Genomic DNA, 72,089 nt, shown 5'->3' on the forward strand with positions numbered 1-72,089 from the left:
GCCATTCCATGAATTCAATTATATTGAATGAATATCACCGTTTCCGCCAATATTGATCTTCTCGTGATGTCACACACTGAAAGTCTATTTTGTCGGTTGTTTCATATCCCGCTTTGAGGATTGTGGTTATTATCCAATGCCACCACACTATCTTCCTATCAGAATCAATATGACGTTGATCCGATACCGAATCGAATGAGATTGTCGCGCGCCGGAGGTTACCAAGAGAAATAATACTCCAGGTATTGCTTCACTGAAGGATAAATCAAAAAGTAAATGGAAGCATCTGATCGAGAAATATATATGGGGATTTCAAGATGTCTGGTTTTATTTATAACACGCGAAAAATAGAAATCTACTTGGGGGTTATGGAGGAGGTGAACAAAGTGGGATTATAAGAATTAAGATTGGTTCCGTATAGAGATATTTTATTACGTCGCCATAAGATGCGTAGTAATAGCTGTTGGTTAATAACTTCAATTATAGGTAGTATAAGTATTTTGTGCCTAGAAATTTTAGAAGCAGTCAATATTGTAGGAGTGTTCATATTGATATTATTTCAGGTTTACCTTATAACCTCCACTAACGTTTATGCCGGTATACGCTCCGTGTGAGTTGATTTCTAATTGCATCTGCAACGGTAGGCTAACTGAAAGAACAGATATCTAACCATCGAGAATTTTAACTAGTAATCCGGTTAGTTTGATAAGTTTGGTATGGTTTATTTAGTTATGGGGAGATTTCCTCCACGTCATTATTACTTAACCGTGATAAAATTTAGTAATACTAATAAAACATGATTTGAAATTAGAAATTCTTTCAATACGTGAAAAGTGATAATTATGTGGACTTTTGACATATAGCTAACAGCAATTAGTAAAACATGAGTGTATTCGAAAGAGGTATGCTCAAGACCCAACGTTATTTATAATTATATCTCCTGACTAATGGTACATACAAGTTAGTTGCAAGAATCAAGTTTCGCATAACTTAGTAAACGACTTATATGAAATATAGTGGTTAAGAATTGTTAAAATCCATCAAATCTATGTTCCATAAACATAGATGCCGTGAAGTTTTACGATGCTTCCGGCTAAATAAATCTTTATAAAATGACAAACAGTGAGCGTTCATGGGATAATCAGGGAGAACATAAGTTGAAACCAGGAGGCGTACACTCCCAACTCATGTCTATAATAATGACTTGGGGTTGTGTAAATTCGACATAGCTCGACTGCTTATACTGATGATTTTCACGTATGGTTGTGTCGCTAAACCTCTGATGAAACTGACACGGTCTCAAGATATTTACTGAGTGAGCAACTAATAGAGAAACATACTGTAATATCTGAGTTGGATGACCACATAATCTGACTAATTTCTTATAACATACCATTATTTATTTTTATAGCGGTGTGATATACTACACAGATGTCTAACCCACAGCACAAAGGCTCCAACCATCTGATCTGCTTGTAACATGGAGGTAGTAGAGACAGTGTATTCCAACAAGGACCTTAAATTAAAGCAACATTTATACATACCAAAAACGCAAAAGCCTAAAATATTGAAGGGAGGAAAGGTGGAGTTACCGACCAGCAAACATGATGGCGGGAATATAACTCCAATCCACCCACGTCTAAAGGGCAGAACATGTTGTTAAATTACTGATTGTCGCCAACCAATGGTAATTTAACATGCAAACTACCTCTTTAAATTGTGTTCATGACGTTGAATCGGTTTCACTTCCTACCGAGTAATCCTATTACAATCAAATCAAGATAATCTGCTGAAAACGAAGCCAGATTGCGACCCTATAAGATCAACAAAATAAAAATGAGCTGAAGTGGCTTCTGTAAAAAATGAAATGGTCATTTGTGTATCAGGAAATTTTTTCACTACAACATTTGTAAACTTCATATAACCCGATGTTTTCAGATTCTTTTTGAGCCACATACATTTATACAGTTCTCTATTCACTTATACCTTATTAACGTTTATTTTCTTTAATCTATTCGCATGTTCTTGCTTATAAGGTACCTTAACAGAAGATAATTAGACCAAATGGCCATACCTTATATATTCCTCCACAAATGACTCAACTTCATTAGTCATGAACATTGTCTACTCTCCTTCTCGTCCTTTTTTTGCTTCCTCTCTTTTTTAGCCCCCTCTAGATATGCCAACAAAAAGGCATATGGAACGGGTGACTTCGTCCAGTGCCATCACTATTGCCTCATATGTTCCAGAGGGATAGAATGTCACAGTTTATAGAAGCTCATGAAGTTACTTGGAATATCTTCCAACTATTGGACGCACATCGCAATACAACCGGCATAAGGCGCACCAACTTTCATACTGATAATTCGGATCTTGTTATTAATATTAAAATTTATACGTGGAATGTGTTATCCTCCACAATTTTATGATAAATGTACTTCATAAAACATCCTAATAACTGAGTAACCCACCACACTGAAAACTGTATCTTCCGTAATAATTTTATCTTGCCTATAAACTGGCACGCCTCATGTAAGAGACTGTTATTTGAGAAAAATTGCTGTTATCTCTTTCCATCACTTCTCAGGTGACTTCAAGCTTATTCGAAGCCATTGATCGACCAACTTGCAGTGACATTTGCAAGAGTGGATTAAATCCGTTTCGTCTTTCTTTCAGACATTGACAGTCTATTTTGTGATACAGAACTAGAGTCTACCAAAGTATTACCAGCCAAACAGTTGCTGCTTACGACTTTCTTTTTTTCTCCTCATTGGCATCCCAAGGTCGTCTATTGACTATCACTCATGAGTCACATAGGGACTATTAGAAGCGGTGAAGGTTTTATCCAAGTGTTCGACTTCTACTGTAGAAGCATGACCATCAATATCAGGTGTTATTTTGCTCTCCATCCGTCCCAAAGGATACTTAACTTTCCTTGGCTCATAATCAGGTGTTTGGCACGTTCCGTAACAGCACGCACCACACTGACACACTCTTCGTTATCAGTAGTTATGCTGTCAATGCGGTCACCATCAATTTTCTTGCAGTCAACCGGACCAGTAATGCTCTACTCCGTCAGCAAAACTCACGGAAGTAATATGAGTTAGGCGTCGAACACCTTTTGTAAGCCGTGTGGAGGTTGACAGTGCACATCTTGTGGAACCACTGTATTAAATTCCTTTCTCCAAGGTGAAAGAACAGTTTGGCTGTCCACATTTATAAGCACTTCCGACTATCGTAGACCTACACCATTGTGATCGATTCTCAGCTACGTGATATAGTAGACGCTATTACGAGTTCACCTTACTCAGTAAACGGAACGAAGGCCAAGGACAAGTGGCATGACAGGCTATTCTAATCCGTTGTCCCGGGGCCCTGCCAACTAGATCAAGAAGTCATGATGAGGCGTGGAAAATATATTCTACAATCACCCACAAATACGAGGTAACTGAGCACATACATCGAGCTTATTTTCGCAATAATAGAAACTACCTCACAAAATGGTGTACTAGACAATTAATAAACCAATGACAGTCAATGAAAGCTATAGGTCAACAGAGCGTATTTTGGGGCGAAAACATAAAATTCAAATTTTCAGAATAAAATTACAAAGTTAGGGCCTGTTCAAAATGAGTTCTAGCGATCCAACGTCCTCAAAACCCTGTCAGCTTGCGTCTCCAACCATTGGTTACGATGGTCACGTGGACCCCAAACAAGACGTCTGAATCTACCAACATGGCTCAGACTAAAAGTTAGTAACTTCAAGTACCGTTGGCACGTTTGGGTTTGGCCGCCCCTTACTCTCCTCCAACTATCCTACCCAACACTAGGTAGCATTGCACATCATGATAATCGATGTTCAGACATACGTAACACGTGAACCAACCATCTCAGTATATGAAGATTCACAGCCTTATCAACTGATTTACCATAATTCCCTAAAACCCTGCGTCTAACCTCACTATTACTTACCTGGTTGTCCCAGCAGATGTAAGCAATATTTTTAAGACATCTCTGGTCAAACACTAGTGACTTACGAGTGTCGTCTACTCTTAATGACGACGTTTCGCAGCCGTAAGTTAGAACAGAGCGGTCTGCTGCTCAGTAAACTCGTCCCTTAATTGATAGACAGATATCTCGTCTTCGCCATAGGTGACGTAATTTAGCGAAAACTAAACGAGATTTTTAAATCCGTTTAGAGACTTCTTCAGACGTGGAAGACAATAATCAATAAACCGAACATAATTTGGGAACAGAAAATCGTACTGCAATAATTCATAGGTCAAAATGAAACTTAGAATGGGATGAATATATATATATTAAACCTAATCACTCGATAGTTAAATAATAAGAATGTATATATGTATAATGATAGTCCATTAATAGGTTGGGGGACCTGCTTTAATGCTGCATTCCTACTGTTTGAGGATGGTGGGTAACTGTAGAGTAGCTGAAGGCCAGCTCAACTGTTTTCTGAAGTGTTCGGTCCATCGTTCCAAACGTCTAGGCTGAAAGCAGAATAAGACTTTATCTCTTTCCGTGATCGTACCACTTACACTTGATTTCTTAATCCCAGTTTCTTTTATTAGTCTGATGAGTTGTCTGGTGTTGCCTACAGCCACTGCCTTTTCCATCTCTTTTGCTTTCGTTGCCCATCACTTCTCAAGATCGTTCCGTAGACTTTTGGCTAACCTAGATCTGATCTGCTTTCACTCTTCATCGTGTCCATATCCTGATGAGATGATTTTAGGAGAATCCACCAATGCAATAGACTGAGAAGAAATTCACTGGTCTTTTGTAATCTTTTGGTTTAAATTACTAGTAGATGTTACTGCTGTTTCCACAGTTGTTCATATATCTTTGCAAGCAACGTCTGGGTCAGTCTCCTTTACAGAACTACCTAGATGTGACCTCAGTTGTTTCCGGAATCTACGTGTGACTTTCTGGTCACTCGATTCAATTACTAGTGTGTCTTTTTAGTATGGTTTTTCTGCGTCCAGTGAGGCGTATGCAAATGCATGCCCGTATTAAAGCATGATCAGAGTCTAAACATGTGCTCCAGGACGATCCGCAGTCTTCTATGGAGCCTCTAAAACGACATGTGATGGCAATATAGTCTATTTTATTCCACCGTTGGTCCAGTACAGGTGGTCGCCATGTTAGACGATGTCTCTCCATATGCTTAAAATTAATGCCTGCTAAAAATAAACAGCTGTCTGAGCATAGTTGCAACAGACAATCACAATTGTCCGTTCCCTCAGCCAGAATGTTAAAATACCTACCTAAATGTCTTTCCGTCCAGTTTAGGCTACCTATTGTAGCATTAGAGTCAACTGCTGCGAGTACTATGTTCAAGCGTTTAGCTTTTTAAAGAATTTTAGAAAGCTTCCCGTAAAATTCATCATTTATTTTAGTAGAGATTCAGTCACTGTGAGCGTAGGCAGAACCCGACCGATGCTGCTACCTTGACGTGGTGGTCGGGCTTGCCTACCGTGATGAAGCAATCGAGCTATACTGGTTGGAACAATCGTTCCTCAAGGTCCAACCATGCCAGACAGGTCGGTTGAAGAGCGGTGAGACTCAAAGCAGCAAACCCAAGGTCCGAAGGCGAAGTCGTACTACTGACTGTACAGAGGTGTGACAGCAGTAAGGTGTTTCATTCAGACAACCAGCATCACAGCGATGCTGCCTTCCCACAAGGAGGGGTGGGGTTAGAAAAGGTCGACCCTAAAAATGCACACCTCGCCTTATCCCACTGATATCCGTCTCCGGCGGTAAGGTCCTTTAAAGAACGGAGCTAACACAAAACTACCCACAAAAAGTTCGTGTGTGACCGACCTCAAGCAGTTGTCCCTTGGGCACTACGGTCACGCTCTCAGGTCATCAAGACCACTTCTAACCCAATTTCCTTTTCAGGTACCTCTAGAAGAATCCTTCCACGGTGTGGGCAACCGGGAAGTGATAACTGCCCTCATACCTCTAACAACACTCAAGACCACTGTATTCATAATCAATCTCCTTCTTCAATTCCTACTATTCCTTCTACCTTGACTTTCAACACTAAACTTCCTCTCTCGGTTTCCTCCTCAAGTGTCACCATGGCCAACGATTCTAGTGCGCGAAACGCTGTCCCAGGTCTACTAAAACCTCGCTCCAAACTACACATTGGAGCCTTCAACGTACGTACCCTATGCCAAATCGGTCAACAGGCCTCCTTAGCCAAATCCCTAGAATCTCGTACCATTGATGTATGCTGTGTCTCCGAAACACGCATACAGGATCCCAGTGTGGTCATTCACTTGACCTCACCTCGCCAAAATGGACAGCCAACGAAATACACCCTTCGTGTATCTGGCGACCCGTTGGCTAGTTCTCGTGGACTTGCAGGTGTAGGCATAGCACTGAGTACAAGGGCAGAACAGGCACTACTAGGATGGATCCCCGTTAACAGTCGCCTGTGTGCTGTCCGGCTAAATGGCTCCGTAAGAACCCGGAAGGATAGGGACACACGTCGTTTCTGCCTACGCTCCCACTGACTGCAGCCATGATGAAGTGAAAGATGACTTTTTACAGAAGGCTAAGCGCTCAGACATAGTAGTCGTAGCGGGTGACTTTAATGCCCAGGTAGGCAACTTAAATCAAACGGAAAGACATGTAGGTGGGTGTTTTAGTATTCCGGCTCAACGAACCGATAATGGTGATCGTCTGTTGCAACTATAATAATAATAATATAATATATTCTGAAAATAATATTTACAGAATTCACACCTTTTTACAGGCATGATCAGATTATTATAAAAATCAACATTTAATGTAGAGAACAAACATGAATTATAAGAAAGTTTTATGTTTGCTGGTTTAGTAATTGATAAACAGTTTAAATATGGCATATGTCACGGCATGCCAATGCAACACCAGGGAATTTGTCATTTTTTTATTAAGTGGATAGCCTGATGATTGATCAACATTGTTCTGTAAGGTTATTACCAGTGCCAGAGCGAGTTATTATTAATTATCTACAACTAGAGAAAGTAAGATTAAAGCAAAGAGCACGGAACAACAAAACAATGATAGCAAGTAAGAGGTTAAACATTTAAAGTTCCTATAATCTTACTTGTGGAGTAAGATACACTTGCAGGCACTAGAGCATTTAATGCATTTTCAGAGGAGCAATATGCATTAATTGAGCGAACAAACAATGGGAGAGAGTTTAACATACGGATAGTTTGAGGTAAATTATTCCAGAGTCTAGAAAACTTACAGGTAAAGTAATTCATATAGAGAGAAGATCTAGAATATGTTTGTTTCGCTAAAGACAAGGAGTTACGAATGTCGTAATGTGAGGCCTTAGCATATTGAATCGCCTGACTGGATGTGGAAGAAAGTTTGTTAAGTATTTTGAAAAAGAAGATAAGGTTAAGTTTGAGTCTCCTCATCCATAAAGGGTCAAGCCCTGGTTTACTACACCTCGAATTATATGTCAAGACACTATCAGTTCCAAGAGTACGAAATGTAAATCGTCTCTGTACTGATTCCAGTCTTAATTTATCCTATATGCGCGTGCTACTAAGGAGAAACGCGCAGTATTCGAGGAGTGGTCGAACACAGACTTTGTACATTAGAATACGAGATTCGATGTCATGAAGGTTTCGAGTTATGAAACCTATAAGGCGTTGAGACTTGGACGTTTGTTTCATTATCTGTTCAGTAAACGACAAGTAGTCGGAGTACCTAAGTCCTAGATCTACTACTGTGTGTAACCTAGATAACATTTCACCATTTATGGTAAGATTAAGGTTGAGTGATGTATCACCGAAGCATTGCCAACCACATTTAGCTGTATTGAGCTCCAGCTGCCATTTTGAGCACCACTGTGCTACCTTGTTAAGCTCCGTGCTGAGACAATTTTGAATATTGCTCAGCTCATGTGGAGAAAATGAGTACACCACCTTAAGATCGTCTGCAAACAAAAGGGACTTACCCACACTAAAACACTCACAAATATCAATAATGAAAACTAAAAAGAGCAAAGGACCTAAGACACTACCCTACTTCTAACAGGGACTGCGTTCGACAATGAAGAGTTGATTTTAACTATTTGATGTCGATTGCTGAGGAAGGAATCAAACCAGGCTAGTAACGGGTTTTCGACCCCATAAGATGCGAGTTTACCTATGAGAAGTTGGTGGTTGATTGTGTCGAAGGCCTTAGAAATGTCCAGGTATAGCACTAATACTAGATATCCTTGGCTACGAAGCGAATAGACTAAATTAAAGAAGTCAAAATGACATGTCATACAGGATCGATTTTTAAGAAATCCATGTTGCGAATCATCAATAAATTGTTCAGTCAATAAATAGTTGGATAGTTCGTCACTAATAATTTTTTCCATAATCCTAGAGATAACTGGAGTAATATTTATTGGCCGATAGTTGTTCATGTCAGTGTTATCTCCGGATTTGTAACGTGGTATGATGTACGCGGTTTTCCAACGGTCAGGATAAGAGCCTGATTCCATAGAGAGGGTAAACAGCTTAAGGAGAAGAAGTTGGATATCTGGACCACCATATTTGTAGAGAAATGATGAAATCCCGTCTGCACAGTGACCTTTCGAAACCTTGAGCTTATTTATAACCTTACTAATTTTCAGACATGTGAAGGAGATAGATTTAATTGAGTTACCAGTCAAGCATATAACTCTAGAAACAGAGCCATTTATGGATTCTTTGCCATTTGCAAAATTACCACTGAAAAGTTCTGCTATAGTTTTTGGGTCATATATAAAACTATTATTATGCAGGATGCATGGTATATCAACATTTTGAGTTGATTTAGCACGTTTATTGTAAAGGTGGATTAGGTTTTGCACTTTTGAGCTAGTACGTAGTGCTAATAGCTCTTCATTGATGGCTTTCAACCTATGTTTCTCTTTTATTTGGTTAAAAATTATTGTTATTTGTGTGACTGCCGTGAAGTCGTTAGATTTAAAATAACGTTTCTTAAGGCGTCTTAGTTTATTACGATATTTAGCTGGTATGTATAATTCGTAATGTTTACTAATCCTGTAAGTCTTAATTGGTGCACAGGAGTCTAGACAAGAGTTAACAATGAAATAGAATATGTTGATGGCATCTGTCAGACTATTACATGAGAAGAATTCATCCCAGTCTGACAGTTTGATCAGTGAGCGCAAGAGGTCCCAGTCTGCATGCTTATAGTCTCTATAATTGCAGGTTCTTTGAATTGGTCGGTTGTAGGAGGGATGGATGGGGAGAGCACAAGCTACTATCCTATGATCACTGCTTTCAAACTCGTTGTATACTTGTACAGATAGGGGAATGATATCTCTACTAAATATTACATCAAGTGTATTATCACCCCTTGTTGGGGTACGAACCCACTGTGACCAGCAGTACAGATTAAGGATTGATAAAAATTCATCATTGCTAGACTGACAACTACCGGTACTCCAGTCAATCCCAGGATAATTGAAATCGTCTGTGATAATCTTAGCGCTGAAGTTTAGAGTAGATGCGTGTATAAATGCATTGACAATAAAATCATTCAAATTATCAGTACTATCAGGAACTCTATATATACAACCTAGGAGTAGACTATGGTTTAGGGTATTGATTGATATCCAGATCGATTCTGGTAAACTATTCAAGATACTATCTTCGACTTTGTTAATTGTTAAGGTATCCAAAGTAAATATAAGACAACCGCCTCCTCGCTTAGTTTCTCTGTCACAACGATAGAGTCGATAGTTTTGGATATTTGATTCGGAATCGGCCACTGCTGGATAACACCACGTTTCAGTGATAAGTATAAAAGAAGGCTTGGCTAGAAAGGCTAAGGTTCTCAAGGCTGAGATTTTGTTCAGAAGTGAACGTGCGTTAATAAGTAATAAGTTTAAAAAGGGAGTGTGTAGTGTAAAAAACCGAGGGCATCCTTATCGAAGGTATGAGTTCTAGCTATGCCTGGACTATGGTTCAATGTGTTTGCTGGATCGCATGGGCTATAGCATGAGCGAATTGTAGTGCTAGTGGAACAAGGGATCTCTGGAGGCCGAAAAAAATTCTTATTCTGGTAAGGTTGTACTTGTTTTGGTGGACAATTAAGACAGGTGCCTACATGTTGGGGTTGCGTTGATGGTGCATAACCTAGTATACCATCTTCTCCACTGCAAGAGTGATGATAAGAGTTGCATCTTACAGGTTTATTATTTATAACATTTGGGGGAAACCATGGGGCACATTGGTTTATTGCCGTCTGTCTAATAGTAGGCCTGCTTCCATGATGGTTGTAGTGGCCGTCTTGTGTAACGTTTGAACGAAACGTGTCCTTATAACCTCCCTTACGATGAGTAGGGTTAAGCATAGTTTCAGAAATTATACTTTTGTTTGGTAAAGCCGTTGAAATATTTTTGGTAATCGGTTTAGAACTAGAAGGTTTTTTATTTACTTTCTTCTTAATTGGTATATTCTTTTTAGGTTTAGCAGTGTTTTTATGAGCCTTCACAATAGAATCAGGTGTACGATCCTTGGCTTCCGATATTACACTGGAAAGAATGACATTAGAGTCTCCATCAGATATGTCCTGATTATCTAGGGCCACTATGGGTATGAGAGGTAAACTAGCACACTGCATTGGTATATCAGTACACTGACTAACATGAGATAAATTAGCTGCACCTGTGGGTTCAGCTGCTTGCGCGATCACATTTGTTGTGACCTCAACAATGTTATTTTCGTTTATGGTACGCTTTTGTGTTAATCTTTGATTGGTGGTTTTGTCTAAGACTATACGAGCGTTTTTAAACTTCGTATGCGCACAGACTAGCTGTTCAGATTCTATCAAACGTTCCGCTAATAAATAGGAATCAAATCTAAATAGGATAGGGCACGAGTATTTTTGATGCTTTTTGTTAAGTCGGATACATTGGCATGGACTGTCCTGGAGGTTAGCTGCCTTTAGTATCGAGTTTCTTAGTTTTAATGGCAACTTTGTCAGGTATATTATATATAATCACGTTATTTCGTGAGAATATTCGCTTGGTGACTTCGCTAGCTATCGAGTCAATAACTGATTCTACTTTGATCCTGTCTTCGAGTTCAGAAGGAACTATATCCTTTTGCAACAGCAGTCGAAGGGGTGACAGTGTCTTTAGTTCTAGTTTAAGATCATCATGCTTTAATAAAGAGCCTCCAAGTGACTCCACTTTAGAACGCATATCACTTAATTGCTTAAAGACAGCGGCTAATTCGCTCTTGATAAGATCGATACCATCTGTTCGTGAGTTAGAACTCATCATTAAGTTAGACATAGAGTCATCCAGCAACATGTGTGGAATAAGTCTACTCCCACTATTATCTGGTGCAACAGCAGTAGCAGAGCATGGGGTGTAGGTAAGACCAGAGTTGTTAATATCTGAAGAAATAGGACTTTTTCGAGCACGTTTTTGTGTCAGTCGAACCATTTTTCTTCAAGGGTTAATTGAATGTTATTACTGATTTATAAACTAGGGTTTAACGATATATAAACACTTTATAATAAATACCGTGTCAGCGTAACGCAAATTTCAAACGTACCGCAACAAGATTATGCTCAGACAATCGTTTATTTTTAGCAAGCACTAAGTTTAAGCATAAATAGAGACATCGTCTAACATGGCGACCACATGCACCAAACCAACGATGGACTCAAATAGACCATATTGTCATCAGTCATCGTTGGAGAGGCTCAATAGAAGATTGTCACTCGTATTGGAATACTTGTTTGGACTCTGATCACGCTTTAATACGAGCGCGCATTTGTCTGCGCCTCAATGGACGCAGGAAAAGTACACTAAGAAGACCCACTAGGATTGAACTGGAGGACGAGAAAGCCAAATGCGAATTCCAGAAACAACTGAGTTCACATCTAGGCAGTTCTGTAAACGAGACTGACCCAGATGCTGCTTGGAAAGACATACGAACAGCTGTGGAAACAGCAGTCACATCTATTAGTCATTTAAACCATAGGGCTCCAAAAAACCAGTGGATTTCCTCTAAGTCTATTTCACTGATGGATTCGCGTAAACTCATCCCATCAGGCTCTGAACATGATGAAGAGCGTAAAGAAATTAGATCTAGGTTAACTAGAAGTCTAAGGAACGATCGTGAGCAGTGGTGGGCAACGAATGAAAAAGAGATGGAAAAGGCAGCGGCTGTAGGCAACACCAGGCAACTATTCAGACTAATAAAAGAAACCGGAATTAAGAAGTCAAGTGTAAGTGAGACAATCTCCGAAAAAGACGGCACTCTTATCTGCTCTCAACCTAAACGTTTAGAACGATGGGCGGAACACTTTAAGGAGCAGTTTAGCTGGCCTTCAGCTACTGCACAACTACCCACTATTCCCAGAAAAGCTGGATGGAACATTGAAGTAGGCCCCCAACTCTAGCTGAAGTTCAAAAGGCTATAGGTAATCTGAAACGAGGAAGAGCAGCTGGTCCAGATGGATTGGCTCCAGAGGTCTTTAAATATGTTGGTCCAGTTTTAGCGACCAGGTTGACTAATATTCTGGCTAAAATCTGGGAGACGGATGTAATCCCATCCGACTGGTCACAATCACTGATTGTCCCAATATATAAAAAGGGGTCAAAATCATCCTGTGATAACCATAGAGGGATTAGTCTGACTAACATAGTATCTAAAATACTAACCTCAATAATTATCGGGCGCCTAACTAAGACTCGTGAACTGCAAACAAGAGAAAATCAGACTGGCTTCAGACCTGGTCGCGGCTGTATCGACCACATATTCACCATTCGTCAAGTTTTAGAGCACAGATATGTTTATCGGCGTTCGACAATGATAGTTTTTCTTGACTTGAAAGCAGCATTTGACTCTGTAGACCGAGAGGTTCTGTGGCAGTGTCTGTCATTGAAAGGTGTGCCTGAGAAGTACATAAACCTTGTGAAGGCTCTTTACTCGAACACTACCAGTCAAGTGAGAGCTTATGGCGAACTGTCATATGATTTTACAACCTCAAGCGGTGTACGTCAAGGCTGTCCACCATCCCCATTTTTGTTTAACTTCATTATAGACCTGTTGCTGGAAATAACACTCTCGTCGACTGAATTTACAGGAATTGATCTCCTACCAGGGGGACCACTAAGCGACTTAGAATACGCAGATGACATAGTCCTGTTTGGTGAAGACGCTGGCAAAATGTAGTCTTCTGTTGGAACTCAATAATAATGCCAGGATGTTTGGGATGCGTTTCTCCCCATCCAAATGTAAATTGGTACTCCAAGACTGGCCTGCGTCAACACCCGACCTAAGGATAGGGAGTGAAGTAGTCGAACGCGTGGACAACTTCACTTATCTTGGAAGTCTGATCAGCCCTAATGGGTTGGTGTCTGACGAAATCTCAGCACGGATTCAAAAAGCTCGTTTGGCTTTTGCCAACTTACGTCACCTATGTCAAAGACGAGATATCCGTCTATCAATTAAGGGACGAGTATACTGCTCAGAAGTTCGCTCTGTTCTACTTTACGGCTGTGAAACATGGCCATTAAGAGTAGAATATACTCGTAGGTTACTAGTATTTGACCACAGATGCCTTAGAAATATTGCTCGCATCTGCTGGGATCACCGGGTAAGCAATAGCGAGATTTGACGCAGGGTATTAGGGAACGATGGTAAATCAGTTGATGAGGTCATGAATCTTCATCGACAGGGTATTAGGGAACGATGGTAAATCAGTTGATGAGGTCATGAATCTTCATCGACTGAGATGGTTGGGCCACGTGTTACGTATGCCTGAACATCGATTACCACTACGCTCTATGATGACTAGTATTGGGGATGGTTGGAAGAGAGTTAGGGGCGTCCAAACCAAAACATGGCATCAGTGTTTGAAGTCACTAACTTCTAGCCTGAAACATGTTGGCAGATGCAGACTACCTGGTTGGGGTCCGCGTGACTATCGTAACCAATAGTTGAAGACTCTAGGTGACATGGCTCAGAATCGATCACAATGGCGTAGGTGTATACACTCTTTATCTTCCCTTAAACCTTGAGATTAAAATAGCTTCATATCTCTCTTCCTTCCTGTACTATACCCTTATATACAACCTATAATTTATATACTACCACCACCACTAAATTAACTATTTCTATGAATCCGGTGTTCATCTTGTTGTGCTAACGAGGTATGGCAACTTGGACCGATGCATATATGTGTCTGTTCCTACGTTGTAGCTTACTGACTGACTGTAGACAGAAACGTCAGAAAGGCAACGACATGCGTTCTTATACTTCCGAATTCTTACAGATCTGCTCAGCTGAACATCACATAGACGACTGTTAACGGGGATCTTCCCTAACAGCTCTTGTCCTGCCCTCATACTTAGCGTTGTGCCTACAACTTTTAGTCCGCGAGAACTAGCTATCTGGTCGCCAGATACTCCTTAGCTCTCCGTTTCGGTGAGGTGAGGTCAAGTGAATGATCACACTAGGAACCTGTATGCGTGTTTCGGAGACACAGGACACACGAATGATACGAAATTCTAAGGTTTTAGCCAAGGACTGACTTGACGTAGAGTACTTACTTTGAAGGCTACAATGTGAAGCTTAGAGAGAGGTTTCAGTAAACCCAGGACAGTGTTTCGCGTCCTAGGATCGTTGGACAAGACAACACTTGAGGAGGGGCCCAAAGAGGAGGTTCAAAGTTGATAGTAAAAGTAGGAGGAACGATAGGAAGTCAAGAGGAATGTTTATTATGAGTACAGTGATCTTGAGTGCTGTTAGGGTTATGACGGTGGCTTTCAATTCTTGGTTGCCTACACTGAGGAAGAGTTCTTTTAGAAGTACCTGAAAGGAAAACCGCGTTAGACTTGGTCCCAGTGACTTGAGAGCGTGACCACAGTGCCCAGGGAACAACTGCTTGACCATGTTCATACACGCCCCCTATGCGGCTAATTTCTGTGTTAGCTACGTACGTACTGGGACTGTGATGCCGGAGACGGAATTCGATGGGAAAACAGCATCACTGTTATGCTAGTTGTCTGATGGGAACACCTTAGTGCTGTCACACCTCTGAACAGTCGACAGTACGATTTTGACCCCGGACCTTTGGTTTGCTGCTTTTGATCTGACCACCCTTAAACCGACCTGTCTAGCATGGTAGGCCAAGCTAACTGGGTTGATAATATACACGTATTTCATCTGAGGACTTACTCCAACAGCAATTTCAGTCGAATGAATGAGCGACTCAGTAAACTATATGTAACCCTAACACTCTGATAACATGAATCTAAGTCTCACATGGCGTCTGACAGAATGACTAGTACATAAAAACAGGGTCCTAGCAGATATGTGCAACGTCACACTCAAGAGTTAATCCTGAACAATTATTTACCACCAACTCGTTTTCTGTTCTTGACACTAATGCTTAGCAGATGCAATAACGAACAAAAGCGTCATAAAAATCCGATGAAATTTCATTAACCCAGTGATTTGAGAGCGATGCAACCATCGAATAACAAAAACGTTATAAAATGATGAGTATTAGACGCACATATCAAACATTTATTCACAGAACACTATTCTCCTTCTTATAAAAATAGCTCGACTTTCCAACCTAGATGGGAAAAATAAGTAGTTTCCGACGTGCAATCCATGACACATATGTGAACATTGAAGGATGTTTTCTTGGAATACGGTATATTGATAACATGTACGGCGGGGCTTCGTACACGTGATGAATTCTATTAATGCAGTGGTTTGTGGTTGGAATCAAATTACGGCATCTGTAATAAAGATGCTCAGGAGACATAAAGATGTAAATATAATTGGATACTGGTGTGAATCTCCGAATAACCAAATTCATGCGGATGTTGCTGGTATAAAAGTTATTAGTGGGGATTTTAAAGATCTAATATTAAATAAAGATATACAGTTTTTATTTCTTTGTGATACTCCGGTCAATCAACGCAATCTTTTCTCAATTGTTGATTGCTTGAGCATAGGACAGTCTACTTCGGATAAGGTATTGAAAGACATCCCTCATGTGATTATTCTTCCTCCCGTATCACCTAATTATGATATGGATATGTTGGAGAGAACCAGGATTCGTGTCGGTTTCGCCATGCCCTTAAGACACCTGCCTTTATCTACACTTTTGTCCACTCACCTTAACTACAAATATAAAGAAATAAAAGCACTCAGTAATTACGAAATTACTCGACTCCCTACACATTGGTTATTAGGAAATATAGAAAGCATCCATATAAAATTGCGCACGGTCAATTTCGTTGATGGTAGTGAATACTCATGGCTATGTGAGTCAGAAGAAATGGGTGGAGGGCTGCTGAATATGTTCTGTCCAGGTCTTATTGACCTCGTTTACTTCCTTTCTGGAGGGCTTCAGATAACATCGGTTACGAGTATTGGTCGAACATCCGATAGAGGAACAGACGGTCTAAGTCATCCTATTCGTCATATCTCTGCAGATGACTATGTCACTATAATGGGCGAACTTGGCAAACCACCATTATCAGGATTTCGTAAACCAGTAGTTGTCGTAATCCTTTCAGCAGATATCCCTTTCCCAAGAAATAGGATAAGCAGTCTCCCTGAAGCTCATTTTTATGACAATCATTGTTTCAGACTGGAAATAGAAGTTAATGGATCAACTGGTAGCTTCCTGATTGATGAAGGCAAAAGACGAATTTCATGGACCCCTCGAAAAGCCGTCTCATCAAAGTCTGGTAAACTTAACAACAAATCAGCTCATTCGGACTACGAAAATCACTTCCATGACAAACGACTTGGAAATATGGAGGAATATGAATTAGAAAAAGAGTATATTGAGGACGTATTGGCCAGCCCTAATGGTAGTAACGTGCCTCGAACTCAGGTTCCTACGATGCTAAACATCGATCTCGATGAGGATGGAATAACAGAAATAGTTCATCTACCATTAAAAGTAAGTTACACGAAATAATGTTATTAATACTATCTATTATCATGTTACATTTGTTGACCATATGCTTTGTTTAGCATCCTGTATTATCTATACTATTTATTTACATCAGTCTTATTAATCGGAGCTGACCATCAAACTGAGGTACTATGAAGTAATAGATACGTGAAACTCAATAAGGAGCCTCCATGAGTGTCAGTAGTAATTAACTCTAAATTTAATTAGGATTTTTGAGCATATAACTATGGATAACTATATATTACCTAAAGCTCCCATCAATAGGTTTAAAGCTGTAATCATCATACTGACAAAGACAGTTGTTCATCGTCACTTTAATGGTGGACCCAATTGATATTCGCAAATAGAATAGAATATTTGATTTAGTCAGGAAAATGTGCTTAAAGCTGTTTGGATAGGGCGGAGTTGTGTATGACCCGGTAATAATTTCATAATAGTATATGCCTGGACTTAAAGGTCAACCAATTTGCTTACTCTCTGTCTTTCTAACACTGTCAGACGTTCTTTTCCGCGCAGGACTCATTAAATGACTCGAAATCAGTGGAGAGTGCTCAACATCGTTATCTATCAGCAACTGGAGAAGCGTGGACAAACTGGATCAGTGGTTTAACCAAAAACTTTTCTCCGGAGTGGAAATCATTCGAATCCCTATCGGCAGGACCTGGCCATTGGGCTTACATCCAGTCAGTTATGCACGCGATAAGCAAGTCAACACAACTAAGATGTTGGATCGACGTACAAACTGGGAAACGCATGTGATAGCTTTCGTAATGTTATTGCAGTGAAAATCAGGAAAAGATACATCTCATGGCCAAACTTTACGGAACCCAAGAAAACATGTAACATCAAATTAACAAGGATTGGTCTATGGGTTCGAAAAATCAAAACGGGTTTTTAATCGAGTCCTTGAAATTGACTTTACATTATTAACTGATTTACTACAAAGCGCTTTTTTGTGCTTATCGAATAAACGGTTGAACTCAGGTATTTTACTTTTGCAAACTGTGAATAAGATGTAGCATTTGCAACCGCCAAGTATTCGAATATTTCCTCGCCTGCGTTGATTTAGACCCAGTAGGTTCATAATCGTATTATCATTTTATTTTAGTCTTGTATTTGTATTTTTGAAGTAAAGATGATCCCCTGTTGAGTTTAAGTCAGTCAGTCAAATACAATGTGGGAACAGGCACATATATGCATCGGTCCAAGTTGCCATACCTCATTAGCACAACAAAATGAACACCAAATTCATAGAAGTAGTTAATTTAACGGTGGTAATACATAAAAGAACGATTGTATATAAGGATATGACACAGGAAGAATTGGTTGGTAGAAAGAAAGATATAAAGCAATTTTAATCTCACGGTTTAAGGGAAGACAGACTGTATACACCTACACCATTGTGATCGATTTTCAGCCATTTCAACCAGTCTCCAAACAGTGGTTATGATAGTCACGCGGACCCCTGCATCTATCAACATGGCTAAGACTAGAAGCTAGTGACTTCAAGGACTGATGCCACATTTTGGTTTGGCCTCCCTCAACTTTCTTCCGCCCATATCCAACACTAGTCAACATTGCGCGTCGTGCTAATCGGTTTTCAAGCATACTTAACACGTATGAGTAAGTAATAAAAGATTATGTCATACGGAACTGTATATAAATCGGTTTCTTAGAAAATCTTTACAACATATTCCGAAAACTCTAGATGGCTATTTCGTCAGATCACAACTTAATTAAATCTGTTCAACGTTGAGTAATTATTATTAAGAGACAAAAGTAACAGATTAATAGGAGTACAGGGCAAGAAAAGTTCAGATGAAAAAATGGGCAATCTACAATAAATGACAAACGTTATTCACATACAAAAGAGGACGGGAAAAAGTTCTTGTTTATTTATCCCATCCTTAGGTAAAAAGAAAAGATACACGAGCTCTAAAGAAATTGTAGATGCAGAGATAATTAGTCTTGAATAAGCGTCATTGTTACCAAGATAACTGTTCATTGATCTTTTCTGTTATCGGTTTACCACCTCAGCACACTTCATCCACGTCGAGGTAGGCGACACATTTCGCATTCATCAGTACCAGGACTATTATGAAAAGTACAGTGAGAACAGGCCCAGTGACTAGATTCTGAATTTCGTAGTTCTGTTGTCCCCGACGGTGTTGTTGTTTGAGATGACCAAGTTGACTTAAGCACTGATGTTGGACCAACTCCTAAAGAAACACTAGAACTACTGAGCGCAGAACGATATGAGTCTGATTGAGTAGGCAATGGAGGACTAGGTGGCATATCTGTTATGAAATGAGAAAACAAAACAGTTGAATTCTTCGTTGATGATCGCGTTAAACATGATAAAGTCAGTCGACTTTGCAATTTATCACTAGAAATATTTTGATAATAATGAAATATCGAAAAACTGACTACAACCGAGTATAATACTCAAATCATCCCTTGATTCATATCAAGTTTAAAAAAGTAGAATGTAGACCAGCTGTTATTTGATTTAAATTTGACAAGTACGTGACAACAGATAACTGCCAAGAGTTTCACGAAATAACATAATCAACCATATAAAAATAGCATACCATTTGCTAGTAGTATTCTACTAGATGGGGTCACAGTTAGATAGGATAATTTTAGATTAGCTCAGTTGACTAAAATAGCGCATATTTTTTAAAATTTTTATTAGTAAAACACTACACTAGCCTAGTTTAAAATATACTAAGTACTTCACGTTAACATAGTACACATAACCCCTCAGTGAATTTACTTTAATACCTAATCAAACGACAAGTGTAACATACCATAACTAACAAATCGTTTTGGGGATAGATGATGTTATCCTAAAAATGCTATATAGCACACTACAGGCCCCCAAATGCCCTGGTACGGCCGAGAGTGGGGAGAGTCCGCTCTCCCTCTCGAAATGCTCTCACATGGCCACACGAATATATAGCCTCTGTCAGGGAAGTCCTACTCACTGACTTCTCATGGCATTACTGTTGTTTACGAAAGTGAGAGGACGAAAAGCGAATGTCCGTCGCTTTAACCGGGTTGGTGGACACGGAGGGTCCACCTAGGGGAGTTGGAAAACCCTGATTCCAAACCAATGGTGCACATGGGCTCCAGTATCCTGAGGGAACGAATGGCGAATGAACCTGCTGTTGATCAACGGCTACCATGGGACTGCATCTCCTCACGATGCTCCACTGCCTTGTGGATCAGACCTTTAGGTCAAAGGCTCGGGGTGTGGCCCCCTAAGAAAACCACCTGCTTCGGTTTGGGCACCCGGGCAGTATCACAGCCCACACACAAATAAATGAAATGATGAATTCTATTGACGATACTACGATACTATTCTCGCTCATATTAGAAGCAAGACAATTTACACTATTATTATTACTATTATTTACTACGTCGCTTTTTCGCTCCCTTTATTCCCAAATTGTGTATCCTTCCTTTCCAACTTATGCAGTAGCTCGCCCATGGTGGAAACTCTGTCCTATCTAAACGATCTCCAGTCACTGTCCGGTTGAAAGTGAATGCTTCCACCGATTATGAATACTGAAGCAGTCTTTCTGAAATCGCGTACACCGTTCAAGCTGGCTTCCTTCAACGTTCGCACACTAGTGCAGACCGGACAACAGATGGGGCTGGCTATGTCTTTAGAAAGTCTTAATGTTGATGTTTGCTGTCTATCCGAGACCCGTATTCAAGACTCTAGTGAAGTACTAAAAATTCACTCTCCATCTGTCGCTTCGAAAAGCTCGTTTCACGTGCGCTTATCCGGGGACTCTGTGGCATCTTCGTCTGGTCTTGCAGGCGTTGGTGTTGCACTAAGCGCTAGGGCTGAGGCAGCACTAATCGATTGGATCCCCATTAACAGCCGGTTATGTGCTGTTAGATTAGAAAGTTCCATCAAAATGAGAAGAAATCGGCGTGAGAAACGGTGTCTTTTCGTCATTTCCGTCTATGCCCCGACAGATTGCAGCCCGGATGCAATCAAGGATGAGTTTTACCACCAGTTAACAGTTCTTCTCCAGAAAGCGCGTTCGACAGATATTGTAGTATTAGCCGGAGACGTCTAGGCACAGAAGAGAGTCGTTTAGGTGGCCGATGGGGACTTGTTGGTCGCAGGACAGATAACGGGGACCGTTTGCTGCAACTGTGCACAGACCACAACCTGTTTCTGGCTAGCACTAACTTCCGGCACAGTCATCGCCGGTGTGCCACCTGGCGTCCTCCCTCTGCATCTCAAGCCTGGACTCAGATTGATCACATCGCGATCAGCTACCGCTGGCGTGGTTGTGTACAAGACTGCCGCTCCTTTTGGAGTACCTATCTGGAGTCTGATCATGCCCTGGTCTGCGCCAATCTCACTTTACTTTTCAGTGGCCGAAGGATTTGACACCATCAACGGATGGATGTTAGTAAACTGGCTGCAACATATGATGCAAGTAAGTATCGAGTGGAGCTAGCTTCTAGGCTAGCTACCATCCCACCGAGAAGTATAGATGAGCATAGGCTGCATCTTCACGACGCCATGAAAATGGCGAGTAAAGCCGCTTGCGGCTTCGCGAAACGTCCCGCTTACAAGCACTGGGTTTCTTCTGGCTCCTTACAACTGATGGAAGCCCGTCGGTCTACTCCGGGTGACCGTGAGTTTGACCACAAATGAAGGATGTTACGTAATGAAATCATGCAAGCTTGCGTAAGGACCGAGAAGCCTGGTGGTCGGAGCGTGCTGATGAGATGGAAGCAGCAGCTGCATCTGGTAACTGCTGGAAGCTCTTCCAACTCATCCGAGCCACTGGCAGCAAGAAGTCTGGTGTGAGTGAAACAATCTACGAGGATGATGGGATGCCAATCACTAACATCTCTCGACGTCTTGGACGATGGGCGGAATTTTTCGAAGGGCAGTTCAACTGGCCTGCTGCTCCGGCAACGTCAACCAGTTTGTCCTGCCCCCCATGGCCGGTGACGACTGGTCCACCAAACGAGGCGGAAGTCTGCACGGAACTCCAACTCTTGAAACGTTACAAATCACCGGGCCCAGATGACTTACCTCCGGCTCTTTTTAAAGATGGTGATGACTTTCTGGCTAAGGAACTGACGGTGTTGTTTGCAAAGGTTTGGGAGCAAGAAAGTGTTCCAACATCATGGAATGAGTCGATAGTCGTTCCTATCTTTAAAAAGGGTTCACGTTGTTCCTGCAATAACTATCGGGGGATAAGTCTACTTCCGATTGAGTCCAAACTATTGGCTTCTATCATTCTTCGTAGGTTGTTTAAAATCCGAGAACGATTGACTCGCGAGGAGCAGGCTGGTTTTCGTTCTGGTCGAGGATGCATTGATCACATCTTCACCCTCCGCCAAATGTTAGAACACTGTCATACTTATCGCAGGCCAACAATCGTAGTGTTTCTTGATATCAGGGCTGCCTTCGATTCGTTGGACAGGACTGTTCTCTGGGATTGTCTATTGAAGAAGGGTGTGCCTGAGAAGTTCATTAACATCTTAAGCAGAGTGAGGACATACAACCACCTTTCTCCCTTGTTCCATTCGAACAGCGGGGTTAGACAGGGTTACCCAATCTCACCATTTCTCTTCAACTTTGCCATCGATGACATCCTGGAAACAGCTCTGATGGATGTAAGTAATGGCGGTGTGGATATGTTGCCTGGAGAACGACTTCTCGACCTTGAGTATGCGGATGATATTGTCTTACTGTGCGATAATGCTCAAGCCATGCAATCCGCACTTAATCAGTTGGCAATCAGTGTCCACAGGTACGGCATGTGCTTTGCACCCTCCAAGTGCAAAGTACTCCTACAGGACTGGCAGGATTCCCATCCTGTACTCACCCTGGATGGTGAGCAGATTGAAGTAGTTGAGAAGTTCGTGTATCTAGGTAGCTATATAAGTGCTGGTGGTGGCGTGAGTGATGAGATTGATGCACGTATAATGAAAGCCAGAGCGGCTTATGCCAATCTGGGCCATCTTTGGCGCCTTCGTGATGTTAGTCTGGCTGTAAAAGGTCGGATCTACAACGCGTCGGTGAGAGCAGTTTTGCTCTATGCTTGTGAAACCTGGCCTCTCCGAGTTGAGGATGTTAGACGTCTCTCTGTGTTCGATCATCGTTGTCTCCGAATGATTTCTGACATACAGTGGCAACACCATGTTAGTAATGCAGAGGTTCGGCATCGTGTGTTCGGGCGCAGAGACGATAATTCAATTGGTGTCACCATCTTGAAACACAGACTTCGGTGGCTTGGACATGTTTTACGAATGTCGTCCCAGAGACTTCCACGTCGTGCATTATCTGCCGACTCTGGGACTGGTTGGAAAAAGCGGAGAGGAGGTCAGTGTATGACATGGTGTCGTGGCATGAAAGAAAGCTGCAAAGAACTAGCTTCTGTTAGTCCTTCACGACTCCCTGGCTGGGGTCCGAGAGATGGTGCAACACAGTGGCTAGAGACGTAATCGGATATGGCTCAGAATAGAAGCCAGTGGCGATCCTGCTGCAACCTTCTTTTACTTTCTACATAAAGAGTGGTTCTAACTTTCTTAACTGAAAGAGTCTTCTGGTTGTACATTTTAGTCCGCCTTATCTTTTCATCCTTTCTCTTCCTACTTTCATTATTTTGTGTGGCGCATATGTATCTGGTGCCCTTTTGTACCAATATATATGTGTTTAAATAAAATAAAAATAAAAACATATTTATATTATGGATTATATGAAGCTAACATACACATACAAAATCAAATCATGTGGTTACAAAATTGAAACGACTAAGCAGTTTAATTCACCTAGCCCCCAAATGCCCTGGTATGGCCGAGAGTGAGGAGAGTCCGCTCTCCCTCTCGAAATGCTCTCACATGGCCACACGAATATATAGCCTCTGTCAGGGAAGTCCTACTCACTGACTTCTCATGGCATTACTGTTGTTTACGAAAGTGAGAGGACGAAAAGCGAATGTCCGTCGCTTTAACCGGGTTGGTGGACACGGAGGGTCCACCTAGGGGAGTTGGAAAACCCTGATTCCAAACCAATGGTGCACATGGGCTCCAGTATCCTGAGGGAATGAATGGCGAATGAACCTGCTGTTGATCAACGGCTACCATGGGACTGCATCTCCTCACGATGCTCCACTGCCTTGTGGATCAGACCTTTAGGTCAAAGGCTCGGGGTGTGGCCCCCTGAGGAGAACACCTACTTCCGTTTGAGAACCTGAGCAATATCACACCCCTTACACAAATCAAATGAGATTTGTGATGCGCATATTTATTTGGTGCTTCCTTGTACCAATATTTATGTGTTTAAATAAATAAATAAATACCGGTTGTTTGAATCTTCTCATTGATATTCAAGAGTGCAATTGGTCCATCCCTTATTGGCATTTGTGCACCTTGTGCAAATCGCTTCGATCTTGTCTTAATTCACAAGCATCATGAACAGAGATGTATGCTAGTCACCACCATATATCTGTGCTTATAACTATGCCTTCGTTATCCTCGAAAGTCTGTCTCCTCTTAAGAAAATAACCAAGAATTAGGCCTCACAGTCAAGTCTTAAATGAATAAACAGTTGGTGACCCATTAAATCAACTCTCATCAATCACTTATAGATATTTTGCCATGTTATCTTTCGTGTTTATACTTTGTATATAAGCAATGTCAATTAATGCGAAAAATTTCTATTCATCTGTCTTATGGTCTTATCATTTGGATTATTTCGATCTCATGAGTATCCATTATTCGGTTACATTGTATCACTGCATATTGTCTATCGATTAATACATTCTGTTCTTTCGTTTTAACAATCGAAAATTTGTTTTTCCAGTTATTAAAATTCTTCACTATATCACATTTACACGTAAACATATATTATGCTTATATGATTAGATCAAAGTAACTTACCGGAAACAACTGCATTAGCTAACTCTTGTACAGTAGCCCAAATTGGTGATTCTTTAGCCCATTTCTTAACAGCTAATTCAGATTGTTTTATCGAACTATTATTATTATTAGATGATTGATGATTAGAACAACGTAAAGCAATTGCATCTAGTAAACCAATGATCCCATATGGATCTTCATTTAATTTACCTTCAGAGTTGAAAAGTTGTAAACTAAGTGTATCATTATTAACTAACCATGCAAGTATATGAAAATTAGTCAAACATGTATGAATTTGATCAACTCCAAATTTATGAAGTATACGAGCAAAACTCGGTATATCCTTTACAGAAAAGAAAAGTAAGACGAGGATGAATGAATATTTATTTATAAAGTGTGAAAAAGACATCAAGTAAACCAATAGATAAACATTTCCTAGATATATAATTTCAAATTCGCCTGTAGCTCCTCCGGGGGCTACTGCCGGCCCCAAGCCCGGGTAAAGGAGGAGGGTTGGGCATGGGGTTAGCGAACCTGTCCCGTAGAAAACCAACTCGCTAACCAGATATATAATTTTCCTAGGATACATACGAAATAGTGGTTTACATTGATTTAAAGCATACAACTTTAAATTAATGGTTAACAGTTCACAGATTTAGTTTGCACTTCTACTTTGATTTGATTAGACGAATAGGCTAACTACCAATTTTAAGCAACATTATGCGTTAAAAAGAACACATGACAACGCTCTTCGTCTACGCGTACACGAAAGTAAAGTAGCAATGAGTCAGTGACACAATATCACTGATATCAAAGCACCTACATAAAAGTAAGTACGAATTCCATTAGAATAACACTTAAATTTTAGATTGAGGAAAGTTTAAGATTTCCAGAACTATGGAATTTAAATCAATGGACATTATAATGGATCTGATCAATCAAAAGATATGAAAAAAGCCAACCGAACATGACATTTAACATAAATCCAAGCACAAATGAATATAATTTAAAAGATAGAAAATGGGGATATTATCGGAAAAATTCCATTCCAGAGTTGTTTTTTCTCTTTACTAGAGTTTCTTGTTGGATTTTTTTTATATATATAAGCTGTTTTAATCATAGAGAAAAATAAATAGTTTCGTTCTACCTCTTTATTCAGCTCTCCATTAATCCGTTCAAAATTTAATTTCTACCCGATATTTTCATTTATCAAGCATAGACGTATTTATGTAATCGGAGTTTTAGAGCACATAGGCACAGCATGGAGGCTAGTGATACTACTACTAATGGATTGAGCTTAATCGAATTAAACAACGCTAGGTTAGAGTCTGTAATTCAGTAGTTTAAGCACTAATTTAACGCTTCATATGTCAAAATGCTATTCATACATTTTCTAACGCTCGCTTATGATAACAATACCACTATTATTGGTAGTACTTTCAGTTGGATAGACAGCAGTACATCAGTCGAACGCTGAATAGTGACCAATGCCATGTTTGTCTAGTCCTCTATGTGCTGGTCGGAATCCATCAATCAAGTTGCAATGTAGCCACTAGTCTGAGTGACTGAATATCGCGTGAGCTATGTTTAGATGTTGGGGTAGTTGGATGTGTTCCACAGACAACCGTGCTTGACTCGTTGTACTGGCCACTCTCCACAAAGGTCTATATGTAATCTCCTTAATGAACTACCACTCACTGTAGGATTCGAAACTGGTCATCAAGCTCCCTAGTCTGAGACTGTTACTTTTGAGCAATTCGGGCTAAATGACCTTATTTATTTATTTGAACATATAAATTTTGGTACAAAAGAGCACCAAATATATATGCGCCACACAAATTACTTGATTAGTGTGTACGCTGTGATATTGCACGGGTTCCGGAACTGAAGCAGGTGGTTTTCTTCGACCTAAAGGACTAATCGACAAGACAATAGAGCAACGTAAACGGATGCAGTCCCATGGTAGCCAGTCAGTAGGAGTTCCGTGGAAATAGATGTGTACGCGTGGTCATGTGAGAGCATTTCGAGAGGGAGAATGGACTCTCTCTACCCTCGGGCTGTAACCAGGGCATTCGGGGGCGCTCCATGACCTACACTACTATCACACTAATGACCAGTCAGATTCGCCGAAATATGATTTAATTTTATCGGTGATACAATGAACAATAGTGTTAGGTTATTCAAACACCAGTTTAACCTATTCCAATTTATGAAGCTTTTGTTCAATAAAAATAATCAACTTTAAGAAAGAAACAAATAGTTTATATGAGTACTACAAAAACTAGTATCATGCATGAATGTATTATTATTATTGATATAACTGGATGAAAAGTCGAAATCAAATTCTTTTATGGAGATTTCAGTATTTTTCATAGTTGAAATCATGAGTCAATTGAAGCTAGACCACCATGGAATACCTGGAAGCACTGGACGGCCGTTTCGTCCTATTATGCGACTCCTGACTTCAAGATACATGTCCTGGAGTTCTAGTGGGAAGCAGTGACCAAATTATTTTACTTATTGTGAGACTTGGTTAACATTACTTCCGATTTAATTCAATTTAATAATTACACGATGTAGTATTTGTTTCTGTTTTGCCCGTATGATATTTAATTCTGCATAACATACGATATTCTTGTATTCAATGGACCTGAACTATACTCAGTATGACACGTAGCATGTGACTTGTTATAACCCTAAATATATTTTTCATATATGTGATTTTATTCTAATTCATAATAAAAATGGATGTACGAATCAATATATAAATGAGTGTATTTTCGACTAGGGTCGTCGCGTCGTGTTTTGTAGTTAATAAATCTTCACTTGTACCAATCTTTATGTCCGTACTTTCATGTCAAGCGAATAGTAATGGTCCCTCGTTTTTACAAGTATAACAACAATTAGCGACGACTAGATATAACATTTAGTGACGCCGTCATGACAGACACCCACCAGTCATAACAATTATGATGTCATACATATTGATTAAAATAGTTTACAAGGTCGAAAAGTATGGTACATAGGTATTTTACTGTGATAATAAATATACTTAAGGATTGTTGAAGGATATGTCGAATATTACATATATATACAAGTGTATATGCATATGTATTCTGTAGTAAGTGAAATTAGTAATTAATATATTATTAGTGTTCGAACAATTCTTATTTGCGATCACTATTACTATTAAGAAAGTTTATGGGAATGATTACATTTGGTGATAGTTTTAATCAAGAACTGTGATGTCAACTGTGGGGGCAATGAAAAGCAAACGAACACTGCATCGGACAAGTAGTTTCGTTATGGCCTAGAAACATGTTTAGGAATGACTGAAATAAGAAAAATGACGTCGTGTCTATGTCCGAGTGATATTGTATTCGTCATATGGATCTGATGAATGGAGGATGCTACAGAGGAGTCCAATGCTCCCTAAGAGTTTTCAGTAGTTCTTTAGTTGAAGTCAATCCGTGACGAAAAGGATCTTCAGATGATTAATTTACAGAGTTTGCGGAGACTGAAGAGTTTAGTTTCCATCACTGATTGACCTTAGCTAGATAACCTTTGAAAATCACAAACTAATGGAACTGGTTTGTCCCAGCATGAGACTCTACAGTAGTATGCAACTGTGACCCCATCAGGGATCAAATGCAGAACCATCAGTTTAGACGAAGAACACTTAATCTTTACAACACTGAATCAAGATTTAGTCGTTCACATCACTAATTTCAATCGAATTGCAACTTTGCTAATCCCAATGAGATAACATACCCAGTGGAGCTCAACCATGTATAAAGTACAAGACAGTTACCTAACAATGGAGTCGGAAAGTGGTTATTCAATAAAGTGGACCCTTAGATTGTCATCATTGTTATTGTTACCCACAAAGCGAAAAAGTTTCCAGTTGGATCCACAATTAATTCAAAGATAATCAACGTCTGGTGTACACACACACACCCACACAAGTGCATAAACAAACTAATGACAAATTGAACAACTTATTGGTTATGATTATTCATTACTTGCTAAATTATTACAAAATACCAACAGGATCAATATTCTTGATAAATAGAAACAAAAAAAACACGTTAACTAATCAACCAATAAAATTTCAAGTAAGACATAGCAACGTAACTTAGAAATATATACAAACTATATGAAAAACAGTTTCCTTTAGAGTAACAACAATAATAATAACAGTGGAAAGCATTTTCAGGTATGTTTCTATGTATATATATGTATAGTGTTGTTTTTTCATTGGGAAAGAGAAAGCTTTATCTATTTTTTTTACTAATAAGGTAGACATTTCTAAGAATCAACCATTTCCTTTGATACTAAATCATACAACATAAATTAATTGAATTAAGGCGATGAAAACAAATACAATTACTTAGATGGTTAATTAACAATAATAAAAAAATAGTAATCTGTAATTGAATACCAATAATTGAATTAATTAACCAGACTAATTATTGATCACGCTTTATATATAACAATATATAAATGATGGTCATCTAGATCAAATAAAGTATTGGAGTGAGTTCGAACCCAGGGGTATTATGATTGGAAGTCAAGTTATTTTAACAACTAGAGAATAGTTTAATTAAAGTCTTTTAGTATATATATATATACTAATATAAGAAAACTAAATATGGGATGAGAGAAATATAAGAATATTTGCTTGTTATACATATATAAATATTCTCCTGTAGTAACCAAGACACCATTGGGGACAATCGGATGTATTTCAACAGAAATTTATAGAATGTCTTAGCAAAATCTGAGAACCAAATAGTAAATACTTGATCTGTAAAATTTTAATCAAACTTGATTATCCCTTTGCAAATGTCAACTAATTCTCTCAGGCTCCACTGTTCTTTCATTTCCATACCAATTGCTTTCTTCCTTTCTCGATCTTCTCAATCTTCAGCTACCAGATATTCTATTCCTGACTCACGATATATATACTACTTATATCGATATAAGTAGCACACAACAAACCGCCTCTTTAAGAAACGGTAAATTATAACTGAAGCTTAAATATAACCTGTTTTTGTATGGTATAATGCATATCCTATACACTATTGATGAAAGATATGTATTTACTCTGTTGTATTTGTGAAAATCTAAGTTGATTAACATTTATACTAAGTTCAATAATACATATATAACTATTAGTAGGGATTTATCGATTATAAATTTCACTTTCATCATGTAAGTTAACGCGATGGCGTTTGAAGCGAAAGGTACTGATTTCGAGTCCCAGGGTGAATATCAACTCTGAGATGCAGGTACATCCAGCTGACGAGTCCCAAATAGGACGAAACGCGCGTCAAGCCGGATTCCACTGCCAACCACTAGCCATCACTGCTTACCTAAGTTTGTCTCAATTCTTTTTTTACGGTTTTAACTTACTTTCTTTATAGAAAAAACTAAAAAAGAACATTGAATCTGTTTTTCTAAAATAATTTAATGATAGAAACATTAAAAACAGTGATTAGAGATTGCAACCATATATATATATATATATATATATATATATATAATATGTCAATAAATAGAACTTACTTGAATTTGACCTAAACACTCACGATTCTCAATTGGAAATTGAAAATCAACTGGAAAATCATCAGGAAATTTAGCCATCGTATAAAATGGTTCAATTGGAAAAGCTGTTGGCATATTTGTCAACAGGAACTCAACTGGTAAAGGACGAGCGACACGTGTGACACGATTACCATATTTATCCTTGGTCTAAAGATTTAAGACATTTTAAGAGAGAGAGAAGTATATACGTAAAGGGTCATTGATTTATTCGAAACATCAACAATGTCCATGTATATTTAATGACGAAAATCAATATATATATATATATATATATATAATCATTTTGAAGGTTCTACATCATCAAAGTGTAAATGGTAATACTGCCCTTAAGCAAAGAGTGTGATTATAAATAGCTGGTTGAGATAGTTCTCATATATCTTTATAATGAGTGCCTTTTGCTATATTAGCATAGCACATTTTAAACCTTACAATTAGTACAGAAAATTTATTCGGTCACGTGAGATGACTTATAAGATGGTCAATAACTAGGTTTAACACTTAGGTGGGCTTGAGTCAATCATTCTGTTGTCAACCATTACTCTGACATACTTTACATCATTGCGTTTAGCTATCTATCAGCATTCGGTTCATTGTATCAAACAAGCAAAAGCTCGCACATCAATCATTAAAAGTCTCCTTCGATTACAACAAGTCAATAATTTTTGATAAATTCTCCTATTTGTGGGAAGAAAGCAATGTAGGAAGAAACAGATATATTCCACTTTTTATCGTCTCAGTTTATATATATATATATAACTGCTAGCTCGGCAAATATCACATTTGTCAAACATACGATGGTTAGAGTCGCGCGTGTGGGATCGAGAATGCGCACTGCTGAGGAGTCCCATACTAGAACGAAACAGTTGTCCAGTAATTCCAACTTTTTAATGGTTGTCTAGCTTAGATCGACTGATGAATTCAACCATTAAAACATACGTTTATCATCTTGATACACAGCCGTGACAGATCATATGACTTTGAGAATTTGAAGAGTTTGCACAATAGATTAATAAAACTAAGCTGATAAAACGTTATTTTACAAAAATGAGGGTACATCTATAGTATACCCTCAAAACAATGCCCATGTATAATAATACAATTAACTTAAATCTATTTCTATTCTTCAAAATATTTTTGGAAATCACGTTTTTCAATCGCCTTACAGTTTTACTCCTTTACAAAAACATAGAATTTTGCTGAGATCTCGACTACATCTCATCAACTATTAAGACAGTTAAAAACCAATTAGAAAGTATAAATAGCATATTTTGATCTAAATGAGCGGTTAATGGTTGTTTTTAATTCGGCGTTTAAACACCTGCTCGAAATAACACATTTCTATATCATTTTCATACTTTCAGCTTCATTATCTGTAGTTAACAAACATGATAGAAACATAGTAGATTTTTATCTATGGAACTAAAATTAACTACTCATTTAACAAGTACAAGGTTATGTAATCCAGACTTTATTCAATGTCACTTTGTAATACAACTCGGTTGTCCAAAAATGTAAAAACATATAAAATAAGACTTTAAGAACTAATCACTCAGTTTAAATAAATAAAACTTGAAATTAAACTTATTCAAAATGATAACGAACAAACTAATACTACTACTACTACTAAAATGTGGGTTACTTATATCCACATAAGTAGTATATAACGATGGTCAGGCATTCGATGTATTTTAATAGAAGATCGATAACGAAACACAATTGATATGAAAATGCATGAACAATAATAATCAGAGACGATGGACAGATATTTGCAGAAGGAACGATCAAGACTGGGAAAATTGATTGATAGCTTGCAAATTAACTAGTCACTATATATTTACCCCTAAATGGCCTGGTACGATCGAGAGTGGGGAGAGTCCGCTCTCCCTCTCCAAATGCTCTCACATGGCAACGCGTATATAGCTTATGTCAGGGGAGTCTTACTCAGTGCTTTCTCGTGGCACCAGAGTTGTTTACGAAAGTGAATGTCCGGCGCATTAACTGGGTTGGTGGACACAGCGAGTCCACCTAGGGGAGTTGGAAAACCACAATTACAAAGCAATGGTGCATGTGGGCTCCAGTATTCTGAGGGAACAAATGGCGTACGAATCAATCGTTGGTCACCGGCTACCATGGAACTGCATCTCATCACGATGCTCCACCGGCTTGTGGATGAGATCTTTAGGTCAAAGGCTCCGGGTGTGGTCTCCTAAGAATACCACCTGCTTCAGTTTAGGAACCTGGACAGTATCACAGCCCTCACACAAATCAAATGAGATTTGCGCGGCGCATATATATCTGGTGCCCTCTTTGTACCAATATTTGTGTTTAAATAAAAAATAGAAAACTATTTAGTTTTCATATTTTACTAAGATATTCTGTAATTTTGTGCCGGAATACACTCGATTGTCCCCACTAGTGTTCTTGTTCACGACACTAATATTGATTATTATTATCATCATTATTTTAGCACGTATCAATGCAACTAAGAAAAACAAAATGGATGACAATAAAAAAGTGTTAAAAATCAATTTTCGGAAGTTTATTATAATAAACATATTTAAAGGTCATAGAAACATGTTTGTTTTTTCTTCTTTTTGTTGGTTAGTACATACTTGAAATGGTATGAATTATTTAAACAAAAATATGCATAAAGGGGGGAGGGTCGTTTGTACAGATATATGCATAATATGAAACGTAACAAAATAAAATTAATTCATGTCTAATCAAATCGATAAATGATAAATAAAGTCACAACTCATTGAATTATGAATAAATAATTAGGAATGAGAATAAAAAGGATACAGCAATCATACTGTTTTGTGCTATATGTATATATAATGCAAGTTATAGAGTTAGAAAACTCTATGTTCAGTTGTTATATCTTATGATTCAGCTTGAATTAAGCTATATGATACTTACTTACTTACGCCTGTTACGTCTCGTCAAGGAGCATAGACCACTCACCAGCATTCTCCATCCAACTTTGTTCTGAGCCTTCCTTTCCAGTTCTTTCCAGTTAACATTCATCATTTTCATATTTGCTTCTATTTCCATATGTAATGTGTTCTTTGACCTTCCTGTTTTCCAGTTTCTTTCCGGATTACAAGTTAGGGATTGCCTTGTAATGCACATTGGTGATTTCCTTAATGTATGTCCTATCCATTTCCAACCACTTTTCCTAACTTTCTCTTCACCTGGAAGCTGGTTTGTCCCCTCCCATAAAACGCTGTTGCTGATAGTATCCAGCCAATGGATGTTGAGTATTTTGCGTAGACAACTGTTTATAAATACTTTGAACTTAGTTGACAGTTTTTTGAGTTCCATATGTTCTTCAATTGTAGAAATGCTGCCCTTGCTTTGCCAATCCTATATATCATATTTCATTAAAATCATGAACCGATCTATATTATGTGGTATGGGCTGCTTATATCGACATAAGTAGTATACAATGTGAGTAAGGAATAGAGTATCTGACATCAGAACATTGAGAAGATCAAGAAGAGAAATAAAAAGCAATTGGTGTGGAAATCCAGGAGCAATGAAGCCTGAGACAGTTAAAGGACATTTAGAAAATAGAATATGGTTTTTGTATTTTATTAAGCAACGTTGTAATTTGTGCTTAATACATAGTTGGTTGTCCTCACCTGTGTTCTGTTCACTAAAATTAGACTATTATTGAAAACCAAGAAACAATAGACAATCATTTCATTATGTTATAGGACTACTGAGAAGTGAGTATATATCATTCCATACACTGGATTCAAACCCAGTTCACGATTTCACTGGAATTAAACAATCTCCAAAACTCAAAAAAAAATTGAAAATTACATCATAATTATTCACTAAAGTAAAATGATTTACAGTTCATTTCAATAAGAATGATTACAATAGTAAAATCAATAGAACCATCATATCTATGAAATTCCATAGAAAGTAGATGAGAGTACAGAAACAAAAAGGTGATATTTAATTAGATAAGTTAAATGAGTACACTTGTATTAATATATAAGTAAACAAGAACAGGAATCGTGAAAAAAATACACCAAAAAATTAATAAAATAACAGTAATATATTAGTTATTGTTAGTAGTATTAGATAAAAAACAAAAAAATCACCTACAAATTATAAAGAAAAAGAGAAATACTTTGATGTGTGGCCGAGAATGATTGGTTGTTTTTCTGAGTCAGACATGCAGATAGTGTGACAGGTGTTATATATGTTATATATCCCCCTAATATTATTATTATGGACTGACTGTTCTTGTTGTTGAATTGTGTCAAATTTTGGTGTGGAAATATATTGACGTTCTAGTTAGGCTAATCACTTGTTATTGATCTATGTTGTGTTGAAGAAATTAACTAATGGATGTAAAGAAGTTAAGTTTATTTTGAACTACAAGGCAATTTACCTGTATTTTAAAAAATTCATTCTGAAATTTATCATACTTAATTTAACTACTGAGTATTAGTAAGTAGTAAGATTTTTCAACTGACATTATTGGACAAAACGTGACTACTGTAATAGTCATAGACGATCAAGACATATGAAACCAGATTAAAAGAATGGATTCTTTTCCTTTTACATACTTACCAAGACCAATTAATAAAGATAACGGAAGAAACTTCAGAGCACGCGAGGAAATATATATATATATAATAATCAAGGAAAGAAAATGATTAGATCAACAGATTTATAGAACTGAAAGAGGTTTCACTGATTAGACACAACGGTAATAATTTCAGCTTTTGTACTATGACTAACCAGAAGTTTAATAATGCTTATTTCCCTTTTCAGTATTTGTAAACGATACGAAACAAACTACTCGGTTTAAATACTCAATTCAAGGTGATCTCTGATAACAAGTTTAAATTCACCCAACAAGATAATTCGTCTATAAAAAGATAGAATTAGCAAGAAATTCCCCATAGCACGCAGAATTTTACCTGACGAATATATATATTAACCCATCATTTGTACAATATCCTATGATAACTATTGGTGCGAATAATATACTTTAGTAAAGTTGAATGAAGTTTGGATAGTAGTGGAATCCACGATACGCATTTCGTTCAACTTAGGACTAGTCAGCTGGATATATATACTAAATTCAAGTGTTAGTGTTTACACTAAAACTTGAATCCCGGTACTTTTCCCTTCAAATACTAACTAACGATAAGAAAAAATTACATGAGCCCCTAAAGACAAAGTTAGAGTCATTTTCTTTTCATTCGGTGAAAATAAAATTAAACGAAAAACACATACCGCATAAAACACTTCCGGAACGAATTGTTCTTTGGTAGTTTCTTTTACATAACCTAATTCAGGTGCATCATACGTTGGCACAATAATATTATCTTTCACTAACGCCATAGCTTGATTACTAACTTGATAAGCTTCAAAATGTATATGATTCGATGCATCACCAGTGACAACAACCGTGGTAAATTTGGAACCAAAACATCCATCAGGACTTAGACGACAAATATTTGGATGAAGATTTTGTAGATGAGCAGCAGTGATACATTCTTCAGCACTTAAAAAGAAAGTGTCCTGTCGAATCAAATATAGGAAGAAGAGAAAAGAAATAATTCTATATCATATATGGGGAAAGGAGAAACAAGTAACAAAAGAATACAATTGAACAATGTGAGGAAAAAAATCACTGATTAAGGTTCAGTTTTGGAATAGTCAAAGTGTAATCTATTAGATATTTTGTGAGTAAAAGTATTCCTTCAGATATGAATCACTACTGAATAAAGGTATTTCAATGATAAACAACACAGCTATTGAAAAGTTAAGTGTTCGTACCCCAGACCGAAGGATCTGGCTTTCACCTTCAGTAGAGTAACACACTATCCTGTCTCATGGTCATTTCTTGTTGTTAATCGGTTCAACATATGTCACTTCCTTCTTACTCTTATCGTCAACATAAATTTTATTAAAACCAGTAAACTGATATCGTTATTCAATCATAATAGTTATCAAAGAGACGTTTTAAATTATGATATTAAAATTGAAATACTGCAACACGCCTAACTTAACAAATATGTTAAGAAGGTTATACAGTAAAACGCAGAAATATCGAAAAACAAGAAAAAACTCTAATGCTATGCGGCACTGGTACAGCCTAGAGTGAGGAAAGTTAGATCATCCTCTCCAAATGCTCTCACATGACCACACGAATACAGCCATTTCCACGGAAGTCCTACTCACTACCTTCTCGTCGCGGGTCTGTTGTTTACAATATTGAGAGGACCAAAAGAGAATATTCGGAACTTTAAATGGGTTGGTGGACACACAAGGTCCACCTAGAGGAGTTGGAATACTCTGATTCCAAACTAATAGTGTACATGAGCTCCAGGATCCTGAGGGAATAAATGACGAATGAACCAACAGATGGTCACCAGCTACCATGGGACTGCATCCTCTTACGTTGCTCCAGTGACTTGAGGATGAGACCCTTAGGTTGAAGGCTCCGTGTGTGTGGCTCCCTAAGAAAACCATCTGCTTCGGTTTCAGAACTCGGGCAATATCACAACCTACACATAAATAAAGTGATTTTTGTGACGCATATATATTTGGTGCTTTCTTGTATCAATGTTTATGTGTTTAAATAAGTAAATTAGAATATTTTACAAAACTATAGATAGATATCACTAGTAAATAAAGGAATTTCTAGCATAAACTATAATATACACATTTTAATAGTAAGAAATTTATTATAGAAATAAATTTTCTCGTTTCTTCGTCATTATCTTAAACAGTGGGATTTTTCTTTTTTTCATTGTTTGATGATAGAACATATTGTGGTGTGGTCTACTTATATCCATATAAGTAGTATATGGTGTTGGTCAGACATAGAATGTATTTTCGCAGAAGACCGATGAGGAAAGAACTGAAACAAAGCGCAATCGGTAGGAAAATGCACGAACAATGGAATTAGAGAAGAAACAGTGAAGATTGAGACAATTGGTTGTTATTTTGCAAATTGACTGTTCACTGTATGGTTATCAGAATTTAGTGAGATAGTCTGTAATTTGTGCTTAAATACATTCGATTGTCCCCACCTTGTTTTTGTTCACTACAATAGAACAATGTCGGAGTAACTGCATGAGTAGTTCCAAATTAGACAGTTTCAATATTAACCACGTATAACTAAATATATTATTAAAATATTCTTACAAAGTAAAACTGTTTACCAATAAAGTTATAAGAAAAACACAAACTACTTACAACAGTACCACGAAAATGTTTGACAACACCATTACCATTTGAGTTTTGAGCAACTAAATCAGTAAATATCCATCCAACTGGTTGCAGACCAATTCGTTGAGCAACTTCCATAACATGTTTTGGTAAAACACTATCCAGGGGACCGATTAATTTAACTGATTTCGGTGTGGATTCCTAAAAGCGATAATAACAAATTAAGATAAATGTATTTTAAATAATTGGTAGACCTATAATAATAAAGGAGCAAACATGAATAAAATTAGTGTATGATGGTGAAATAATAATAATAATAATAATAATAATAATAATAATAGGAGCAGTTCAGTTAGGAACAATACAAACAGTATGGATCCTTTCAGTTGTAGAAGCTAATCTCATTTATATGAAGTTACAGAAGGACCGCCACTTGCTTCTATTCTTAGTCATATTTGACAAAGTCTCGAACCACTGAGTTGATCTATCTCTAGAACTATAACCATGGAGTCATGAGGGATCAATAGAAACAAGTCTTGTGCAAACTTCTTTCAGGTTAATGACACCATGTCACACATGTAGTTAGATTTAGCACAGACAAATGATTGAACACTCAGTCATACTCATAATCGGCTCAATGGAAAAAGGGATAACATTTCATGTATGATATGTGGTGATAACCAAATCGACGTCATTCAATAAACAATCATACGTTTGTATCCAAGATGTGTAGCTATCATCAAGATTATAACGAGGATATTCACGTAGCAGAGAGCATTTTAAACCTAGGAACATATGACGACATGAAAGTTAAATAACTATATGAACGAATTTTGATTATCAAAATGAAAAGAATACGCTAACGGATAGACGACATGCAATGACAAAGCGTGACTAAATGATAGCTGGTCAAAAGAGTATTATATTAACATAAGTCCCTGTATGATTTGAAATTAATGATAAGACCATATATACCATATCATATCATATATACCAGATATAATGAATAGCTAAATGAATAAATCTATATTTGATCAATGAATAGAAATGAAAAACAGCCCTATCTAAAATTGTCTTATCAGTGCGTAGTAAGACAGCGCAATAATTCTTAGAGCCCAAAGTAGAAACAAAAACAGAATATCACTTGGATAATAAATTTGGGAGAGAGAAAAAAACTTTATCTTTTTTACTTGAGCTGGTTCATAAATCACAGCTACAACTGCTTTTATTGCTAACGGAGGTGAACCTGGTGCATTGAAATGATCATATCGGCCAAGCATAATACCAATACGTTGACAACTAGTTTGTCGCCAATAATCTAAAAATGTATTCATCAATTGTGGATTTTCAAATTGTACAAAATCTACATGACGATATGGTTGAATTTCTAAAGTTACTGGATTCGGTTGACATTTAGTACAAATTCCATTAGGCCATGGAGGATGATCACGACAACCGGGACGAATATGACAACTTAAATTTTCTAAGAATGAAAATTTTCCTCTGCAAATAAAACGATTAATGAAAATAAATGTGTTGCTTGGAAAACACAATTAAATAAAAAAAATTTACTACTTCTTAAATAGTAAACAACTAGTTTAATTGAAAACCATGCGCTGAAAAATAGTTATACACCTGATCTCAAATGCCCTGATACGGTCGAGGGTGAGGAAAGTCCGCTCTTCGTCACGTGGCCACGTGTATATAGCCACTTCCAAGGAAATCCTACTCACTACCTTCTCGTCGCGGGTCTGTTGTTTACAATATTGAGAGGACCAAAAGAGAATATTCGGAACTTTAAATGGGTTGGTGGACACACAAGGTCCACCTAGAGGAGTTGGAATACTCTGATTCCAAACTAACAGTGTACATGAGCTCCAGGATCCTGAGGGAATAAATGACGAATGAACCAACAGATGGTCACCAGCTACCATGGGACTGCATCCTCTTACGTTGCTCCAGTGACTTGAGGATGAGACCCTTAGGTTGAAGGCTCCGTGTATGTGGCTCCCTAAGAAAACCACCTGCTTCGGTTTAGCCACCCAAGCAGTATACTAGCCCTCACACAAATCAATGATAACTACTACTAGCCTCATAGTTATTGTGTGACGCATTCGCATTTGGTGCCCCTCTGTACAAATATTCATGTGTCCAAATATATAAGTAAAATAGCTATACGTCCTGATACTGTAATCAAATTTATTAAAGAATTTGTGTAATAGTAATCTGTGTGTAAACAGATGAAACAAACTTAAGTTCTTATAATAAATATGTTTCATAGGTATCTTTATTATTATTTATTTATTTAAACACACAAATATTGGTACAAAGAAGCACCAGATAAATATGCGCCGCACAAATCTCATTTGATTTGTGTGAGGGCTGTGATACTGTCCAAGTGCCCAGACTGAAGCAGGTGGTTTTCTTAGGGGGCCACACCCCGAGCCTTTGACCTAAAGGTCTAATCCACAAGGCAGTGGAGCATCGTGAGGAGATGCAGTCCCATGGTAGCCGGTGACCAACAATAGGTTCATACGCCATTCGTTCCATCAGGATCCTGGATATGAGATTCAACATTTAAGTAGATGTGATTGATCTTACTTTAACATTATAACAATGTTTTAAGGTAGAAACATTCAAACGTCCGTTGACATTATCTACGAGAATTATTTAATTTACACTGGTAATCAATTTCTTTAAAGGTATACCTTCAACACTTTATTCACATACACGTCGACAATTATCCTTGAATATATTTACGAAATATATAAGACCAGAAAATATGACTAAATACAATACTATTGTATTAAAATATATAATGATAGAGCTCCACAGAGAGGATACATATATAATTCCCTTCAGTAAATAAACTAAAAAATGTATTTATATATGGGAAGGTGTGACATCTGTCAACTTTCTTTTAAAAATCACGAATTAAACAGTGGAATATTGAAGAATTGTGATTACTTTAAGTAATATTATCCCACTTACTCCATTAACACTGACTGTCAGTGATTTCAATATCGTTCTAACTTTTCATTTATTTATTAACCCAAATAACATAAAATGCAGTAATACACATTTAGGTCGGGGTAACAGATTGACATGAACATCTGTTGATGACTAAGTTACTTTATGTGACACTTATCTTGAACATTTAATCAGTCCTTATGAGTTGGTGTCCGACGAAATTTCAGTGCAAATTGAGAAAGTTCAGTTGTGTTATAATTTATCTTTATTACAACCCAGCTATTCTGATTGTTTAGTATTCTTGAATACCAATTCACTCGACAAGTCCCCAAACCAGAACATGGTTGAACAGAAAAGAAATTATGTCCCGAAAAACAAGGGTAGATGGAAGTAAGAAGCACGATAAGAAAAACGTTAGTATATTTATAGTATTTTACATGAGAAGATACTAGAGCCTTCTCCAAGTATCGACTAGCGCTGAATGAATAAGAATTAGCCAGTCAGTGTGAACCAACGCAATCGTGCATGAAACATGCTTCAATCCAATCTATGTCCCACTAACAAGTTGGTTCTCGGTAACTTACGTTACTTGTAGTGTAGGTAAGATGTTTGTCTACCAACCAAAAAAACGAGTATACTGCCCAGCAGTTCTGTGTCATCGTTATGAAATATAGACCCTAAAAACAGAGGACATTCATAAGTCACTAATATTTTGCGTAAGTTGGGACCGTCGAGTGAGCGGTGCAGAAGTTAAATGCTAAGTAATAAACAGAGATAATAAATCAACAACGGAGACGGCTAGAACATGTATTACGTATCACCGAATTCGAGCTACTTTGGACGCGCTTTTTTGGTGTAGTAGTTTGGAAGAAAGTGGAAGATCAAAACAAAATGTGGCATCAGCCTATGAAGATACTGACTGTCGGATTAAGTCGTGTTGGCAGATGGAGACTACCTGGTTGTGGTCTATAAGATCATCGTAACCAGTAGTTGGAGATGTCAGGTGATATGACTCAATATCGATCATAACGGCATATATGTATTCAATCATTATCTTTTCTTAAATCTTGGGTCCTAAAATGATCTTATACTCTTTGTGACAAGAATTTATTCTTTTTTGTTGAATCATATTGTCTATGTTCATTTTTTTCTAATAACCCTGATACTGTTACTACTTCTATTAAATCCTACATTCTTCTTGATAATTTCATCTGGGTGTGCTCATCTGATGCAGAAAATCGAGCAGATGTACATATGTGCCAGGGCCCTATGTTGCTTGTGACTGATTGATAGAGTAGAGTATCCGACTTAAGTGATGTTTGGCTGCGACTGTAACTAATCAACTACTAACACTGACTAGGTCAAAAAGGAAATGGTGACAAAAAGTACACAAAATAACAAATTCCGAGAGATATTTCCGAATGCTTTAAGATGAGATAAAAAAGTGAGATCACACTGCAGCCCAGTATGATTCCTGTTCAACGTAAGACTCATTCTATGTTAACGTGATATTTATTAACTATGATACTCTTTGTATTAATTTGGTTTTAACATTATATAGTATGATAAGCAGTAAGAGCTTTATGCGGCGATTTTGTGTAATACTTTCGTAATATTTTTTACTGCCTCGAATTCGGTTGTATGTGATATTTGTTGTTCGATCACCAAATGTGAGCAAAATCGATATTTAAAGGTGTATTTAGTTGAAGAGAGTGCTACGTTCTTAGACGGTGAACGAGATCTCTTACTGTCATCAGTCTTTAATACAAGCATTATTTCCTTCAGACTTATAACAGAATGAATCTTAATGATAGCATCAACCCCGTTTCCTGAATATTATAATACTATCTTAATTATCCATTGTCACTGAAATATTTATTTTTTTATTATGGTACGTCACAAAATGGATTTGCAACAAGTTACCTGGTATTATTTGATTTAAAGCTACGTTATCTAGCTCTTGTATGATCGAATGATATTAATATCAATGACATACACATATCTTATTTCCTTCATATATATCTCATTGATTAATCCTGTTAATAACAACGTAGTTGAATACGAAAGTATTTGAAGAATGTATATTTCAAAGGTTCAATAGTGTAGACAAACGATAAGAGACAAGAAGAAATGTATGTGAAGTAGAGTGATAGAAACAGACAACTTAATTTCACCAAGCATGATTCAATATTTACAGTTAGACAGAAAAGCCAAGCTAAAGACATGTGACAAAGGGACCATGTGATAATCACAGACAAACACACACATACCCATACAGAAACAATAAAAGTTACAAGCAATTTTGCAGAAGAATTAACTTACTTGCTCTGTCCACCAGTTAATTTACGTAGATATGCATGAAATGACATAAATTTCACTGGAGGATCTAAATGTTCCAAATAGGCTGAATCAAAAGGCTGCAAATTATAAGGAGAAAAAAATCACACTGTCATGTAGCTACATGGATATTATTCCTAATGGTGACACAATGATCAGTAGCGATCAGCCGCATACATTAAATCAATTATAAATCATGAACGAATGTAGCATGAGATGATGATAAACGTACGCTTATTGAACGGATTGTACATTGATGACTATCTCTGCCTTGTATTGGATCATATTTGTTTATTTATTTAAACACATACATATTGGTACAAAGGGCACCAGATACAATATGCGCCACACCTTTGGATCACACAGATCAATATGGATAGACTTTTTTATATGACTTGAATTTTAAATAACAATATGATATCAGTAAATTATTGGATCTATCAGCTGAAACTTTTGATATCTGAAAGTTATTCTACGATTATTATAAAAGGTTATTAACGCTGTGAACGTTGTTGTTATAAGGCTACTAAATAATTATCGCTTACTGCACATCTAGATTATGGTTGATAGTGGCTGACCTCCAAGTACTGTATTACTGGAAGCACAAAAATGATAGATGGTAATACAGTTATTCTACATCAGTGATAGAAAAATTCATCCCATTTGTCACGGACAAATTTATCAGCAAAATTTAAATGTTTATCTTAGTCATACAAATAGGCGACAAGTGTGATCTTATGGGGAAGAAAGCTCAATTACTAACTCTCTGTAGCTTTTATATATACGAGAAGGTACTTTTAAGTAAAACTGAGATTGAAGTGTTTAACTGAAACTTATTCAACCTGTACACAACCTTTATTGTTTAACATGGAAGATAGTCTGATAGCCACTTGTAATGGAAAATTATTATTGGTCATGAGACCAAAGATGTCAAAATAGAACAGTATTTGTGTCACAAATTCACTTAAATTAGGCTGTCAATAATAGTATCACTGATAACTTTTACAATAAAATTCAATTTCTATCAAAACAATATTATTTATTTTTAATCTACTTATTTATTGGTCAATTAACGTGATACTGTCAATCGGCATGTATCTGTACAAATGTCATAAATTTTAATCATGACGCAAACTAGTGGTTGTAGCACCATCATCACTAATCGTACATACATATTTATTTGACATTGAAAGCTAAAGTAAGTATACAGCTTCAAATACAATATTTTAAAAGTGTATGGATGGTGTACGTTATCCTAGCGTTTCTAACCTTACTTAGTCAGTTAAAAACACTGCAGAACCTGTAATACAGGTGTATCAGCTCAGGTTACATCACGTTAGCACAACTAGATGAAAGTACCAAGATAAATAACAATTTACCAGAGATACACAAAGAAAAGCACTAGGGTTTGAAGATATATATCAAAAAGAATGAATGAATTCGCAGAACACGTATCAAAAACTAAAATTCAAGATCTAAGGGAGGACAGCTAATGAACAAACATGCACCATTGTGAAAGATTTCGAGAAACGACATTCAATGTCTTCAACAGCTGGTTATGATAATCCTATGGAGTGTAACTAAAAAGTAGACTTTTTCCACTTGACAAAGCTCTTCTATAATGGCGAAAAATCCCAGCGTCCATTTGGATACACTTTAAACTACACCTCCTAATCTTTGCTTTTTAACTCTAGCTAGTCTCAAAAACAAATCATAAAAAGGTTTATTAAATGAAACCAAAGATTTAGACAAGCAGAAATGGTGTGCATATGTATATATTATACAGTGTAAAAATGGACACACTGAAAGAGTATTGAAACAATCAGGACAAGGTGCATTAAGTTATGATGAAAATGAATTATGACTACAGTGGGAAACCTTAATGTGGAAGAGATTCGAATTTTTACGGAAACTAAGTGGTGAAACAGACAGTAAGTAAAAATTAAACTGAAATTTATGACCAAAACGTCACTTAAATCTCTGCTACTGACAAGTCCATCTTAGTTAGGATCTATCATGAGCAACAAATGTATTAACTAGTTTAAATAAATATCATTTAATTCAGCTCTAGGATCAGAAAACGAATAAAAATCTCAACTGATAATTGAGAATTAAAATTAAATTACCTCAAGGGGGACACAGTGGATACATTGCCCAGATAAGGGATGGTGACATCTAAAAGACAAATGAAAAAGTGTCTAAACAGTAACTTGGTAAATGGAAAAAAGCTAAACATCCTGTGGAAAGACGTTTACAATGTTTCAGGAGTTTAATGCTTACTACAAACACAACCTATACTAGCACCTGCAACTTTTAAACAGCGTTTTGTCAATATTGTGGTTTAGTCGTTCTTTACTAATAAATCATATGATAGGTGATATAAATGGACGAAACTTATTTTGACTATGTTCTTTCTACACTTTATAGTTCTTTCTTAATGGTGACCTTTTTCCTTTTGCCACTTCATAATATTGTTACTCAGCCCCACACAGAACCTTTTGAACCACGTCCCACCCGCTGGGGTTTGACCGACTGAGTAGTATTATAAACCCTTGGGCTTAGAGTGTGGTTCGTGCCCAAATACCTGGTGAATGAGTTAATTATGGTCCTGATCCATTATTTTATATAAAGCATCTTTTTCTATCGAGTAAATAAGATTCTTATTTCACATGGAAAAACGGAGAATAGGATATCGAGCAAAAAAACAACTCTTACAATTGTTCATTTCTTTTACGGTGAATACGACCATCCATTTTAGCCATTTCTTGGTCGACTCTATCTTCTACTGGAGGTCCACAAGTAGACCGATTATTAGAATTAATTTGAGAGCTAGAATCATTTTGCTATAATAATGAATTCAGTGTAAAATTCAAGTTAATATTTTAAATTTCCACAAATGAAAACTTATGATTAAAATAAACTTGAAAACTGTCCTACTAAATAATCATTAAATTTCTTTACACTGACCAGAATATATTGTTGATCAAGCATTTATATATAACAGGATTCACGACACTTTAAAAGGTAGTTATTACTCTACAATGAATTGACTTTAGTAGTAGCTCCTGGATAATTTATTTGGGAATCAGATGTCTAAGACAGACAGGAGTAATTATGTAACATGGTAAATGTTGTTTGTTGGTTATAGAATCTGAATCATGTGATATTGTAAATTTTGATCACACATTAGGTTATTGATTGGTTAATGTCAAGTGCTACTTAGCCTCATTTACCTAAACTGGATTATTGATCATTGTACACTAAGAACGTATAGAAACTAGAGTATTTAGACATAGTTTTGACCTCTGTTTCTTGAATAATAAATCTTTAACTGTCTTATTTATCTTCTTCGTTGCATAGAGCCATATGACTTTGTTGTTCAGCTGTGAAACAGAATTCATGAGAAACTTATAAAAATGACTAGTAATCAGATTTATTCACATCGCAATTACAGTGGCCGCACTTTAAACATACACCAGATCCTTGAACGTGTTTGATGTTCAACTGCTGGAAAGTCTAGCGGGCTCGCATCTGAGCTGCTATATAAATGCTGATGAAATATAAATTATGTTCACTAGCGTAGGTGTGCAACATGTAGCACTTAACACCCATGTGGTTAAACCATAAGATGGGGTGACAATGTGAACTGTAACAAAAAATTTTACCGCACGTTACCTAGGAGCTGTGAAAAAATTTTAATAAGCGATGTGCAATAAGACTAATTTTCCTGAATATACATACGTTGTAAAGAAACACCGTGAAATAACAGGTGAACTGGTGTACATACGGGTGGATTTGAGTGGTTAATAAACTACTATACCTACACATATCCGTCTCAAAAAATTTAACACTGATATGAGTCCCTCCAGTGAGCATTAAGAAATACTCTGTGATGGAGTACTGTGACAATAAACGTAAATCACTGAATTTGTACAAATAATCTGAAACCACTGGCACAATTTACTTGATATTTATCAGCAGCTGTTTCGCTACCACCTTTGACGCGATCCAAAAGAAAAAGTAGGTCCCCGTGTCTAAAACGTAAATAAGTGTCAATGATAACAACCAGTACTTTAAACATAATTTTGTTAGACGTGTATTCAGACTGGCATTTAGACGTTCAGACAGACTATGAGATCGCGAAAGGCACCAACTATCACTTCGGGCAATGTCGAATTTTTCACACACTAAGGTCAAAAGTTTATCATAGCTATCAGTTTCCGGCAATTCTATCCGTTTTATTCCGTTTGGAGATTGTACACGAATAATCATCTAGATTGATTTGCCGCGCTAATTTATGACTCATTATAAGCACAGATTCATAATTTTTGCAAAACGTTATATTCGGGTTATCTCACATACCTTTTTTCAATTGCTGTGAAAAACCTCTGAAACCCAATGTTTAAAAAGGCAATAGTATTTTCCCCGCTGAATAAGTTGTTATTGTTGTCGTGTATTACGTATTAAGACGAGTGTCTACACTTTAAATGAATTTATTTCAGTTAAAGTATCCTTATGGAGTATCGCTTTTGTTTCCAAAGTAGTTTATCGTCAGTACTTTTGAGTACTTTGTTACGATCGTATTTGTTAGTACTTATGGTTCTAACAATTTACAGTTTTCAACTTTTTTGGTCATAAACCACTTTCGTCTCTAAGTGTTATTGCATCTAGTTTCTTCTTGAAACCTACGTTTAATGGCTGGACATTGCGAAAAAAGCAACTATCAACGCCCAGGCTGTTGATATCCCGTCGTAAGCGGTACAGTGCGATGAGTGCATGAATTTAACTCCTTCGGCTTTCAAACGGTTTAGTTAAAATGGTTGTGTGTGGTTTTGTCAGCAGTACTTTTCGGAGGCAAACAGCTTGCTAAACGAGGTCATCTAGATGGTAAATGCTGCAAAAAAGTGCATTGACAAACGAGGTCGGGATACATCGGACAGTACTCGTTCTGTCGACACACAAATTGATCTGAAGCCACCTCAAGTGAGATCTAAAAGAACTGTCCCACATCCTTCAAAGAAGAAAAGATCAACTTCAATGAATTATGTCCTAAGTAAAATTCAAGAAAATGAAGTTTCCCCCATCCTCCACATGGTATTCGGCAGGGAAAGCTAAAGAATCCCAGTCACAAGCCAAGATCTGCTTCCAGTAAGAAACTCGACCTGACTTTCGAAATCGTCGATAACATTCTACAATCCCACAGTGTGTTCGATGCCACTGTGGTCGCTACTCCAACGAGAGTTGATGAATGCCTACTTGCTGTGAAAAAGAAACGACATAAAGGTATAAAAAAGTGCAACACCTCAAAATTAGTCGAGAAACTAAAGACTGGTCACAGTGACAGATCAGTTGTCTTTCATGGAATCAAGGAGAGTGAAAGCTTAGAACTTAAAACTATTTTTGATCATGACAATGGGTTCATAATTCAGCGGCTGAATCAGCTTATGCCTCACGGCATCACTTGAGTCATCTTGCTAAAGGTGTATAAAATTAGATCGCCAAACGAACATGAAACGAGATCATGCCAGGCTACTTAAAGTAGTATTTAAATCTAATGAACGGGACTTAATACCACAGAATAGGCAAAAATTAAAAGATTTGGGAGTTTCTGTCGGTAAGGACCGGGTAAAAAGACGAGAAGTCGAAAAGACCAAAACTTGGGTTAGATGCTGGTGAAAAGGACCTAAAAATTGTGACTTTCCGGGTTGTAAGTCTTCGACATGGAGTTATGCCGAAGCCACTATGGGTGCATCACGAAGTCATTTAAATAGGGCTTCGGATTTATTACACCAGTGCCCATAGCTTGCTCAAAAACGGTTGGACCTAGGTGTGCAAAAACTTGGCGGTCGCATTCTAAAGATATCATGGGACTTGATTTTGACGGTCTTACGTTGGTAAGGGCCTACATAATCCAGAAGCACAAATGAGGAGTAGCTTCGTTTATTTGGATAGTGTATCCCATAACCGTGAGGCGTGTGATTTAGTTAGTTGCCGCTTGAAATGCAAGGGGCTAGAGCTGCTGATTGTTTGGTCCACCGCAGTCCAAGCTGCGAGGTAAATGAGATCTTGCTAGACAGTATCGATACTTGGTCACCAAGTGGTCGACGTCTAATCCTGGGAGACTTCGATGCACCCATGGTAGACTGGAAAAACCTGAAAACTGAATTGTCAGAAAATCCTTTCAAGCAGGAACTAGTTGATGCGGTTATCACACGTGCCCTAGTAAAACATGTGGAAGAAGCGATTAGGTACCACTCGGACTCTGAACCATCTTTACTAGATCTCATATTGGCGCATTGTAAGGATGATGACACGAACCTCGGTTACATGCCACCCTTAGGTAAAGATAATCATGCAGTTCCTACCTCTGACTTCCATATAGTTGTCGAAAACGAGCACACACCAGCTCAACCTAGACCAACCATTTGGAAAACAAATTCACAACATCGTTAGTAGATTGGACAATAGAGTCAGAGCTTCAGTTAAAACGGCTTGTTACTACACCCCACATCCCTTTTACTACATCAAGGTGGCCGAGAAACTCTCCACTATGGTGCAGTGGAAAGTTTCACACCCCCCTCCGTAAGAGGAGAATATAGGATAGATTTATGTTTTCGGGTAATGATGAGACGAAATCCCAATATCGAGAAGTTCGGACTACGTGTGCCTTGAGAGCCCATAAGCCTAGAAGGCTGCAAAGAACGATTGCTAAGGAATCTGTAGAATGCCCCAAACTCTTGTATTCATATATAAAGCAAATGACGAAACGAAGAAATATTCCAGCATTGTGGGTAGACAGTAATGCTTCGTCATTTGTGGAGGACGACCTTGGCAAAGCTTAAGTATTCTCAAACTACTTTAGCAATGAATATACCGTAGAAACGCCCTTCCCATCATTCCATACAAATCCCACACACACAGGACAATATGGCCATTAAAGAACTCAATGTCTTTGGTTTGCTAAATAAGCTTGACATAGACAAATCCACGGAACCCAATGAACCGCATCCTAAGTTACTATATGAACTAGTTAACTTTGTTGCAAACCCCTTAAGTATAAGCTTTAGTATATCCGTAGACCCGGGGTCGATTACCAAAAGACCGGAAGAACGCGATAGTAAGTCCTGTCTTCAAAACAGGTACGAAACACAAACCTGAGAACTACCGACTCACCAGCCTAACCAGCGTGATTGTTGAAATTTTAGAAAACATTGTTCTGAAGGAGCTGTTTGGGTATCCCGGTGTGTGTCTGATTTTTTTCGGAGGAACAGCATGGTTTTCGAATACGTTATTCCTGTCTCACTAACTCATTAATGGCTCGCGAAAGCTGGTGCGCTCCTAAAGATCAAAAGTGACCTAAAGACGTAGCCTACAATGAATTCATCAGAGCTCTTTACAACGTTGCTCACAACCGGCTGCTATATAAGTTAGGAAATGTAGGGATTGGAGGCGATCTTTTGATGTGGATAAAAGTCTTCTTAGTTGTGCGCCAACGAAGAGTACGAGTGAACCCCAAGTTGTCTGGCTGGGAAACTGTTCTTGACAGAGCATCTAAGAATACAGTTTTAGGCCAGTGTTATTCGTCTTAAACGTAAGTGACTTTCTTAGTCTCCTGTAATCATCGGTCTTTCTATATGCTGACGGTATCAAGATATACAGAGCGATAAAAAGTAAAAATCAGGGCTTAGAACTTCAAAAGGACCTGGAGAATTTATATAAATGGTCTCAAACCTAGAAGTTGTTGATAAATACTTCCAATTGTATTGTGATTCCTATCGGCCATCAAGGTACAAATACATACACGATGAATAACACTGAGTTACCTGTTGTGCAGACATACAATGATTTAGGAGTCACCGTTAGCCAATACTTAAAAACTACTCTACATTGCCGTGCAGTAACCACCACAAGTTTTAGAATCTTATGGTCAATAAGTAGGGCCTTTAGTCGTGTCGATGTTAAAACTTTTTGACTTTGTATAAAGTGTTCGTGCCACCTAAACTTAAGGACTACATACAAGCAGTTAACCCCTCTTTAAAAAAGACAGAGAGCCTTTGGAAAAGGTTTTTTCTCTTCAAAATCTTGCTATGAGAGCAAAGTTGAGGAACTTCTGACATCTGGAACAATCTCCACGTAGGAGCTTTATTGTTCTGACAAATTCTTAGTGGTATGATCAGTCCAGAAAATCTGCAAACATAAACCACTGCCGAATTTATCCGAATACTGACAAAGGTTCATTGCATTATTATAGACATGATTAAGGAGTTGTTCTCCCCTTGGTCACAAGTTATGTTCTTCCTGATAATCGCATGATCACCATTAAATGTTTATCATCTTGTAAAGACTGATTTAGCCGAAAGCAATTTCATACTTATATATCAGTGATTCTTGTGAAATGATCATATATTTTCCCAGCACCTAGGCGAAAGTGGTGAATAAACTCTTAATACAAATAGTTCTTTAAGTCTACGGCTTTGGTCTTCACTTTTTTAGTCTTACTGGATATATACACATCAGGTCACCAGTTGGCACATCGTGTAATGCATCTTCTCAAACACTAGCCAGCTTAAATCACACACTTTCCAATATAGAGTGAATAAATCCCCGAGATAAATAGCTCTGTAAGTTTTCGACATTGGATGCTGGCCACATTAGTTTTAATGGGCTCGCCTAGCTGAAGGCGCTCGGTCGTGCATCCGCACCAGATCACGAGTGGGAGCGCCGTGCTCAACATCCCCTGCAATCACTAGCCAGCCTAGATCAGTCGATTCTCGACATATTGATAAGCTATCAAATATATCTCCGAGCCTCCTCACTTGTGTCTTTTGATTTCACTTGGTGGGTACGAATCATTGTAGAAGGTGTTACTAGTTAAAGCGTTGTCAAACTCCAAATACCTGTGGCATCTTTACCAACTTATTGACATCCTTCCAAACATATCTACGAAATTATTCACCCCTGATATCTGATTTGACTCGGTTGGTTTCTTATGATAATCAGAAGTATTTGAATTGTAGTATAAACTAGTAATCCCAGGAATAACGCAATTTAATCAAGAAGTACAAGAGGAGCACAAACGAATGTATTGTATTTGGAATTCAAAATCACAACAGTCATCAATACAAAGAAGTCATTGATTTATTTAAACATCACATTTTCTTCGATTGTAAAAGCCTTACAAACAATAAACTGTCCAACCGTGAATTCCTGTGATATCCTTAACACTATATGTTGCTGTCCAGGTAAATTCAATATTCACTGATCACAAACTAATGCGGCAGCTCAAGAATATTAAGATTGTTGCTGGCATGAACGTTCACTTCCTATAACCGCTTTGTGCAATATCAAAGTAACTAGTAATTTGGAATTCTCAAATAACTATAGCCCCATCTATGACACTTTGTCTCCTTGATGAGCTGTCAAAATACCGACAAGCGACAGCTACATATCTGGGACGATATTCAATTTCACCCCCTGGACACTAAATCCAACTTGCGGCGCGCTCTATGATCCTTGAAAAACCTGTTTTCACTCTAGACAAACTCGTTGAGTTTCAACAGTTATGATCGTCTTTGACAGCGAACCACTTTAGACACTGGAGAATAATAAACAAGCTCGAGGAAACTTCTAGAGAATAAACCCTGAAGGATACAATTACTTCTGCAATATACATCTTTTTGGATATTCTAGCACTCCAGTTATACTTCTAAATCATAAATGCGTACAATACGTCTTTTTCACCAGATTTTTCCTTGTGCGATGACAAGGCTACTAAGCTCGTTTATTAGTGTAGTTTCCAAGGGCTATGTAAACCGCAGCTAAAAAACACAGAGCAGAGAAATACTTGTAAGGTATAAAGAAAACTTCGTGGTCTGTAGTGAGACAGAAGTTCTATTCTGTGAACAAACCACAGTTTACAAGAGAATTCGCGTTGTAAAATATCAAATCTAAGCAATCAAATACAATGACATTCACAATACAATATAACAAACAGCAACGTTAACGCTATCACAAACAATACACTTCGACCAACAGTCAGAGCACTCACTGTCACTCACTGGCTTGTATATATGCACATACGATATCGTCAACCATTTGCGATTTCCATATTTATGAAATAAATCAGTCTGTCAGTCAGTACCAAACAAATGAATAGTGCTCTCTCCTTAACCAATTCCCACGGTAGTTTTGGATTACAAATCTACCTATACATTTATTCACCCATATCTGTCAACAGACACGTACATATGAAATAAACACTTGTGGAAAATAACAGAGAATAACAGCCCCAGTTCTTCTGTATTCTCACCTACAAAACAAAACATTTTCAACTGAACGTTTCGCATAACTGATCAACTAATCTTTCATGTTAAAGTAATACAGATGATAAAATCTTCACTGCCGTTCACAAATGTACCTAGCCGATCAACTGTATGAATGCTACTTATATTGTTCTTTATTAAATAAAAACCCTTACACCCATCTCATACCGTAGAGTTCTGATCGTACTAGACGTACCTTTACAGAGAATTGTATGTATGGTCGATAAATGATTTCCAGTAACTGTTACACATTATTACCGGCTTCATAATTACATCGAAAAATAGCTTTCAATCTATCATAAGGCATCAATACTAGCTCAAACATCAAGATCATAGGCATAATTGAAATAAAAGCAGGAATATGTGAAAAATGATTACATTTAAGATGAAATCTGTTATCATTATATTTAGAAGTATTCGAATTAATGTGCTAGGTATCTCAGGAATAGTGTCATTTTGGACAGGTAGAAATGGATGAGTAGAAATGAACGAATTATATTTGGAAATCTTTTTCAGCTGGGAATCAAGTACAAAGAAATCATCAGTTAGTACAAATGCCAAAATTATACATGGTCTTGAACGAAGCTCATGTCACGCTATATATTTAACTTCCAATCAAATGACTTACTTACCAACCCTTGTAAGAGAGCATAGGCCACCCCTTAGCATTCTCCATCCAACTTGTATATGTTTGATAATGATTGTGGCAGTTCTCCAAGTCTGAGCTATCCTTGCTGTGTCAATCATTGCATTCACATCTACATCGGACTCTCCTTGTTCATCGATGATACTGTCCGGGTACGTGAAAATTTCCACCTCTTCCAGAGTTTCTACATCAAATGTAATTACGTCGATGTTCTCCGTGTTAAATCTGAGGATCTTGCTTCTTCCCTTGTGTATGTTGAGGCCTACCAATGCAGAGACTGCTGCGATACTGGTTGTCTTGACCTGCATCTGTTCGCGTGTATGGGATAGAAGGGTTAGGTAATCTACAAAGTCCAAATAATCTGGTTGCATCCAGGCTGCTCATTGTATTCCGTGCTTCCCCTCAAATGTTGAGGTCTTCATAATCCTCCAGACAACCACCAGAGCAAAGAAAAAGGGGAAGGTGGGAAGACTTTTCTGACTCCAGTTCTTAATCGTAATGAGTCTGTCACTTGATAACACCATGCCTAACCCTCATGATTTACCCAGGCATGGGACTGGTAGTAACCCTAAAAGAGCCACAGGCGGAGTTATTATTGAACCTTGATTCTATGTAAATTGCTAGATGAATTTAGTGAATAACGGGTAGTTAGCTAATTCCTTTTGCTATCAACTCGACTGTAACAGGCTTCCCTGAAAAACTCTTCTTCCAATACAGCAATCAATAACTAATCAGACAGAGAACTCATACATCGAGGTTATAAAATACGTACTATTACATAATACAATATAAATTAATCAGTATAAAAACATCGTCTTTCACGAATATTTTTTTGAAAAAACAACTAAGTATCATCCTTTTTTTAACTGTTGTCATGACGAGGGAGTAATTTTTGAGATAATCTTATTTTGTCGTCAAGGTTACAAAAGTTCACTCCTATTAAAATTGAAACTATGGTTATGATAGACTAACTATAACTTTACTACATGTGTATATGAAGGTCGTTTCAGGTCATCAAAAAATGAAAATACCAGCTTCGTTTAATATTTAGGATATTTATATAGACACTCATTTGTGCAACACGTCAAAACTATCGGGTAATATTTTTGGCAACTAATAGAATGTTCAAAGCTTTAGCCTAACAGTCAGGTCTTAATTAATTGAAGAGTGAACGACTCTCAAACCAATTTCCTCCAAGCAGTTATGGCACGTCATCACGTTTATTTTATATTCATATTCTGTATATAAGCACGTTCTTTTATTACATCAAAAACTATTCGTCCAGCTGGTGATCATCTCTTCATTTGGTAAACTTTTAAGGCCCCCCCCCCAAAAAAAATAGTACAGTCTTGGAAGTAGCCATCACTCGACAGCATCATATAATTTTATTCCTCTATTGATTAGCATACCATTCGTTGACTTTAAGTCGAAGACTTCGTCATATCGAATCAGCGACAACCTCCTTCATAATAGTTATACAAAGCTATCATGTATGATAGAAATCATGAAATGTGTCGTCGATAATTTTATCTTATTTATCTATTGTTTTCAGCAAACTTTCTAAGTTGATGATGAAGTTAAATTACTTACCTAACTGCCTATGATTTAGATACTTTAGATATCTATCGGTTATTCTATTATCATTTTATCTGGAACAGTTCAATTGTAACATTATTAACTGCTCTAAGTATGTAATATGGGTTGGAGTTCTTAAGAAGGAAACGAGTTTATTTTAAATGCTAAGGATGCTCTATACAAACAACTGAAATACTAAGTTTAACTTCTATAGTTTTTTTTGTATGAAGGCATAATTGTAATAAGCGACCTCTTCAAAACAAATACTGTTTCTTAATATTACATACATTAGTTTATCCATGTATTTCTTATTGTGTGGATAGCATCATAAAGAAATGACAATTGACTATTTCTCATTTATAAAAACCAACTAGTGAATAAACTGATGACTGATGTAAGAATGAAATCAAATTAACATTTTAAGCTCATGCTTGTACAAATCACATTGTCAGCTAAACCTTTATCATGTATTTTCATAGTTGAAAGCGTGAGTCAATTGAAGCTGGACCACCAGAGAAAACCTGGAAGCACTGGATTTCTGTTTCATCCTATTGTGGGACTCCTCAGAAGTGCGCATCCACGATCCCGCCTCACGAGATTCAAACCCAGGACCAACCAGTCTCGCGCCAGAGCACTTAACCGATGTAGTCTGCTTATTTTTTATCAATCATGTTGAATCTTTGGGAGACAAAACAATTTTTATTATATTCATATACTGTTAGCATGTTCTTTGTAAAATATCATTTGATTAAGAACAACACACATACACAATGTATCTAGAAATAAATTTAATAAACTTTTTTAACAACATAACATCATCATCAATAGAGTCGTTTGTGCAAATGCGATGAAGCTTGTTAAATAGGCACCATTAGGACCATTACTAGCAGATGTGTTTATGACACATGTGGAAAATCTATCTGAAGACCTAATCGAAAACATGTCACTTTATAAGAGATATGTGGACGATATCTTAGTAATCTGTGAAAGGAAGGAAGATATAAACTGCTTATTGAATAAACTTAACATTATCCAAAACCATATCAGTATCTCATACGAAGAGGAGAAGAACGACCAACTTCCCTTCCTAGATATACTTCTAAGCAAACAAGAAGATGGCTCAATCAAACGATCCATTTTTCGAAAACCGACGTGGACGGGTCAATACCTTAGTTACTATAGTTATTGCCCTGTGCAATACAAACGGGGTTTGGTAGGGTGCCTATTTAATGAACTTTAATAAACTAATTCAATAATTAAGACGTATATACAAACGAATATGATGGCCAAACTATGTATGCAAATTTGATTGATTCATATTGGTCATAAAATTTAGAAATTACCTTAATAATTGATGGTTCTTCTTACGTTTAAAGCATTCTAAATGTCTGATTATTATTTGGTAAAATAGATTGTAGTGATACAATAGTGAGTGATGATTTCTTAGTGAATAAATGGAATATAATAGATTATATTTACATAGGAAAGTAATTTAACTTTGATAATCAAGTGATGTAACCAGAGTAACCGGTTAACGAACAGACAAGAAGATCATCATCCTCATCATATACTCTATACATGTGAAGGTGTACTTCATTTTTTTCTTTTTATAAAGAGAAATATTTTTAATACTGTTTAAGCATTGTAAACAAGTACTGAATTCTTGATTACTGAAAGCCCTAACGTCAGATTTTTTAGTATTGTTTATTGTTTGGATAGAGTTGGATACTAGTTGATTTACCGAACTGTTTATGAACCAGGGTATAGTTCAAATGAAGATGCTTAGAACAATCTGTTCCGGATTCTTATGATACGGATTAAAGGATAATAATAATTGACATTATGTGAAAAATATATTTGAAACAATCTCAGCGATTGAAATCTAAGAATAATAATTCCAATGTTTCGTCAATTTAGCTTGTTTGGACTTCTTCAGGGTAATCGTCAAAGAAATATATATAGGGTTTCTTTCTAACAATCATATCAAAATTTATACTACGTTAAATCAATTATATTTTGATGTTGAATTTTTGTAGGCAGGATAATATGCATCAGTTAAATGAGAATCATGTGAAATGTTCACGATGTGAAATCAAAGGAGACTGGATGATTTGTATGTGTAAGAATGAGTTGTTAATGAATGATATTCGGTGTTAATATATTTTTAAATGAAGTACAAATAAAGTGCAAATTGAAGGTTGAAAAATTGTTTCTGAATCATTGAATTGCAAGTAAAATGCGAATCATCAAGTACATAAATTGTAATACTAAACATAACTCGTATTGATTTCAGTCAAAATAACGATTCATGTAAAATAAACAAGTTGAATAAAGGAAAGAAAGGATCCAATTACTTGTTGATGAATATTTTCCAAATGGTTGCTAGCTGAATACCATCCTTTCTGTTTAGGCTATTCTTATTCGCTCATATATACAGAGCTTCTGCTGTCGATCTTTCTTAATGAGTGTTGAAACCTTTCAGAAGTATTTTGATCCCTTCAAAATTAATCCTGTGTCCCGTTTCTAACGCATGTAACTCTATTTCAGACTTATTTCATTTGCTGAGATTGTTTCAAATATAATTTTCACATATATAATGACTTCTTTATACTCGGCGCCTAATTTTTGTCAAGCTATTCATTCTAATCTTGCCGAATAGTCGTATAAATTCACATTATGATTTAGTAGGATAAGTCGAAATAAATGATTTTAGTCGTTAATATTTTATAAATAGAATAATTAATCCCTTTTTTTCAACAAAGAAGATGATACATAGTGGATCACAATCAGATTATTCAAGTATATTATACTATAAAAATAATTTTTTCATATTATTTAAATTTATTCAGTATAAATATATAAGTTAAAACAGTTTGAAGAATTACAATTTAATCCATAAAACAAAATCAAGAATATCAAATATGGAAATCATGTTTAGCCTATTTAGAAACAAAAGTACTTAATCTATAACAGTATTGAGAATATGGCATAATTTCAATAGTTGAAATTATGAGTCAATTGAAGCTAGACCACCATAGAAAATCTGGAAGCACTGGATGGCCGTTTCATCTTATGGTGAGACACCTCAGCAGTGCGCATTCATGATCCCGCATCACGGGATTCGAACCCAGGACCTATCAGTACCGTTCACTAGTGACTGGCTTCAAGAGATATTTCCTGGAGTTCTAGTGGGAAGAAATGATCAATGGATTTCAAATGAGTCTATTGTGAGATATCAACTCACTGAAGACAATGGTGGACAGTTGCTCAATTTCGTGGATTGGTTCAAGTTAGACATTAACACCTTTAGATGCCGACTCAGTGGTCTAGTGGTTAAGCGCTCGCGCGCGAGACTGATAGATCCTGGGTTTGAATCTCGTGAGGCGGGATCATGGATGCGCTGAGGAGACTCTATGTGACATGGCTCAGAATCGATCACAATGATGTAGGTGTATACACTCTTTATTCTCCCTTAAACCTTGAGATTAAAATTGCTTCATAACTTTCTTCCTTCCTATACTATATCCTTATATATAATCTATCTTTTATATATTACCACCATTAAATTAACTACTTCTATGAATCCGGTATTGATCTTGTTGTGCTAATGAGGTATGGCAACTTGGACCGATTTATAAGTATGCTTGGTCCTACGTTGTAGCTGACTGACTGACTGAGGAGTCTCACAATGGGACGAAAGGGCCATTCAGTGCTTCCAAATTTTCCATGGTGGTCTACCTTCAATTGACTCATCATTTCAATTATACAAAATTACTAAAAATCTCCACAAAACCCCCTTCTGATAATATACTATAAAACTATTTTTTTAAAAAAACAATCACATTTTTGTCATACTACATGTATGGTATATTATATTATATAATAAGAAATCATATTTTCAATTAAATTATTTAAATATAGTAAATATGGTAAAAAAAACAAAAAAATGAATTAATAAAATGCTTATATATAAATAGCATAATATTTAAAAAGCAGGTAGTAACAATTAGTTGCCAAGTTGAAATCACTTTCAATCTTAATCAATATTGTTTGTTTCTTGGTTGTTTTCTTCGTTTTTTTTACCTAAGTAATTACTTACTTATTGAAGTATTATTTGTAAAATTGTTAATTTTGGTAATTACATTTTTTTAATGAAAAGATTAATATATATATATTGAATGAAGGATATTGTTTTTTTTTTGATAAATTCTCTTCAAGTTTTTACAATTATATATTTAAATTAATAATCTGGAAAACAAAATGGTCAGGTTAAGGGTTATGTGTACGAGAGAAATATATTTAAATACTAATCCTCCCCTAGCCAAATTAAAGGTTAATTAATCAATAGTAATCTTAGATATGGAATGACCTAATTTAACTACTGTACTTACGACCTTTTGTAGTCAAATGTTATTGCCTCCGTTATCTTTATTCACTAATCTTTGTATTATTATTATTACTAATAACTCCACCTGTAGCTCTTCTAGAGTTAATGCCGGTCACAAGCCCGGATAAAAGAGGGGGGTTGGGCATGAGGTCAGCAACATCATCCTGTAGAAAAAAACCTTGCTAAAAAAAGGTTAGCTAGATTAAACAAATTAAACCATTTAAACTCTGCCCTGGGAGTTGAAGGAAGAATTATGACGCCTCAAGATGAAAGCCGAGAGTCTTCGGAAGTCACGAAGCCGATGTCCCATCTAACAACCAGAGCAACAATTCTTATAAGTACATGGAACGTCCGGATAATGTGGGGAATTGGGAAGACCAGTCAAATAGCGACGGAAATGAGACGATACCAATCGCCAGTACTTGGAGTCAGTGAAATCCATCGGATCCAAGCTGGACAACAAAGTCTAGGTACCGGAGAGACGCTGCTGTACTCTTGTCACGAATAGCAAAGTGCTCCACACATTCAGGGAGTTGCTCTGATGCTGTCCAAAGAAGCATGAAATGCACTTATAGGATGGGAATCTCATGGATTCAGGATAATCAAAGCATCATTCAAAACAAAGAAGGATGGGATCACAATGAATGTTATCCAATGTTATGCACCCACCAATGATAGCAACAACGACGATAAAGATCAGCTCTATGAGAGGCTGCAATCAATCATAGCTAAGCGCTCAAGAAAGGATCTCAACATCCTGATGGGAGATCTAAACGCTAAAGTCGGAGTGGACAACATAGGATATGAAGATATGATGGAACGACATGGAATGGGAGAGAGAAATGAAAATGGGGAGAGATTCGCAAATTTATGTGCATTCAACAAAATGGTTATAAACGGCACAATATTTCCACACAAACGCATAAACAAAGCTACATTGATCTCGCCGGACCACATCACAGAGAACCAGATAGATCATATTTGTATAAACAAAAAATTCCGAAGGACAATGGAATATGTGAGAACCAGGAGAGGACCTGACATAGCTTTAGATCATCACCTGGTTGTGGCCAAGATGAGACTGAAGCTAAAGAAACACCGGATGACTGCGAGAACAACATTACGAAAGTTCAATACAGTCTTCCTTTAAGATACTATTAAACTCAACGAATTCAAGATAACTCTCAACAACAGGTAACTCCGCCTGTAGCTCCTCTGGGGGTTACTGCCGGTCCCAAGCCCGGGTAAAGGAGGAGGGTTGGGTATGGGGTTAGCGACCCCATCCCGTAGAAAATCAACTCTCTAAAAAAACGCTAACCAAAAAACGCTAAAAACGCTCAACAACAGGTTCCAGGCTCTACAGGATCTACTGAACGAACAAGAAAATACGATGTAGGGTAACTGGGAAGCGATCAAAGAAGCATTAATTTCAACGTATCAGGAGGTTCTGCGTCCTAAGTAACATGATCATAAGGAATGCATCCCTATGGGAATCCTGGACAAAATTGAAGAAAGGAAGAACAAGAAAATAGCAATTAACAACAGTCAAACACGAGCAGAGAAAGTCAAGGCGCAAGCAGACTACGCAGAAGCAAAGAAGCAAGTAAAGAGGAGCATTGAAGCTGACAAACAGAAATACATGGGAGAACCAGCAACGACGGCGTAAAAAGCTTCAAAAGAAGGGAATATGTGACAGATATACAACTCGACGAAGAAACTAACAGGGAAATATTGTAAACCAGAGAGATCAGTCAAGTGCAAAGAAGAAAAGACAATCACGGAGGTTCAAGAACAGAAGAAACGATAGGTAGAATAATTCGAGTAACTGCTGGATAGACCAGCCCTATTGAATACACCGGACATCGAAGCAGCACACACTGGCCTTCCTACGGATGTCACTCCACCAACGGTCGAAGAAATCAAGATGGCCTTCAGGCAAATCAAGGGAGAGAAAGCGGCAGAACCTGACGATATGCCAACTGAAGCACTGAAGTCAGACATTGAACTAACTGCAAACATACTTCGCCTTTTATTCAAGAAGATTTGGAAGGAAGAACAAGCGCAGACGGGCTGGAAAAAGGAATACCTGATCACAATACCATGAAAGGAGATCTGGGCAAGTGTGAGAACTACAAAGGCATCACACTGTTGTCAGTACCAGGAAAAGTTTTCAACAGAGTGTTGCTGAACAGGATGAAAGATGGAGTAGACGCTCGACTTCGAGATCAACAGGCTAGATTCCGTAATGATCGGTTGTGAACAGACAAAATTGCGACACTACGGATAGTCGTCGAACAATCAGTTGAGTGAAACTCGCCACAATACACAAACTTCATTGACTATAAGAAGGTGTTTGACAGTGTGGACCGGAAAACATTATGGAAACTTCTTTGACACTGTGGAGTTCCTGAGAAGATTGTTAACATTATCCAGAACTCATACGATGGATAACAGTGTAAAGTGCTGCATGGAAGACAATTGATAGATGCATTTTCAGTAAGGACCGGAGTCAAACAAAGCTGTCTACTTTCCCCCTTTCTCTTTCTTTTGGTGATTGAATGGATTATGAAGAGCTCATGGAGCCAGTGCTTCCAGGTTTTCTATGGTGGTCTAGGTTCAGTTGACTCACGATTTCAACTATATATAAAAAATCCACTATTAATTTCAAATGTCAGTTTCTATAGACAGACTTCACAGTTTGTTTTTGCTCTATTTAGAATTCACCAGCTACATTTGATTGCTTTATGGTAATTGTTGTTTGATATACTGAAACTAAAACCAAATATATTTCTACCCGAAAAAAAGAGAATACCATATTCTAAGTTAGTGTTATTATTGTTTATTTACTTCCAATAGTTTGTTATCTAAAAACTAAATTAACTGAGAGACTCTATTTCATTTGAAGCTTTTCTTTTGAAAGAATAGTAGGCCTAACGGGGTGAATTTTCATCAATAATTTCCCGTTATTATTAATGTGAATGTGATGCCTCTAAGTCGCTGATAAAGATGATTTAGGTAAAAACTATTAAGCAAACAATATATCATGAATTTAATTCATACAAAACTCGTTAATATGGTATATCAAAAATGAAGCGCATATATTTTACATGAAAGCAGTATACAATGACTGAAATACACCAGACAACTTCAAGACTACACTATGAATTCTCAAAGTATTAATGAGAACATAACTATACCTAAATGTCACATATTAAACATTCTAAATAATAAATAAAATACTTCCTGTTAATTTTCAAATTTTATAAAGTTTCTTGTAGACCAAAATAAAAAAATAGTAACTGCAACAACAGACATTGTAAATAAAACTGAGAAACCGATCAAAAGAAATAAAAATAATTTCAATCGAAAACTATGCCTTCTGCCATATTTTCTCCTCCAATATTGTTCTTTTAAATAGCTTAGTTCTTCGTCTCCAATACATTTATCAGAAAAAAGATTTCTCTGGTTTTCATCTCTTGATCTGACTTTTGAGCTTTTCAGTAACATTTTCACTGGTCTGTTGTATCGAAGTAACACTTAATAATGAAATTCATTACCTGTATATTAAACAAAAAACTTATGAGGATAAACTAAAATCACTTTATCAATTAATCTGTATCTTTAAACAAGGTAGTGTATAGTTGTTTCTTCCGTCCTTGTAATCTTGGAACAACTTAATGATAGTTCTGTAGGCTGGATATGAGTATATTGAGTATATTGTTCCTAATTCAATATTATTAGTTTCCTGAATAAAACAGGGAAAATCACAAACAAATGGTTTCAGTCATAGTTGATTACTAAAAAAGCGGTAAAATATGAAAAATGTAGAATTTTTCTCATTGGTATCATTTCATTTCTAGTGGAATATATCAACTTGGATAGGAAAAACTAAGAAGAAACTCCATGAGGTCTTCCAGATTAAAAGAGGTATGTGCTATATAAAATCTGGCTACTCAGCTATAACTATCATAAAACCTGGCATAAATATGTATCAGTTCAACTTAAATCAGCTTAGCGGGGAAGTTAGTCAAGAAGATGGAAATTGGAATTGGAGGGATCAATTCGGACAACATAAGAAATACATAGATAAGAGGTGGGCATAATGGCTGAATCGAAATTTATAGGAAGATAAAGAATGAGTGCTACCTCAGATATCACTGACACCTTAAACTACTGACTCAGAGAAATTTCAAATAAGGAAGTCTACATCTTCCAGTATGAAAGACAAACAGTCAATTACTTTATGGACTCATGCTGTGCCATGATCTGACTTACTCCAGCTTTATCGCAACATACTTCAATTTAATCCAGCGGCGCACGTTTGAATAAGCGGTGATTAAGCATATGTTATATATTTTGGTTACAGCCCCATAAATTGGCTTGCTTCTTCTATCTACCAGACTATCAAAACCTCATCATTATCCACTATACAGTCGCTCCATATGTAAGCAATGTACTTCAGGAATCTATAGTTGAATACTTGTTTTCTAAGCAACCCCGAACTTCATAAGCTATATCTCATAAACGTCAAATGATGCTAAGTAAACGACCCCTTGAGCATGGTCGTGATATAATTGTGCTACATGTGACGCACGTTGATCGAGAGCAAACGACTTTCTGGTCAGCCAACAACTGAGCAAAACTAATGAAATCTTCAATTAATTTGAGTATTTAAAGCATTTAGCTACTCCATTACCGATTTTCGGACCAGAATTTGATGAAAACAAGTTACAAAACAATGTAAACTCTAGCTCCAACCGTCGTAGAAGGTTAACTACCCAAGATTCAAATGTGATCCTATCAATAAATGTTAATGTAAAACTGAACTAAAAGTCTAGAAAGATTTTTTGAATCACGAACGACATGACATCCATTCAGTTTGATAAACTGACTTTCCGTATATCAACCACTGGTACCTGTCTCTTTAAATTAGACGAAACACTAGTGTAACGTTATTGGGTGTATTTTTGGTGTTTATTCAGATGTTTTAAGTACAGAGATAAAGCTTGAATCCGTCTTGATAGTTGCATCACTAACTTTGTAGAAGTCAGTTGAAGAGACAACCGAATAGAAAATTAGGAGGTTGGAATATATTTACGCAGATTAAAAACATTTCAACCAGTTTCTTACACTCTTGTATTTAGTCAAAAAGGTATCAATTATGAGTATCAAGTTTATTGGTATTACTTATCAACTGTAAAATTAGATCAAAAGTGATTCATGAAGTTAAATGACAGTTTTTAAATCCCTTAGGGTCTGACTTGTTAAGTTGCCATAGTAAAACAGAGATTTTGGTCAATAAAAGGCGCAGATCAGTCCGTGAAATAAAAGATGCTACAAGCAGTCGAAGTTTGACAACGTCTTTACCAGTAACATCTTTATAATCAAAGTATGCTAACCCAGTCAAATCAGAAGTCAGAAATAAAGGAGTTCAAAAACAGGGATGTATAGCACGTACGGCGTACCCACTTGTGATCTGGTGTAGATGCGTGACCGAGCGCGTTCAGTTAAGTGAGTCCAGTAAAACTAATATGGTCAACATCAAGCGTTGATGACTTACAGAGCCACTGATTTCGAGCATTTATTTACCGCTATAAAATTACAAACTAGTAGAGATACAATACAAAACGAAAAACCACTTGTCGTGCGCAAATATTTACTGAGCAGCCTTATGCGTGAAATTAGGTAGCATTGTAAGGCCTAAGAAACAGATAATAAATTTGCGAAAAACTTGAAGAGCATCATTTGGTAAACATGGGCCTTTGTGATATTAGGGAGTAAAAACATGTCCTCTGATACTATAAAACTCATGGAAACAAAAATAAAATCTCTGTTGCGGATAACTCACTGTTAATAAATTGTTCCTCTAAATTGCAAAAGTATATTCACGTACAGTTTTGTGATAAAAGTATCAATTAATACTCAAGTGCTAGGAAAGACAGAGTAGTTCTGCTTGAAAACTGAATTTCCTCTTTAAGATGCTTCCTTAAGGTTAAATGTTTATAGATCAGTTTTCGTATGGGAAGGACTATAAGTTTAGAGTGATTGTTGAAACGAAACCACCAAATAAGCATGTTTTGTTCCCATAAAACACGGTGATTGATCAATACATTGCTTAAAATTTACCAACATCACACAAATTACTACCGAACAAGTGTATTAAGACTTATTAAAAACTTTTATCTTGCTTACCATTTCTTAAATTACGACCCCTCACAATTTTATTTGGGTTGCCTTCAACACAACCAATCCCTAAACGTACCACTTCTCAAAATTAAAAATGATTGATACAAATTACGGAAATCAGTGACTTAAGTGAAGAAGTAGGAAAAACTAAAAGAGTTTCCTACATATTCAAACGTGATGAAAAGGGTACAAAGGCGCTAATACAATAATGGAAACGTTCGGAATACTCCGAAGTGGTTATAACCTAGTCATAAGTAAAAAAAACTATCAAGGACTGGTGTATAGTATAATACTATAAATATATATATCCAGTCTCTCTATTTTCGGAAATTTTTAGATTTTCCCCAAAGTCTGGGGATTTCACCATAATTTTTCATAGTGGCTTCCTCAAAACAGGGAGCTTTGAGTATAGGATTATTTTATTGTATCCTTTCGTGACTTGTGTGACTTCCAACATCCCATGTTTTTTTTCATGAGCCTCACAATAAACGCAAAACACTTAATCAAACATTCCGTTAGGTCACTTATACAGACTCAAAAAGTATAAAATGCACACATCGTTAGTACTCTTAAAATACCGCATTTTTTATCGACCCTGTTTTCGCTTGGTGAAATTAATGCACTCAAAGTTCTCCGGTCCTGTGCTTGGCAAATCGAAATCTAAACTGTAGTAAGAACAATCGTTCTATCAGCCTTTGAAACCTTCCTTTTTAAAGGGATTCGAAAGTATATGCGATGCCAGCAGCCTATGTTTCCTAGTAAATTTTATGCTTTCCACTTTGTTGAAGAGATGTGGACGACTGTCCCTTTCATTATATATTTGCCTAGGCTGGATAAAAATGCATTTAATCAGAAGGGAGCCAAGTTCTTGTCCCGCCGACTTAAAAATATAGAAGGTTAGGACACTAGCTATTAGTGACTGCACTGATCAAGGAGTACCACCTAGTTTCCTTTCATAATGTTAGGGTTAAAATACATAACAAGAACGCCGTCCAAAAAATAAGAGTGGTGCTATTCTCGTGACCTGTTGTAGCTATTCCGGAAGGTCAGCAAGTTGATGCTCTTGTCAACTACTTATGAAAAACCTTTACCGGGTCTCAGTCAAAGTCCTTATGTCTATGACCTTGAGGACATTCACTTGTAACCACTTCCATTATTTGTGAAACTGCATGAAGCAAAGAGGTCAAGTAGCTTTTGTAAGATTCCACCAATTTGCTCCTACGAGTACAATTGAACGATACTTATTCTCTATTCAGAAGTTAGTTCTTCCTAGTCCATCGAACATATGAAGATGGTTGAGAGATGGTTATAAATTGAGTTAAAAATACTTTGGATACAACAGGGTCCCACTAAAAAACCAGAATGTAGCTGTTAAGAATTACCCAAAATCAATAGCTTTCTAAGTGTTCGACATTGGATGCTGACCACGTTGTTTAGGTGGACTTGTTTAACTGAAGGCTTTCGATCATGCATCCGTACCAGATCACGTTTCGACTCAGCGTAGGACACTGCTCCTACGTTCACTGGCCAGCTTAGAATAAACGCTTCGCAATATATTGATAACGTATCAAATATATTTTTCCTACCTCTTCTCGTCTGACTTCTGATATCCATTTGTCAGGGAAAAGCTTCGAATATAGAAGGTGCTACTGGTCGCTAGTTGTCAAACTAGAATACCAGTCGTATCCTCAGTGCTGATCCTGACGTGATCTGGTACACCAAGCCAATAAACTGTGAGTCTGTTCCTTTTTGGAATATCATTATTTATTGTTATTCTTTATTTGATTTTTATATATTGTGATATACTTTTTTTCTCGAGTTTTTCCGGATATATTTTCATTAAATATTTTACGTTCTTAATATTTCTGTGACGGAACAGTCACCTAAAGTATTTAAGTTAAGGACTACTCCCCCGTCATCGATTCAATTAACTCCCTTCTGGCCTGACATTATCGAGTCCTGGTTCTGCTACGCAGAAGCCGACTCTAACGGCCACGGCATTACAGACTCACGCTCACGATTCCTCGCAGTAGTTAAGGCGTTACCGCGCGATTTCAGCAGGTATGCAACACCTAGTGTGTTTACTAGTGATGTTTCGGAACCTTACGAAACGTTAAAACGATCGATTCTGAGACGTGGAGATATAACCGACCGACAATGGTTAGACCAACTCCTCAATAATATCGACCTGCAACATGGTTCCGCGACAGACATGTTGTTAAGGATGAGAGAAGTAATAGGTCAAAGAACGTTCGACGATGGCCTATTCAAGGAACCTTTCTTATCCAAACTCCCGAAACAGGTGCAGGCAGTTCTCGTCTCGTTCCAAAACAACGCCGTAGACGAACTAGCCACATCTGTCGATCGAATTCTAGAAATTACGAAATCGACTGGCGCCGAGGTCTTTTCAGTCAAAGAAAATCCTCAAACGACCCCGAATGACATTAACGAATTATGTCATACACTCACCCGATACCTCAGATTTCGTAATAACCGTAGTCGGTCAAGAAACGCGCGAAGAAGTGTATCTTACCTTCTCTTTAAGTTCATCTTCAGACAAGTACTTACCCCGAAAGTCTCGACAACTGGACTACATTTCGCAGTTTACTTCAGACATACAACACATTTCTGGAGCAAACAATGTAGTCGCAGACGCCTTGTCTCGAATAAGTTCCTTGAACAGTTTCCAGGAAATCGACCTTCTTAAACTCACTCAGCTTCAAAAAGAAGACATTGATCTTCAGCATGAGTTATCCTCGACAACTCTTGAACTACGTGTTAAGCAGATGGGAAGAGGTAAGGAAACCTTACTTTGCGACACATCTACAGGTAGGGATCGTCCAATAGTAACAAAACATTATCGACGCAACGTCTTCAATACGTTGCACAAACTTTCTCATCCAGGTGTTCGTGCAACAATCAAGCTTATAGCCGAACGGTTTTGCTGGCCTGACATGAATAAAGACGTGAGGAAGTGGGTACGCTCCTGTGTAAGCTGCCAGAAATCTAAGGTCATAAGACACAACAATTGTCCCTTAGGCTCTTTCAAAACCCCTGATGCTCGTTTCGACCATGATCATCTAGATTTGGTAGGACCTCTACCAGATTCAAACGGATATTCATATCTCTTAACATGCGTAGACCGTTTCACTCAATGGCCAGAAGCAGTACCGATTAAGGACATTACTGCTGAAACTGTGGCTCGCGCTTTTGTCGAACGATGGGTAGCAAATTTTGGCTGCCCTTCAACCATCACTGCAGACCGCGGACGCCAGTTCCAATCTGGAATTTTCCGTTGTCTGACCTCACTATTAGGAATCATTCGCTTTCGAACGACCGCCTACCACCCACAAGCAAACGGGTTGGTAGAACATTTTCATTGACAACTTAAAGCTTCATTATCAGCTACAAACGTTTCACAGTGGACAGACGCTCTTCCACTCGTCTTGCTAGGCATCCACAATCCAGTGAAGGCTAACATTGGATACACTGCATCTCAACTCGTTTATGGAACGACACTCCGACTTCCAGGAGAATTCGTAGATCCTTCGGTTTCTTCATTGAACATGGATCTAGACTCTTGCACGAGCAGGCTTACAAACGCTATGCTTTCAGTTAAACCTGCTCACACTCGACCTCAATCAACTGATGTTTTCGTTCAACCTGACTTACGACATAGTACAAATGTCTTCATTCGTTGAGACTCACGTCAACGACCTCTCGAATCAGCATACGAAGGATCCTTCAAAGTTCTTCAACGTGAACCTAAGAACTGTGTAGTCGATAAGAACGGCACGAACGATAGCATCAGTATCGATCGCCTCAAAGCAGCGTACTTAGAAGGAAACCCTAGCTACGTCGATTTTCCTTCGGTACAATCGAACGATACGGCTTCTACACTTGCAGTACCCCATACGACAGCCGACACACACCTTGATACTTCGTCAACGTCGAAAGATAAACTCAAGACAACGCGTTCTGGAAGAAGGGTAAGATTTCCAGAACATCTAAACGACTATTGCACGTCGGACACAAACTTAATCTCGAATCCCCTTTTCATTATTTATTATAAAAAAATAATTTTTTTAATATCCTCAATTTTTTATATATTTATTTCAAAAAAACAAAACATTTTTATACTTAAAAGCGTATTTATATTTTTTTTTAAAAACCCCAAAAAATTTTTTTCGATCGCTTTTATACTATCGCAAGTGTATTAGTTCATATGTATATTTTTTCCGCTCATCTTGTGTCCTTACGCAAGTACGAGTGTATTTTCGACATGCACTCCCACGTTCTATTTTTTCTCTTCTCCTGGACGTCTGGAAAAGAACGACGAAGTTTCACAAGCAGCCGAAATTTTCATTGTACTTTATTTCTTAATTGTTATGTTGTACATCATGGTCCCTTAGTATAAGGAAAGACGACCAGACGCTGCTAAACGAAGCAAGCTATCAGAAGAGTGTTTACCAACGACAAACTCGTTGGGTTTAAACTTCTGGCTGGTCACGTCTTAGGGGCATCACTACCTCACTAGGGGGAGGAGTGATCTGTAGCTGTAAATAATTCCCCAAAATCAATAGCTTTCTAAGTGTTCGACATTGGATGCTGACCACGTTGTTTAGGTGGACTTGTTTAACTGAAGGCTTTCGATCATGCATCCGTACCAGATCACGTTTCGACTCAGCGTAGGACACTGCTCCTACGTTCACTGGCCAGCTTAGAATAAACGCTTCGCAATATATTGATAACGTATCAAATATATTTTTCCTACCTCTTCTCGTCTGACTTCTGATATCCATTTGTCAGGGAAAAGCTTCGAATATAGAAGGTGCTACTGGTAACAGGTTGTAAAATCAGAATACTAGTCGTATCTTCAAGACTATGGACAAGGAAAAGGCAACTGACAGTTTTTGAGGAAGCATTTGATAAGTCGTGAGAACAGGTATAAAAAGAAGGTTGACATGTCACGAATATTCAATGGACAATACCGCTGTTGTCTGTAACACCTTTATAACCAAAAGACCCTAGGGCCGGTCAGGCCAAAGGTCAGGAATGAAAACGTTAGAAGATATACTTGGAAGACCGCTGGTATGTCAAGAAGCGTGTGATCTAAGCTGAATAAATAGTTTTAGATGATTAACGCGGCCTACTGGAAAATCCAATTGCTGCGGTTGCTTTCGTGTTCACCCTTAGTAACAGTGAAACTACTGAGGTCAGCATCAATGTCGAAGACTTATAGAAATGCTTATTTTGGGGGTTTATGTACGGCCATATCTCACTGCCTCCCCAGTAGGGTAGGGATGACCCTATCATTTGAACACTCAGAATTTCAAACCCAATGATCTTGCCGTTGTTAAATAATATTCCTCTAGCCTGCTTTGTCCAGCAGCGTCTGATTATTTTTTCCTACCCTTAAGAGACATAGAGTCCGCAAAGTCAGTAATTGTAATATATGTACAATACAAGATTTGGTTGTTATTACTACTATGACTATTCACAAAGAGCTTATGAGTACAAGGGTATTGTTTAGAAACCATTTCGGGTTTCTTCAGAAATGCAATAACACACAAGTTTCAATAATGTTAGTATAATATTTGCCAAATTTGGAGAGAAGCACAGGTTTTGTTTAATTGAGAAGAAAATTGAGTTCATATTGAGTTCCACATTTTCCAGTTGTCTTGGGAAAGAAAGAAATGTAAATGTACGTGTTTGTCAAAATACACTCAATTCTACTCAGATAAGGAAGCCGTGCAAAAGAACGATACATTCTCGTACATTTAACATAGAACAACGTAAAAAAACACGCAAAAGGTTCTATTATGAGTTTTGTGTAAACATACCTGGTTTATATACAAACCAAACAGACCACATTGCATCATAAAGTAGGAAATATTACTTATAAAGGATGAAGCCCAAAAGTGGCTGCGATCATGGAAGACTAACTAATAAACTC

At 37.3% G+C, this 72,089-nt stretch overlaps 3 protein-coding genes across 4 annotated transcripts; 2 read left to right on the plus strand and 1 right to left on the minus strand.

Moving 5' to 3' along the window:
• Window positions 1–10,916: 10,916 nt before the first annotated feature.
• Smp_181700 (hypothetical protein) lies at window positions 10,917–11,408 on the plus strand (the record flags this gene model as incomplete). The annotated part of the gene is given in 2 exon segments (XM_018794909.1): window positions 10,917–10,974; window positions 10,980–11,408. Coding segments are annotated over 2 exon segments (486 nt in total). The 5' UTR covers window position 10,917.
• Window positions 11,409–15,728: 4,320 nt separating this feature from the next.
• Smp_143440 (hypothetical protein) lies at window positions 15,729–17,751 on the plus strand (the record flags this gene model as incomplete). The annotated part of the gene is made up of 2 exons (XM_018794920.1): window positions 15,729–16,977; window positions 17,509–17,751. The coding sequence occupies exons 1-2, from the start codon at window positions 15,751–15,753 to the stop codon at window positions 17,749–17,751; spliced, it is 1,470 nt and encodes a 489-aa protein (XP_018647008.1). The 5' UTR covers window positions 15,729–15,750.
• Window positions 17,752–18,738: 987 nt separating this feature from the next.
• Smp_039180.1 (nuclear protein localization, putative) lies at window positions 18,739–47,289 on the minus strand (the record flags this gene model as incomplete). 2 transcript variants are annotated; one of them, XM_018794932.1, is made up of 12 exons in its annotated part: window positions 18,739–19,289; window positions 24,919–25,240; window positions 30,466–30,651; window positions 35,767–36,054; window positions 37,041–37,043; window positions 37,741–37,911; window positions 38,901–39,213; window positions 43,003–43,097; window positions 45,144–45,192; window positions 45,733–45,860; window positions 46,982–47,051; window positions 47,090–47,289. In XM_018794932.1, 12 exons carry the CDS (start codon window positions 47,287–47,289, stop codon window positions 19,036–19,038), a joined length of 2,079 nt encoding a protein of 692 aa, XP_018647010.1. The 2 variants fall into 2 exon arrangements, with proteins under 2 accessions (XP_018647010.1, XP_018647009.1); XM_018794943.1 differs by lacking the exon at window positions 37,041–37,043 and having other exon boundaries at window positions 19,036–19,289; window positions 37,738–37,911.
• Window positions 47,290–72,089: the final 24,800 nt, after the last annotated feature.

The sequence above is a fragment of the Schistosoma mansoni genome (genome assembly GCF_000237925.1).
Source record: "Schistosoma mansoni, WGS project CABG00000000 data, supercontig 0182, strain Puerto Rico, whole genome shotgun sequence".
Classification (NCBI taxonomy): domain Eukaryota; kingdom Metazoa; phylum Platyhelminthes; class Trematoda; order Strigeidida; family Schistosomatidae; genus Schistosoma; species Schistosoma mansoni.